The sequence below is a fragment of the Diorhabda carinulata genome, chromosome X (genome assembly GCF_026250575.1).
Source record: "Diorhabda carinulata isolate Delta chromosome X, icDioCari1.1, whole genome shotgun sequence".
Classification (NCBI taxonomy): Eukaryota; Metazoa; Arthropoda; class Insecta; order Coleoptera; family Chrysomelidae; genus Diorhabda; species Diorhabda carinulata.
The window spans coordinates 8116369-8188457 of NC_079472.1; the positions used below are offsets into that span (position 1 = coordinate 8116369).

At 32.6% G+C, this 72089-nt stretch overlaps 2 protein-coding genes across 3 annotated transcripts in view; both read left to right on the forward strand.

Annotated features, from left to right (window-relative positions):
* LOC130902772 (uncharacterized) overlaps nucleotides 1-10158 on the forward strand; it is a 10256-nt gene extending 98 nt beyond the window's left edge. Inside the window, exons 1-4 of one of the 2 annotated variants that reach the window (XM_057815056.1) lie at nucleotides 1-424; nucleotides 2236-2827; nucleotides 5053-5252; nucleotides 9807-10158. The exon at nucleotides 1-424 is cut by the window's left edge and continues 98 nt beyond it. In XM_057815056.1, the coding sequence (XP_057671039.1) occupies nucleotides 1-424; nucleotides 2236-2827; nucleotides 5053-5252; nucleotides 9807-10038 (1448 nt within the window). In that variant the 3' untranslated portion in view covers nucleotides 10039-10158. The remainder of the gene's footprint in view (nucleotides 425-2235; nucleotides 2828-5052; nucleotides 5253-9806) is intronic. The other variant, XM_057815057.1, reaches the window with a different exon arrangement.
* Nucleotides 10159-12968: 2810 nt separating this feature from the next.
* On the forward strand, nucleotides 12969-26277 carry LOC130902773 (spermine oxidase-like). Its single transcript, XM_057815058.1, has 4 exons — nucleotides 12969-13463; nucleotides 15966-16557; nucleotides 19423-19622; nucleotides 26016-26277. The coding sequence occupies exons 1-4, from the start codon at nucleotides 13006-13008 to the stop codon at nucleotides 26245-26247; spliced, it is 1482 nt and encodes a 493-aa protein (XP_057671041.1). The 5' UTR covers nucleotides 12969-13005; the 3' UTR covers nucleotides 26248-26277.
* Nucleotides 26278-72089: the final 45812 nt, after the last annotated feature.

A 72089-nucleotide genomic window follows, 5' to 3' on the forward strand; every position in this document is an offset into this window, starting at 1 on the left:
GTGCTTCAATTCCTTCTTCCTATTGTAAGAAAGAAAACAAAGTGATAATAATCGGAGCAGGTTCATCTGGAATAGCAGCCCTATCAAAATTATTGGAAAATGATATTAACGATGTTTTGGTGCTAGAAGCAGAATCAAGAATAGGAGGAAGAATAAACACAGTTAACCTTGATGGCACAATTATAGAGTTGGGCGCAGAATGGTGTCATGGCGAAAAAAATAATACGGTATACGAAATTTTGAAAGAGAGGAATCTACTTGATTTATTGCATCGTGACGAGGTGCCAACGCAAATGTATTTGTCTTCTAGACAAAATATCAGTGAAGAGTTATCAAATGAACTGTTTCAATTGGCCGTGGATGCGTATAATGTCGAGTATAATGGCTCCACAAACGAAAGCATGGCATCTATTGTTGGAAAGTGGTAATATACATTTCTTCATACATTATCTCTGAGTTGTTCAATACTTTATTTTGATATTCAGCCTCAAAAAAATTAATCATTTGAGATCCCCAATAGATTGGGAATAGCGTGCAATACTGATTTTGACAATTTTTTTAATTGCTCTTTCAACATTTCATCCCTATGCAAATTGCGAATATAGTAACTAAGTTTGTGAAAGCACCTTCTCACTTAACATCGAATTGTCATTGTTTATTCAGTAGACATAACCTTTTCATCATGGTGAAGTACACGAACGAACAACGTCGGCAAATCTTCAAAATTTACTACAGAAATTCGGTGTCGGTGGCCGCTAATTTAAGAGCATCAAATCCGATTTTCGGTCGTAATTATCGACCTAGTAGACAGGCTGTAACAATTTAGTATCTACATATTCGTTGTATGATGTTACTGTCAATTTCACGGCGTTCTCAAGAGTTAGGCATCGCCAAGACCAGTTTATGGCTAACTTTGCAGAAGGATCTTACTTTACACCTATACAAGATCAGTCTCTCTCAAGAATTGAAGCCGATGGACCATTCAAAGCGACGTACGTTCTCCAATTGGGCTCTGGAAAAGATACGCCGCATGTGTAATGAAAAACCACTTCATCCACGAAAGATAACTGTTTGGTGCGGATTGCATGCCGGCGGCATCATAGGGCTATATTTTCTCGTCGACGATAGTGATCACGTTACTGTGAATAATCGTTATCTCGTCATAACTATTGATTATTTTTAGCCCAAATTGGAATATATGGACTTGGACAGCATGTGGTTTCAACATAACGGCGCCACAAGCCACACAGAAAACGTTACAATCGATTTATTGAAAAACAAGTTTGATGAGCGTGTTATCTCAAGAAATGGACTAGTCTATGAGCCGCCTCGTTCGTGCGATTTAACGCTTCTAGATTTTTTTCTTTTGGGCTATGTCAATTCAAGCTGGAAGAGCTCAAAACCAACATTTAATGCGAAATAGTAGCGGTTTCGGTCGAAATATGTGACCGAGTCATGGAAAATTGGGTCTAACGAATCAACCGCTGCAAACGTGCCTGCAGTGGCCATATGAGCGAAGTCGAGTTCTATTAATAAATGTTGTGAATGTACTTCAACCCGATAATAAAGTTGAAATATCTCAAATGGTATTCATTTTATTTTGAAAAATTTATCAAGTTCTAATTAAATTTGTAGAATATTGGATTCTATGAAATTGGTAACACTATATTAAGATCACATTTAACAACATCAATGATTAGAAAACGAAACAATATTCAAATAAACAAAACACTAAATCCAGAAGACCATTGTAGTAATGGCAGAACTTTATATTAATCCAGAAATGGGAAGTGACAATAGACAATTATAGCAAGCAGTATAACGGACCAGAAGAGGCGATTGAACATCTACTATGCTGGTGCCTTGCCTTAATGATAGAATACGACACGAGTCGATTGTTTTGAACAAAAAACCACAATCAGAAATATGAGAAGTAACCAGTAAATTTTTGAAAATCATCTGAAAACGGGAAAAATATGGGAAGGTATTTGGGTAGTTAACTAAATTGTCAAATTAAGAAACATAAAAGGTGACACGTAGAAAACCAATTAATCCTCCATGATGCGGTAGTAAGAGAAATGAGAGAGTAATTTAAGAACACCAACTAACAATACATTACGACCTATAATAAATAACAAAAATATTTATAGATACTCCTTAAACAAAAGGTTGTCCTTCCTACGGTACTTGTTAACTTGCTCTACATTAATTTGAAAAGTTTTTCAAAATTTTTAGGTACAACCAGCAAATATCGACGAGATATAGTAACGATAAGCAGAAACTTGAAATTTTCAAATGGAATTCAGATTTCTTACGTCATGTCACACTTTGTTTGGAGGGATGCTTCTCGTGGGAAGATGCTTCATATGACTCGGAGTATGAAGACTGTGATGGTTATTTCACACTGGGTTGGGGTACTCATGGTTATAAAATATTCTTAGATGTCCTGACAAAAAAATATCCTAATATAAAGGAGTCCCTTCCGGTTGAAGATAAAATACTTTTTAACAAAGAAGTTTCGATGATATCTACGAACGAAAGTGACGTTTTCATAGTTTGTTCCGATAATTCAACCTACCAAGCTAATCACGTGATATTCACGCCGTCACTAGGAGTATTGAAAGAGAAAGCTTCCACTCTATTTCCACAGGGATTGCCATCGAAAAAGTTGTTAGCTATAGAGAGAATAGGAATGGGGGCAGTTATGAAGGTCTTTTTGAAATATGAAACGAAATGGTGGAGAGACTTACCAGGTTTTGACTTAATTTGGACAGAAAATGACAGAGTATTATCCAAGCAATATTTTCCTGATGGTCCTACAAATACGGTAACAGTTTTCTTATACTTTCTTGAAAATCATGACAATATACAAGATTTTTATAATTTCATGCGACAAATTTAGCAGGGAACTGCCCGTACGAAAGTACGATGAGTCTTTCCTGAAACAATATTTTCCTTCAGATATATAACCTCCGATTGGTGGTGAGTTAACCTTCCGTCGGACGCGGCTGATCAGATTTCTGTTGAGTATCGCTGAATCACCGATTGTTATGATTTTACATTCTCAGTAACGGATTCTATTTTTCTTAACGAAAAATTCGTTTTTAAAAAATATATTTATTAAAGAAATTACAAGTTTATTGTTAGAGATCTGACAGGGAATGAATTATATAAGATGAATTTACAAGAAATAAGATTTATCTACATATGTTGCTAAATAAGAATTTCTGAGAATGTATAATGTTTCTGCTGCGCTTTTAAGTTTTCTTGATAAGCCGCGTATATAACTCCTCCCTCTTTAAGTATCAAAAAGTATGGATCGACTTTTCGATTTTTGGGCCCTCTCCAGGTTTTCTCGACTTTTTTCTTTTGTGGGTTTTTGATTTGAATTTGAACAAGACACATGCTATTAAAATAATGAATATTATCGCTAAAAGGCTTTCGATTGTTGTTGTATTGATAGATCATCGAGATTGAGTTTTTTTATGTTATATTTTTCGTAGTGTTTTGAAATTGATATTTTGTTTGTGTATTGATGTATCATTGGTTATTGATCCATAGTTAGCAGTTTTTTGGGATTTTGACACGTGATGGTTCTTCTATTTCAAGGTATTGATTAGATTGACATTTTTTGACACATAATTGAGTGTAATAAAGCAATAAAGAAAAAACAAAATTCAAATAATTATCCCAAAATTTGAATTTTGACACACAGCGCCTGCCTGTAAGATTTTTTAGGTCAATATTAATATTTTTGTGTTCAATTGTACGTTGACTTGGAAACTACAAATTTTATGAATTTCGAGTTATCGTTGAGGTCTAACCATCTGTATTTTCCGTTAGATTTTGAAACGAGAACAACACCTACTTCATCGTTATTTTCAGTCTTTAAGAAATAACAGACCAAAAAAAAGAGTTTTAATCAGTGAACGTGCAAAATATAAGAATCAAATGAATCTCATAACAAATGTTGGAAATCACTTTTTAAACCAAAAATACATGGAAATAGCTTAGGTCTAATTGATTGTTCAGCTCGTTCAAATAATTGAGGTGTGTATGTTTCAGTATACCGGTATGCTGTAACTACAGATTGAAATTTAACATAAAACTTCAGCCCTTCTCGACTAATTCAATGGTTTGGATAATAATCATCTAATTATTATCTACAGGTCTCACAATTGGGCCAGCGTACACGAACTGTATAATTTTGAGAGAAACATATTCAAGTAGTTTATGGAGATCATTTTGAGCCAACTGTTGCAAGCAATTCAATTTAATGACGGAGAAAGAGAAGGTGACATGATGAAGTTGTCTTTCAAAATTCAAATATTGTTCATGTTTTCGATAGTTTTTAGGTTCTTAGCAATTTCTCTGGCAATTGTTAATTGGTGTTGATTGATTTCATCCAGAATATTCTGTATAGTGTGGATGAAATACAAATACGAAAGAGTGATAAGGATGAAGGAGTACCGTTCCATGAGAAATAGCAGAAAAATACCATTTACCACAAGATTCCACATGAAATATTGTATTATTCATTCTTTAAATTTCTTGGTTAGAGGTGAAAAGTTTGAAATTCAATATCTACTATTGTTATCAATAATACGAATAATAATGTTGATACGTAAAATCTACGTACGCTTTTGTCTTAAATGATGTGTGAGAGCTCACATTGTTGTGTTGGAGAATGAGTCGTCTTCTGCAATTGATTTCTTCGATTTTTCTTAACACTTCTGGTAAACATACGTGTTCAGAAGCAACATTTTACTTGAACATAATTGCCGATTATGGCCTGATGATGATCTGCATTGGATGGAAGGAGGACATACATAATATCCAAAAAAGCTGATGTTTGGTGTGAAATAGTGATTGGACCCGTACATACGGGAGGCACATTGAATGGTGATAGACAATATCACAAAGAATTCGTTCAATTCTATCAAATTCTAAATTTAAAATGAGAATTCTTGAATGCAATTCATTTTTATAGAATTTATCAATTTCTAATGCTTTTCGTATTATGCTGAAGATTATCAATATATTGTGTTTTAGAATGGAGAATCATGGATTGTTGAAATGTACAATATAGTCGCAGTACCTGATTCCAATGTTTTGTTAGTTTGGTTTACGGGGGAATTGGTTCCACTTATAGAGAAGATGGATGAGAAGATTTTGATCAAAGGTATAGAGTACACTTTGGATAAGTTTTTTGGTCACTTATTCACTATACCTAGATCACAAAAATTTATGCGGTGAGATATGAGATTATTTTCTTGAAAATCGTCGGTTGTGAAGTCACATCTAAATTAATTTATTTTTCTTTCTTTTTTATTATGTGAAGTAGTTTTTCAAATTGAGAAACTAGTTCACAATTAACTAATAAGTTGGAAGTTAATAGTTTTGAGACATTATATATTGCAGGTACATTATGTAATTGTCGAATATATACAACTTGATATGAGAGAAATTATGATCAAGTCCTTGTCCAAATATGCTCCCGATGAAAATTTTGCTTTTAATTCCTTCGAAAAATACTGATTACTTTACTGGGCCGATGAGTACTTTTAACCTAGAGGCTATCTATTGAGGCTGCGAATCTATAAACGAATCTCAGAAATTGATAGATGAGTTAATTTCCAGCCAAAATTTTTTTATGCAATTTTTATCTAGAAAATGTATGTTTTTGTACCTTTTTTCTAATATTTGAACGAATATTTTACGAAAAATTGTTCATAACTAAGTTGAAGAAAGTGAGGTTCGAGAGTTTTTTATACCGATGGCTGCTATTTGAGTTGTTTCCAGATACTTGAAACTTTTGTCTTAGTCAAAAAAATAGAATCAAATCTGGCACCTTTTCTTTCGACGATTTTATATGAGTTTCGATGTAGATATTAAATCAACAGCAGTGTGCCGATCAATACTGTGCTTCGCTGGTTATCCGAATTCAATCGTGGTCCCATTTTGCTACATGAAGAAGGTCGTCCAAAATTGGTTATTTTCCCAGAAAACAACGAGACTCTGTGGAAAATATTGCAATATCTTCATATGATATACATGAGATGGAGGCAAACTTGGGCATTAGTTTTACTTACTTTACAGATTTAATATTACATGAACATATGGCAGGGAAAAATATTTGAAAATCACTCAAAAGAAGATGTTGATCAGTGCGAAGAAATTCAGTCGCGGTGCTTCAATAGACTTCTTTGAGATCATGACAGGTTAAAAACAAGCGTTCATGCAGATGAACTTAAAAGTAGACAACAATGACAGTCATTCATCTCAATTCTTGAAGAATTTTTTTATTGATGAATTGATTAGAATTTAATATAATTCCTGCAAATAATAAAAATAATATTATGAAGCCATTTTATATTTTTCTACGATGAATACATGAAGACAGTTAAAAACAAACTAGTATTCAAACCACCCCACCCTCACGCTTTTCATCTCAAAAAAGTATAGGACATGACAAAAATGGTGTATTGAGGGCCCGATTAGCTTAAGAATTGAGAAAGTTATAGAAATAATTGGAGTAGAATGAACTTTTCACGATTTCTATTAAATCCAAAAACTATGATAACATACACTCCAAAAAATCCTCAATAGGAAGTTTGAAATAATTTTAACTTGTTTTCGAAATTTTCACAACATTAATGAACGAGAGCTGGTGTTGTAGACAATAATGATAGACACTTAAAAACATATATTGATTTCACTGTTTGTAACAATTTCAACGTATAAAAAAATTTCTTCATACATTGATGTTGTATCTTGAGGGATGAAATGCATTCGAAAACCATAAATATACTTATAAACCTATTCTCATCTTCATTGTACACTTCAAAACGATTTGCATAAATGAAAAAATTTTTTGTGTGATTATCACATTTTTTATGCAATGAGGGAACGCAACTCAATAAAATTGAAAACTAGGATGAAATACACTAAAAAACACGTTCTAGTTTGAAACTATTTCAAGTCATTAAATTGTTAGTTCAATTTCAACAATTTTTATGATGAAGGGTGGGTTTTGCGAGATAAAATTCCATAATTCCATTCATAGATTACCATATAACTTTTAAAAAAATAATATCCATCGAAAATACTCTGTTCATTTATTTAAGGCTATTAAAAATAAGCTTTTGTACAATTGCAATTAAAAGTGTCAATTTTAATTACAGTTTACAGTATAAAAAATATGGTCGACACAGTTGTGTGATTATTTGAATATCAAAAGGAAGTTTATTTTCATTCCTAATTCGCATTTGGGCACTTATACAAAAAAGTTGTACGATATTTTATTTTATTCATGGAATTGTTCTCTCAGCTCATTTCACAAACTTTTTCATTTACAAAATAGAACAAAACAAAGGTTAGTCTATCATCGAAGGGTTTATTCATCGAAGAAAAATATAATTTTCATTTAAAAATAGGAAGGTATATAAAACTTGTGCTATTTATTATTTATTCAATTCATTTAAACGATATTTAGCTCTTCAAGTATTTCTTCGCACAATGTGCAAATATGAATTTTGCTTAAGAGGGTGAGAGCTTAATTGCAAAACTTTTCACAAATAGATGGTAAAATACCCCATTTTTACCAATGATGATTGGGTTATTAAGTTGAAAGTTTATTGACGTTACAGCATTCGTTGCAAATTGAATGATTAGGTGTTTGGTCACAAAAAGTTTTAAGTGCTGGACTATACATTGGGGAAACAATTTTTTTGTTTGTGAAGATAGGAATTAGGCTGTGAACGACTATCCAAAAACCCAAGTATTGAATGCATATGCACTGCTTCAATAAACTGAACAAATGGAAATAGAGTTTAACATATAAGAAAACAATGGCTAGAGTGGTCTGGGTCGACAAGGCATGAAACCAGAATAACAATACTTGAGAACCCACCTGAGCTAATCGACAACAGATTGATTTACAAAGAATATAGAAAATCAGGTCTACTGTTACAAGGAACAACTCAACCTCCATGGTGCCCTCCTAATAAAATAAGTATAACTGTACAAATTTGTTATCGATGGAATAATTTTATTCTCTCGATGCGCCTTGTATCATTCACCAGCTGGAATAGAGATTTTTCAATATGAAAAAAGAAAGTAAAAACCTCTCTCCAACGAACATTTCCAATAGAGTGATTAAAAAATTATATAAATGTCTAAAAATATTGAATTTATTTATTTTCGTTCTTAGTGTATTACAGCAGCTGTGAAACTGGATATTCTCATTATCAGAAATATCTCTAAAGCAACGAAGGCAAATGGAGTATTAAAATTACGTACTAACGTAAAAGCGTTTTTTAACTCGTTACTTTTATGGGGTGCTGCTTTTTACTAAAATAAACTTCGGTTAAATAACTTTCTTAGAGAAATGTAATTAGTAAGATATTTTTTGTAGTAATTATAAACGAACTTCGGTAAACCCGGTGTTTAATTCATTTGCAACACCACAGTTTGTAACATTTTACAGTACTTTGAGTTGTTCCATATGTTTCTGAACAAATTCCTATACTTCGAACTCTTGTACGTAATATGAATGAAGTAATGGGGCATCGCTTTACAAATCTTGAGATATCTTCAGATAGATCAACCGGGAATCTCCTGACCTATGTCACTAAAGCATGAACCAAACCTTTAGAGACACATGAGAAATCCAGAGCAATCGCAATGGACAAAAACTTCTAAATTAATTAAGATCAGACGAGGTATCCTTTTCACGAATGGCTTGGAAGCTTTCTCAAAGACCGATCTATCCAGGTCACTATTAATGGAAACACCGCAGAAAGGTTTGAGGTCTATGCTGGTGTTCCCCAGGGATGCATCTTGTCACCTAATCTCTATCTCTCTCTTATACAGATACAGATATACTCGAAAAAACTACAAACCCCATCTATAACTTCGTCGACGATAGCACACTGATGTCATCGTTCAAATCAATAAACTTAGCTAACACATTAATGCGTAAGCAGCCACATATCACCACCATGAATATCGATCTTAAGAATATTTTGAAGTGATGCGGAAGAAGTCTGATTCAATGGAATATAGACCCAGGCTGCTGATTATACAAAGAAGGCTAGCAGTGCCGTTCAGGATTTGGTCTTGTCTAAACATAAGATATCACCATCACCGCAAAGTCACTTGTTGTCCCAACGTGGCTGAATTAGCATAAGTAACTTTACAAAAATTTGTGAGCCTCTTCAAGACAATAAGCCTAAATACATCGCAACAAAAAAAGCAATTCAACTTGTAGGCCATCCACGGTGAACCAGAAACTTGAACAGCCTAGAGCATAACAGATAGCAGTATTTGCAAGACCTACTCGACAGGTAGGCTGGGCAAGTGAACACTAATATGCCTGCAGACGCCCAGAACGCCAATTTATCAGGTCTCCTTTGGAGAAGTGCAGGCCTTAGGAAGCAGCTACCAAGGCACGTCTTTCCCTAATACTACTACCAACAGAAAATTAAGATCAATATCCACAGGCATCCCGGTAGGCACCACACGAACTACTCGAGTGTAATAGGAATTAGCCTCTTGTTCTTGCTTATTATAAGAAAAATCTGAAGTTTCTCAAACTCTTCAAATATCCTGACGACTATATAACATGGTAAAGTTGAAATAAGATAATTGGTTCGAGACGTGACATGATATTATTTTCCAAAATCTTTATTATGATATATTTTTTTCCATATCAACTAAAATATCTTGTGATACATTTTTTAGTACACATTTAACCATTAATCACATTTTATTCCAAATTTGGAGTCTCAAAGTAATTTTTTTAGGTCCAATTGGTATTCCAGTCCACATTTCCGAGGAACATACTCATTTAGCTCAGTAAATTCGTCTGTAGCGGATATTCTAAGTCTACAGGCTCCAATAATCAACGCTAAAAGAGAACCTATTGTTCTATTCGCTGGTGAAGCTACAAATCCAATACATCATGCAACTGTCCATGGAGCAGTAGAATCTGGCTTCAGAGAAGCTGATAGGCTGATAGAATTTCTCAAAAAATGAATGATGCAATGCCTCAAATGTAGATAAATAATGATAAAATAAATAGACGAATAATTTTATATTGCCAGAATATCACTAATGTGAAAAATTCGTAATAATAGATTATATGGAAATTGATGATATAATTCTTTCATTTTTCTACAATAGGAACTTTGCATAACCTATTATTTTTCTCCCCATTCTTTCGTCTGTTATATCTACTGTTCTGTAGTTTAAAGGTGAGAGGTCACTGAAGGACTCAGAGCTTGTTAACTCATTTATTGATTTTCCTCTCCTATGCGTTATCAGTATTTTTGATATCTGCATTTCCCTTATTATAGGTGAAGTGAATGGAAGAAGTAAAACTGAATCATTAGTACCTAGGGTAAGACTCACAAACTCTGGCAATCTCCCACTTCTTAAATATTTTTCTAGAAATACGAGATTCTCTTCTCTTTTCGTAACTCTGATAATATTAATATTTTATTTTATTATTTCATTACTCAACATATTCTCCTCTTAATTGGATACATTTATTACAGCGAACCTGCAACGTCTCTAGACCTTTCAAAAAAATGTTTCTTCTTGCTTTGCAAACCAGACCTCCACAGCTTTTATTACCTCCTCGTTGGAAGAAAATTTACGATCTTTTAAACTTTTTTTCAGTTGAAGAAAGGGATAACAGTCGGATGAAGCCAAATCTAGTGAAAAAGAGGGGTGTTTTGGTAATTCAAACCCTAAATCACGAATTTTTTGCATAGCAATATGAGATTTGTGTGTAAGGACGTTGTCCTGCAAAAACAAAATACCTTTCGGCGTCTTTTCTCTTCAATTTTATCCCGTAGAGTGGTCAGTGATGTCGACTAGTAGTCTCCAATTATTTTTCTACGAAAATTCCTAGGTCCTGGAGAACCAGAGTGTCGCCATTCCATCGATTGTTGCTTTGTTACTGGATCGTAGAAATGTACCTAAGTCTCATCCATAGTAACAATTCGGTTTAGAAGTCGACATCGATTTCAAATCGAGCACAGATCGAACGCGATGCTTATACCCTTGCACGCTTTTGGTCAACATTCAAACATTTGGGGATTCATTTTGCAGCAATTTTTCTCATGTCCAAATTGACGTGAACTATATGATTAATACGTTCGTATGAAATATTCGGTGCTTCAGATATACATTTTAGCCCAATTCGACGGTCTGATAAAATCATGCCATGAACTGTATCGATATTTTCGGGGACTGACACAGAAACTGGTCTTCCGGATCGATCATCATCTTCAATGGAAAATTTACCTTTTTTGAAGCTTGCAGTCCAATTTTTCAGGGCCGCATAGGAAAGACATTGATCAACAAGGGTATTAAGCATATCTTCGTAATTCTGCTTACCTCTTAACCCTTTTAAATACAGGTACTTGATGATGCCTCGATATTCCAATTTTTCGTTTTACACAATTTCGGTGGGCATCTTTTTCTTTTAATTTATAGTGTAACTCTGGTTATTGTTCGTTGCTATGGTAACGCAATATTTTGTTTATGCCTGGAACTGATCTAGGCTAACTGGATATCAATACATCCTCGTATAGTAATTTGTTTTAATTGTTCAAAACCTATAATTTGAAAACAGGCTAATAACATAAAATATAACTCAATTAGATTAGGTGCGCAAAATGGCCTCCGTTTTCAAGAATACACAAGTCCGTCGTTTTTTTTAAAGAATCCATTAATCTTCTAAACAGTTGGGTGTGAGCTATGAGGTCATTGAAGTGACGTTGAAACTTTTTCGTTAAGATACGACCAAACTGTGTACTCCAACGGATTAAATCGCATGACCGAGGAGGCCAATGAATCGGAGCTTCTGCATCTCTACCAATTCGGAAAATAGTTACTCGACCAAATACGACACCTTCTATCAAAGTGCGGTGAAGCTCCATCGTGCATAAAAAATAGAGATTTTGCTCGTATAGCGTGATTACCTAATAATTTGTTACCTAAAATTGCTGCCCAAACATTAACTTTAAATGAGTATTTATAATTTGATACTCTTTTGACATGTGGATTCTTATCACACCTGTAGTGTGCAATATGGTAGTTAAACACATCTTCCGGTAGATCGTCAGACAAGAGCTCTTGGTCTTATCAGTAATGATAAGGATGTAGCTGTTGCTCTTTCAGTATCCTCCAAGTACTTGAACAAGACGTATTTGTTTGTCATACCACGCTAACTGTTGGATTCTTATCAACTAAATTAAAAATCATCTTTGTTTCATTAATGGTTCCTGTTGTTTTTGGCCTACCATAATTCATTTTTTTAGGTTTCACATTCCCAGTTTTTTGACAACGTCGCTCAATTACTCGATGGAATCTCATTTCCGTGATAAAAAAATCTCAATTCACATAATGCTTCCTAATCAATAATAATAATATTAATTAATAACTAATATCACTACTTTATACCAGCAGCAGGTTATTACTTCATAATTTTCAAATCAAAATATTCCGATAAAGGTACAGTATCAAGTTTTATCAATTGTACCTTTTTGATGTGAAATTAAATGATTTTCAAGTTCACCTGAAATTTTGTTCCAATAAATCTAATACTGTAAAAGTTATGTTCAATAGTACTTGATAAGAACAGTGTGACTAGCGCCCTCTATAAGAGTTACGCATAAAAACAAAATGGACTGAAGTATCTGCTTCCAAACCATATTCGTATAAAATTTTCATACAATATTACCAGTAGTCCCGGCAAAATCGTGAAAAATATGTGAAACTCTTTCACTGAACAAACACCAAATATATTTTAGTTCTCCATCTATCCTAGAGACGGGATCAACTTTTTTTGAAACACCCTGTATACCTCTTCAAATAAAGACTCTGTATATGAAAATATTTGACATCAAAGGTTATCTTGTATCGTTAGCAATGCATCTAAACAATTTTGTAGGGAATTATTCGAGTTAGTTATCGACAGTTAAGCACTGTATTATGAAGCCATCACAGCTATTGTTAGTAATCTTAAGTATATTAGTGGCGTCTGGCGTCTGTAGGGAACAATACAAAATAGTTATAGTCGGTGCGGGAGCAGCTGGTATAGCTACAGCAACGAAGCTTTTAGAAAATGGTATTGACGACATATTAGTATTAGAAGCTGAATCGCGAATCGGTGGAAGAATAAATACTGTTAATTTTCATGGATGCAATGTAGATTTAGGTGCTGAATGGGTTGGAGGTGAAGTGAATAATGTTGTTTATGAAACTTTGAAAGACAGAAATTTGCTTTATTTATTAACACGTGATGTATTTCCGGAAAAATTTTATTTGTCATCGAGACAAATGATTAGTGAAAAGTTATCAAAAGAACTGTTTGATGCAGTGTTCGCTGCATTTGATATTAATACAGGTACCGGTCCGCATAACAGCACTGGATCCGTTATACAACAAAGGTAAGTTATAATGACTATTATACGAGGCTTGTCTGAAAAGATATCAACCTCAATCTAAAGGTGTCATCAATTATCACTATGAATTAGTTATTATAGTCATTAAATTATCACTAATTATGGTGATCCAATATTTATTTTTCAATGACACTTCAACTCCACATATGAAATTGTTGAACACTGTATAACGAGATTCCACATTATCATTTACGACCGTAAAATTGTGGGTACCTATTTAGCTGTGGCCGTGGCAGCTTGATTGACAACGAGCATTCGGGACGGCCACAAACTGCGACAACCAGCCATGTTAAATGAAATGTTCACTACATGGTACTAGCACCTCAAATTGAGGAACTATCGATATATTAAAAAAACCTATTAGTGCTTGATAATGTTAGTGAGAAAATTAGAAAAAGTGATGGCATTTAAAGAAATATAAAGAGTATTGGGACAAAACACTCTCTTATTCTTTGGTTATACCATTGGCTAGAATTCAAATATTCATCAGATCTAGCCCCTAGCGGCTTAAAAGGAGAGGAGAGACTGAAAATTATTTTTTCGTTACATCGGAACAACTCTCGTTTTTTCACACGCTTCATGAGTTTTAATTGTATGTATATAAAAAAAAAATTGAATACGTCTCAAGAGCAATTGGAAACGTCGGATTAATTTGACTAATGCATTGTTAGGTCAGGTTAGATAAGATTGGATTAGGTTAAAACTGATGACAATCTAATAAATTCATAAATTCATTCCCATCATTTAAGCCGTGGTCATTAAGTTAGTATGTAATGAAATCTAAACTTGATTCTAATGGTGTTGTATATTATAAGGGATGTTGATAGAAGATTCAATTTCGCACATTTCTTTCAGTCTGGGTAAAAGAGTCCCGAGATCTTGGAATAACCCCGAGACTATGAACATGGAGTAAACATCATTATTTTAGACAAAAATCCCTCTTAACTTTGGCTAAATAATTAAGTAAATGTTTGTAGAATAAAAGGAAGACATCGTACGATTACCAAATGTTGAACTTCAAATCCTTCAGCTTCAACCTCAATTCTAACTGCTTTGATCTCTCAATGAGAAAAACTTTTCTAATAGACAATATAATGAAATTAGAATATTCTTCCTTCTCTCTACAATTCAGATTAACATCTGTCTTGACGTGAATTTGAGTAGTTGAAATAAGCTTGCATCACTTCTTCCAATTACAAAAACATAATTCATTTAAGGTTTCATCTCCAAGTTTCCTCCTCAGTTTATTGTACAAATATGAAACGCTGAAAAAGTGGGCTCTAGCTGAATGGAAGTATAGTTTTGAAATATAAGTTTGCTCCAAATTATATCCCCTTGTGTTGCTCAAACAGATTGTTTAGTGATAATTTTTGTGAATTTCGCAGTTGTTCCCCAATCTTTCAGTTAACATAATAATCAACTTTTTTATGAGCCTCTCATTCGGACTTGAAAATAATTGTTCGAGCCTGTCATTCCAATTATTACTCTTAATAGTCTCAATATGAGAATTTTGTCGACAGCCCCTACTTCATTTTGGCGACGATCTTTAATGCAGTCTTACAAGTGTGTCATTGATCTGGAAGCCAAATGTACCAGGACCAACTCATCTATGGAGTTCAAAATCAGATATATAAAAAATGTACGTACAATAAACTTAAAACTTGCCATTTAAGAATATATATGGATATAAAGGGTTACCTGAAAATATCTGGATAAAATAACGAAAACTGTAGCACTGCTCAAAAACTTTTTCCACTATCAAAACATGTAATGGTGAATTGATGGTGGACATGTGAAGTGGGCAATGTGTAAGCCCAACTACATAATGGTGGATGCCTAAACTACTTTTTAAAATTGAATAGGACAAAGTTCAGGAGAATGCAGTACCAGAAGACTAGGGGTCCACTTTAGGGGGAGGGCTCCGGTTTAGGATACTTTCCTCTACCACTTTCGTTAAGAACAATCTTTTTTTTTTTTCGTACTTGTTACTAACGACGCTCAAAACAGTGTCGAAATGCATTTGAAGGATGAGATACATTTTCTCATTGAACAAAATAAATTTTTCCAATGTTAGGAACCATTCCATATAATATTTCTTTATTCAATCGTCAATAATATTCATTAGCAGAATTTTTCTTTCAAAGAATTTCATGAAGCAAGAAAAAAAATTCCTGTCGAATCGATACTACTCATGTGACGACATCTACAGTCCTCTTATATTCTTATTTGCCTTTATTAAAACTAGCTCGAACTCAATTTTTAAGTCGTTATTCTGGAAAATAGCATTTCAATGAAAAAATCAATTTTTTCAACATCTTGTATCTCACTATTGACCACAACCGTTTTTCTTAGTGCCAGATATTTTCTCATGAATTACAACTTTGTCTATTATTCACGAATCACCCTGTAGACATTCTAGTTGAACGCAACCCAAAAACTTCACTTTCATTGATAATTTTTTCGTTGAATAATCACAAATTATTTCAGGTATCGTGAAAATATAATCAAGAAGTTTAAAGCTGGAGATGGAGACATGGACATATTCATTTGGGCTGAAGATTTTCTACGCCATTTCTTCTTGTTTGCAAAAGGATCATTCTCTTGGTATGACAACGCCTATACTTCAGATCACGAAACATGTCCAGGATATCAAAATTATGGTTGGAAAAATCACGGATACGGCAAATTTTTGGACGTTCTTATCAGAAAGTATCCAAACCCAAGCAGACAACTTCCTTTTTTTGAGAAATTACTTGTTGATAAAGAAGTGACTAAAATCACTGTTAATGACGATCACATTGTAATCAATTGCTCAGATAACTCTCACTATAAGGCAAATCATGTAGTTTTCACAACTTCAATAGGAGTTTTGAAGGAAAACCATAAGAAACTTTTCTCTCCTAAATTACCAATTTATAAACAGTTAGCGATTGAAAGAATCGGAATTGGAGCTGTGATAAAAGTATTTTTGAAATACGAACATGAATGGTGGGGGAACTCATCTGGGTTCAATTTTATTTGGACTGAGAAGGATAGGATATCATCCAGAACTGAATTTCCCGAAGGTCCTGAAAATAAGGTGAGATCAACTAAATAAGCATGGAACATATACAAATGGAGTTTAACATATGTTGGTAATATGTTAATACGGAAACTCAATTCCAAAATTTCGGGAGCGTGTTCAAGGTATTGGAATGAGATGCAATTATTAGAAATATGCAGTATTTTTGTGCTATTTATATAGAATGTCTTCATTAAACAAGTTTTAGGCTGCAACTGAATGTATTATTCACTAGTAAATCAAGAACCTGAGCCATAAAAAAAGTTTATCAACGATGTCATTATTGATACAATTGTCCTTCCTAGTGTGTAATTGCGAATGGTGTTGCGGGCAGAAAACTGTCTTAGAGTTTTTCAAAATGCCTATATTTAATTTGATATCATATATGGTACCATATATATCATTAACTATGAAATATTCCATTTTACAAGGTAATCACATTATAATTGGAGATGAGAACTATCAGTCATAGACTTGCTGTGAACAAATTTTGCACCGAGTGGCAAAAACAACGCCAGAAAAACTATTTTCAAATTACCAATATAGTAGCAATTTCAAATTCTTGTTATTGTTCAGTGAAATTCAAAAATTACTTGCTTTTCTAAGCTAAACTTTACGTGAACATTTCTATTCGAAACTTTATCACATGGGTGATTCATCGTTTTTAAAATAACTTCTAAGCCATCTAATGATTTTAAGAAACTTGGTCTTATCAGAAAAAGTTAATGAAATTCATCTTTCTCTTAATACGTCTGATTATTTCAGCTATGGAATAATTTTTGGTGGTACTAACAGAATATTTTAATCATATTTCGAACTGTGGTGCACTACGCATGAGTTGACTATAGTGTAGTACGAATTCGTACCCAACAATTGCTGCTCGAACAACACTTTTAACGTCTCGAACTACTACTGAACAAGTTCAATGTGTTGGTGAAACGTGAAACTTTACGTTCTTCACTTGAGCTTGATACTGTATGAATTCAATTTTCAAATCGCTCTTACTGACTATCTAACTATCTGAATGAGACTTTGTACAAAACTATATACAAGAAATTTAGTATTAAATCCATTGTTACGGTGGTTCGTCGATACGAATCGACGCCACGCTCTGGTATCGGGTTGCCTCTTTCTTCATCGTAGTATGCTCCTCTCTCTCCGGGCATTGTTAGTCAAGAAAATAAAATACTCCAGAGGTCATTATGATGATGACCAATACGCTGAAGCCATTTATACAGGTTTTACCTGCCCTCCTGAATAGGTAGCATGAGTATTTGCTGTTGGGGTTTCTTGTGCGTGCGTGCGTGAGTGCGTGTATCAAGCGGAGTTAAGCAGGATGCAAAAAATAAGCTCTGTCAAAGCTCTACGACAAGGACTGTGGTTTTCTTAAACCTTGCGTCAGCAAATTAACCGCATGTGCATGTGCGTTTATCAATTCCGGCAACAACTTTTTGAAATATTTTCTTACTCGGAGGCTGAAGGCCCAAACATGACCAACACTGACATGTATACGAGTATACATAGCTCCTCCAATGGCAGTTTGGCCACTTCTACTTGAGTTAAATACTCAGCTCCTCCAGTGTGAATTTTCTTCCTATCGGTATAATCGGATCGCTGAAGGCACTAACATAACCACTACTGAGATGTAAATACTCAGCTCTATTTATGGCTATTTCTTCAACACCACTAAATCTAAACACCTCGGCGGTTGAGAGCAGCTATCCCATAAATATGATAAAACAAACTTACCTCAGATTCCAACCTGACTGGTCGGTGCGATCTCCATTTTAGGCAGTTGATGCCAGCAGCACTTCTACTCATCTACCTATCACAATTCAGTTAGTTATATCGGCTTACCTGGGTTTCTCCTACTTAAGTTCAGACAGTCTGGTGAAGAAACCCTTTAACGGATTTAGTAAAACTTTAGACACTTATTCTGCTCCGGGTTTTGTCTTCGCTGTAGACTGCGAGGTAGACGTTGGTTCTTCGAGAACTGACGTTCTTCTTTCTACTAATCTAATGGTCCTACGGGGATTCCGGCTGAGATTCAGGAAAATATTTCTATTTGCAAAGGTATTCTTTGGTTGGCTTCTTACTGACTTCCTTTGCAACTGATAAAACAGAGTTAAATTAACTTCTGAAGTATCAAGAAATGTTGAAATAAAATATTGATACGAGGGTTGCTACTTAAGTTTTGAGATATGGTACCCCTGATAAGAATATGTCAAATCTGATATTGCCATAAGGAAGTTTGATATTTTTAATGGTGATCGTACCCAGAATGTGTTATACGAATGCCATTTGAGATTTTTACAAAATTTGAAATATTCATATAGTCTCAAAACGGAATTAGATCGCGAACATTTTTGTGCGATGATTTTCTATAACTTTCGACGTCCGTTAAATCAACAGCAATATGCTGATCAACTCTCTTCGACTTGGGGATGAAGATGAAGCATCACGTTTTAAACAATATGTTTTTTGCGATGAATAATGACTGTAGATCAACCGCTGCATTCCTGAAATGAGAAATGAGACAAGACATTGGATTACAAAAATCAAACCTGCTTTAAAACAGGAAAAGACGGTTTTATTGAAAAAAAGTGCAATTCGAATTCGAAAAAGACGGCAGCTACCAATTCATTGGAAAAACTATGTTGAAAAATTGAAATGTCTCGTTTTTTGTTAGATCGGAAACAGCCCCTGTAGTCACCGCTCTTTGGATATACTTGGTAGTACAATTGTATTTAGTGAACGATACTTATAATGGATATAGGTATAATCCTGTACAACACAATTATTTTAATTTTAATATTTTGATAATAATTTGAACTGATGTTCAATACGTTACATAATTATTTTACAATAATACTTATGTTGCAGTATGGTCAATCTTGGATTACCGAAATTTACAATGTCATAGTTATACCTAACTCAAGGATACTACTAGTGGTATTCACAGGAGAAATGATCCCTGTTATTGAGAAATTGGATGATCAAATTGTAACTAATGGGATAAAGTTTACTTTAAAAAAGTTTTTGGGACATTTGTATAAAATTATGGAACCGCAAACGATGATACGGTATGTATTTAGTGTTCCTAATCTGCAGGGATCTAACATAATATGCCGGAAAAGCATGAAAATAATATAGTATTGTAGCTAGTTTGCTCACTTAATCAATTGTTATGCTATAATAAGAAGTATCAATTTCACAGTATTCTGAAGTAGTTGACTGTGATTTATTGTTGAAACTCCTTTAAAAGTAGATTTAAGGACAGTTTTGTAGTAGAGAAACATGGATAGGTAAGTTGCCCTAGGAGACATGTTAAAAAGTCGTCGTTAACAAAAATCTTAACAAAAGATTCTTCAATAAATTTGAGCTCATCATTTGTTCAATTCTCATAATAATTGCTTAATAGGATTAAACAATATGATTCAGAAATAAAAGTTTTGTTTTGTAAGCACTTAATTTTGCAAAGACTCCATCGATTGTTGTGTTTGCCTTTGTTCTAGCTTCTCTTGAATATACTAAATCGATTTTAGTTGTCGAGACATTTTTATTGAAATCTCCACAAAATATACCATTATCGTGATTTAACAAATTTTTGTTTTGTTCTATAGGAAGTTCAAATGAATTTTAGAATGGAAAAAATCACATTTTGGTTAATTTAATGGATTTTTTCCTAATAATTCCCAAAATTTCTTTTGTTTCGGCACATCTACAGCTATACAGGAATTGAATGCTCACTAAATGCTTCCTGTGAGGGATTTATCTGCTACAAACGGATGGACAGACGGACCAGCGGACGCAACATTAGTGATAGGAGAAATGCATTAAAAACAAATTCTCCGATCAATTGTGTCGGGTTAATTAGAATTAGATGAATAGTATTATGATTTCCTTGCTTTTCTACAAATTTCTTTTTCGCAAAATGAATTTGTCTGTGAAAAGACCATGTGACCAAAAGACATCGACTATTATGGCGGATATCTATCAAAAAATCGAAGTAAAGATACTTTTTATTAAATTCATGAGAGTAGGCGCTCCGAGAATCGAAATAGCTCTCAAGTACTAAATCACTCTGAAGACGACTTTACAGAGATTTTGTTTCATGAGTTGCCTTGTAAAAGTGATCACTTGTCAAAACATGATGATGAAACCTTGAAAAAGTCCAATTCCTTCCTTGGTATTCGAATCAACTATATAAGAGTATATGTATTTCACTAACGTTGATCATTTTCAACACAAATATTCCGTTCTATCCAAGAAATGAAGGGTAGCTATTTCTAAAAGCAGTTGCCTTGAAGGCTTTCTACAACAGTTTCTTTACAGACCTTTTTCATATTAATGACCTTTTAAAGATACTATTGAATTCAAAGACGTTACTTTCTTACATTAGTCAAATAATAATTACATTAGAATTTACTCTAATGATTTCATACAATCGATGTTTTTCAATGAATATGTTCTGATCCAGGACATATAGTGTCTATCAATTTGTAGAAAAATCTATGGTAATATCAAAGGTCCCTCGTTATAAGAGCAAGTTCCAAATACTTACTTAATTTACAAAGGAGTAAAAAAAATAAAATTGAATTTTCCACAGACGTTATAGAAAATTCGATAGAACGTGGACAGGGGATCCAAAAAAAGAAATCAGTGGTCACTCTCAATAGAAACCGAATTTCTTGGAAATAGGAGAAGTAGAAGTTGTTCGGGGCCAGTAGAGAAAAATTGTAAAAAAATAGAAATTGTATATCAAAGTTGCTCGGCATTAGTATTAAGGGTTTCATTCCTTATCATCCAGATAGTCATTTAAATCTCAGGAAATATTTTTTTTATTGAAATATTCATTTTTGATCACAATTACTAACGGGATCTATTTATCAAAGCAACATTGTCACGCTTAAATAATTCTGACTATTTCTTCCAAATGTGCTTTGTAAAAACTCTAGGATTCTTAGTCTGGTAGCAACTATTGCATTTTCTCTTATCTGGGTAATTAACGTTATCTATGTGTTAATACCATATTTATTATTTTTAGTCTATTGGTAATTGTTAACAAGTCAACAGCTAAACTGAACATTATAAATTAATTATTATTGTATTTGAAATTATCATCAGTAGTGAATCATTAACTCTCCAGTGTCGTAGTAACTCACAAAATAACTTTTACTTTCACAATACATAATTAACAGGATTCTTTTAGACTTCTGTTCCTCCCAATATTTTAGACTTCGTAGTTTGGGCACCCCGGACGACTCGAAAATTTACCCTCTTCTGATTATTTTCTAAAAACTGAGCATACAAATGTCTTTCACTCGATCTCAAAGAAGTTAAACTATGTATCGTTCTCTCGAAAACTGGCACATTCATTTTTTTTTCTATGGAAAAGTTTTGGTATTCAAGGATACAGGCCCATTTTCATGAATTAACGTTTTTGGCCACTTGTATCGGTATCGTTAAGAAACTGATAATATAAATATTTCCGGTGCCGCTAACACTGTTCTTGAGTTGTGAGAGAATTTACTTGACATAGGGTGGACTATTTAGACGGATAATTTTTACAGTAGCGTATCCTTTGCTCAAAAACTTAAAAAATTGTTTCTATCCTACGGCAACAATGCAAAAAAGTCAGGCACTAAATTCAGAGAGTTAGTTGTAGCTTTTAGATAAAAGTATGACAAGACTTCCCAATCCTAATCAAATAAGCGTCACTCATGTTTTGAGAAAAGATAAAAAGAAAACGAGATGTTCTGCTTGCTATGAAAGTCTAAAAAATAGTCATGATTAGCCACAATTAGATCTCACTCACTCTCCACTACTTGCGAAAAATTTTATTGTTTGATATGCTTTTTAATTTCCCATAAAACAGAATTAATTCCATAAATATCACTTATAATGAATATCATTTGTAAGAGCACTTAAAAAATATTCTCTTATGTATATCTTGAAACCTTTTCTTCTCACGAGGATATATTGAAAAATTTTTAGTCCACAATAGAACCAAATAAAATTTCAATGTCAAAATATTTTATTACAGCGAACCTGCAACGTCTCTAGACCTTTCAGAAAAAATGTTTCTTCTTGTTCTGGAAACCAGACCTCCACAGCTGTTATTACCTCCTCGTTGGAAGAAAATTTACGACCTTTTAAGCTTTTTTTAGTTGAGATGATAGTTGTCCCGCAAAAACAAAAAACTGAAGCAAGAACTTTTCCAGCAGATTTTTGAACACGAAAATTCTTAGGTTTTGAGACCAGAGTATCGCCATTCCATCGATTGTTGCTTTGTTACTGGATCGTAGAAATGTACCCAAGTCTCATCCATAGTAACAACTCGGTTTAAGAAGTCTACATCGTTTTCAAATCGAGCACAGATCGAAAGCGATGCTTCTACCCTTGAACGCTTTTGGTTAACATTCAAACATTTGGGAATCCATTTTGCAGAAATTTTTCTCATGTTCAAATTGACGTGAACTATAAAACGAACGCGTTCGTATAAAATATTCAGTGCTTCAGATATTCGTTTTAGACCAACTCGACGGTCTGATAAAATCATGTCATGAACTGCATCTTAACCCTTTGAAATATACCTACTTGATGATGGCTCGATACTCCAATATTTCGATTTTCACAATTTCGGTGGACATCTTTTATCGTTCAATTTATTGCGGCTCACTTTTTTGACGTCAAACCTTACACTGACACTTCTAATAATTTATTGTCCGTTGCTAGGGTAACGCAATATTTTGTTTATGTATGGAACTGATCTAGGCTAACTAGATATCAATACATCCTCGTAAGCTCCTTTGATAAATTACAATCAATAACGAACGCGTAATGATTGAATTGAACGTTAAACTAACCACTATGAATATTTAATAGGCAATTGCTGGATTAATTTTTGTAAATTTTCGATCCAGTCATGCCTGTGTCTGTTTTATTACCTGCTAAAGCTTCTTTAAAAGATGAATATTTGTAACAATCACATTGGTCCTTTGATTTTCATATAATGTAGTAGGTTGGTTTAAGGAACTGCTGTAAAACATAATTTATTTTTGTGTTGAGTGAATTGCTTATATATCCTTTGGCAACAGCAGTGGATTTCTATCCTCCATGTTGTTTTTATTAAAAAATATTTCCACCTGAATCTAATAGAAGTACGTCGAAATGTATGACTTATATATTCTTCTGAATGCGGTAAACTTGTGTTGAACATTTTCCATTTCTATATGATAGGAATGAGTGGTTGCTGATTGCGTTTTTCTATCAAAGATAAGTATATTTTCCATATAAACGCCGACTTGTATGTGCCCTTGAATATGGAATCGTGATGAATAGAAACTCCCCCTAATTTTTGTGTCATCGAATTTAATTCTATATAACTCTTTTTCTCGACAATCGCCAGCTCACAAAAAACTAATTGAATATGTTACCTTGAACCTTGAATATTCACCATCTCGATTATGCAATAAAAACGTTTACGTTTATTTGCTCTCTTAAGAATATGTTAGATTCTTTAAGTTTCTACCCAACCAATTTTCGTTTCAGAAATGGTATTCATTTGAAACATTTACTTAAATGTATATCATCATTAATAACCAAGGTTGTTCCATGAACGTGATGGAAAGAGTTTGTATCATGTTCCACTAGTTAATTTCATAAAAAGTTTGGAGTTCAATCGGTTCGTAGGCCGGAAAATTCTGTTCTTGTGGATTTTGAATAAGTCTAGAAATGACTGAATTTTAGAGTTATAAATTGTGCCTAACAAATTATAAGTAACTAATAATCGCACTTCTTTAAACCAACCTTCCACATCATATGCGAATCAAGGAACCAATTTGACTGTTAGAAGCTTTATCTGGTGATAAAACGACACAGCGTGACTGGATCCAAAATTGTCGTAATCAACCCAATAATAGCGTTTTCGCATTGCGAAGTGAAACAGAAATATATAATTTAGTAGTTAGTGTTTCTCATTATCGTTGTTAACAATTAACTTTTAATTCAATCATTACGCGTTGGTTATTAATTATAATTCACCAAAGAGCTTAATTAAGAATTTCTTTTGGAATTCAAATAGAAATTTTTGGGATAGGGCTGTAGAAGAAATAATGTATGAAATATGTCCATGAAGTGTTTTTTTTCTCAAGGAACTTCCATTCGTGATAAAAAGTGCCACTATTAAGATGCTATTAATTTGAAATATTCACTTAAATCTACCTGATAATTCATAATTAGGGTTGTTTTTAGTTCAGAATTATAGAAACATAGTGTAGAGGACTTCTTTAGATTTTTTTCCGAAATAAGCTAATAGCACGCGTTCTGTTAAGCTGTCAATAATATTCTGGTTCCCGCATTTCATAAATTTCTATTTGAAATTGATTTTTTGTATAGGGTTGTAGAAAAAATGATATATGCAACTGCCCATAAAGTTTCTCTCTCCACTCACGGGCAACTTTCCCATTCGTGGAAAAAGTACCATTTCACGCATTTTTTGCATAAATCACAATTTGTCAGAAAATTACAAAATTTCAAGCTGTTATTAGTTTTATAAATTTTTCCCGTTGGCTGTATATGAATCATATAGGAAGTATCTACAGATAGATTTAACAAAAAATTGGATTCCTAATAGATAATTGTTGAATAAACTCCAAAATATATGGAATTACACAGTTTATATCCACATCACTGAACTATAATCGTTCAGGAAAATTTTGTCGTCAATTTCTCTAGCTTTAGATTATTCTCATTATCCAAACATTACGAATCGAATCTATTCTTAGTCGGACTGAAATATAAATCGCAATGAACTTTACAATTCACAGTCATTTCCAAGAAATGGAAGTAACGAACCATTTGAACACCGAACTTTATATGAAATGAACATGTTTCAAACTCTTTGCATCACTTTCCCAAAGTCTGGCCTCTACGTTGTTATTCTGGTACATTCTATTGACAAGTGTTTCAGTTTCACTTTCATTTCATAAACGGTTTAAAAATAAATGAATTTTTAGATCCGAATAACTTTAGGTTGCTAAAACTAGGTATAGTATAAAAAGCCCTTTTTATCTCCATAGGCACCAAAGTGGAGTGGAGTGGAGATTCCTCGTCGTTTTGTATTCCAAACAAAACAGCTTTCATAGGGATAGGTGGAAATTGAAAAATATGTGTGGGGGATTGAGAATTACATGATAGTGGATTACAGGCCAAAAAAAATCATGGTATGGAAAATAATAATTCAAGAGCGTAAACCATTAGCCAGAGACAGGGTTCAGGATAAACATATTGATAATAAAAGAGGAAGAATAGAAATTTTGAAACAATAACGATAAACTTATATTCATAGCATTATAAATAAGAAATCTATGCATGGAGTGGTATGTGCATTGTGCCATTTATACCATATTAATTCTCATAAAACTGTCCGTACAAATAATTTTCAAAACGACTATCTGTCTTCTATGTTTAAGGTCAAACTGGTATCATAATCCACATTTCAGAGGCACATATTCATTTAGTTCTATAAATTCAACCGGTGAAGATGTGAAAAATTTGATGGCTCCCATCAAAAACGCAGAAGGTTGTCCGATTATATTATTTGCTGGAGAAGCAACGAGTCCTCTACACCACTCTAGTGCTCACGGTGCAGTTGAATCTGGATTTAGAGAAGCAGAGAGACTAATCAACATATACAAAAATTAGTATCATAACAATAAATGAAATTCAAAAGAATTTTTCGTTTTTTATTTCGACTTTATAGTTATATTGATACAATAGTTATATCAATGAAAACCGATGGTTACTACTCAAGTCTTGAGATATGGCAATGCTGATGTAAATATGTCAAATCTGACACTTTCATCATAAAGTTTGACATTCCAAATAGTCAACGTACTTCCAACTTGTTGTCATACGAGTTGTATTTGAGATGCTTACAAATACTGAAACATTCATTTTGGTCAAAAAATTTAATTGCGAACATTTTCGTTTATATATTTTCTATGACTTGAAAAAGCGTCAACAACATGCTCTTGATAAACATGAAGGATATAGTATAGTAAGAATATATTGGATCAGTTAAAAAAACTAAGTTCTACTGTAGAAATTGTTATAAATATCTAGTTTGAATCACACTTGTATTTTATGTGAAAACTCTAGTGAAAAGGCGGATGCAAATGAATCTGATTATGAAAACAGCTGATTTTTGATACACTTTGGTTTTTAATTTTTCTTTTCCTGTCTTCTGTGTTAAATTTGTTTTATTGTATTTTTTTTGTTTGTACGTATTTCATATTAAATATGTCTACCAGAAATATGTTTATTTATCACTCAATACACTTGGAAATTGATTATTACGCATAATTGGTAAAAAACAGAGCACAACTACTTCAAGGTTGGAATAATACTCTGAGTGATAAGGCTACAAATTTTGAGAATCGCGTCTTTCATTGTTACAACCTTCAGATGTTACGGTGAAATCAATATTCCTCTCAATTCTTAGAAAGTTACATCTCATCGCCAATAGAAAAGGATTTTTTCTCAATTTCCTTATTCATTCAGCAACAATAATGACAATGATATACATAAACAATCACTGAGCAAATATCTAATTTATTGCAATGGTGGATTCCGCTGTAATGTAAACAGATATGATAACACCAAACCTGTGTCAGTAAATGGATCATCGATAAGTCAGTAAGTACCAAGTGAGGGTATTTCACCAGGCTATTGGTGATGAAAACGCAGTTTTTCATTGAGGAGTTTGCAGCAGAGATCTCATTGGCTGAATTTTTGCAGTTACTTTGATAATTATATCCCTTAAATACTCTTCTCAATCTTTATACACAATCTTTTGTCACTATAACGATAACTGGGGATTTTTCAATTAGAATATTCCATTATTGAAGCAGAGGGAAAGTACTGTCTTGGCTCCATTTAATGACAATGATCTTCATAAAAAAACGAAACACAAAAATAAAATAATTCCTTCTTATTCAATTTTTGTTCTTCTCTTTTATATCTATGGTTAAAAATCATCTTATCACGCGCCCTTGCCATGTTAACATAAAATTCCACTAACAAATAAGTTCCTTTGAATTTCATAAATTTTCTTCTCACTCTACGTAATAATCTATACCACGTTCAAGGTTTCAAATTGTTAATATAAATAATATTCTTATTTTTAAGAAGGCAACATTGTATGCTCAGAAAAATCGAAGTTTCATTACAATATAGAAATAATGTTGTCAAGCAGAAACAGTTTCCATTCACCTTAATACTAACCATCTTGAGACGAAACCAAGTTTCTCTATCTTATTGTATTTCAACTTATCTTTATTTGTCTGTGGATTATGTCTGGAAAAGCTCCGTATCAAGAAATTGTATTACGGAAATAGTATGAACCGACATCTGAAGGGCGTATTGTGCCAACTTGATACGGGAAAAATCGGAGGCAAGTGTGATTCTTTACAGAGATTCTGATCCGAATACTAAAATGTTGAGTTAAATGTGAAGAAAAATCTTGCACCCATGTAAGTTATTGACGTTGACTGATTATGAAGGTGGTAGAAACCTCACTCTTCTAAGTTTATATATCTCGTAAACTGGTATTCTCGATTTTACTCGAAAAATAATATAAATAATTGGATGGATTTATATAAATGAAAGTTTGCTACGAAACAATTTACTACATGAAAATGATTTCTCATATAAAAAAACTACAGATTTACACAAATATCATAATAGATCCACTAAAGGTATCAGCAGAACACAAAATTCAGTACTGCAAGAGCACAGTAACAAGGATGACAAGTCACTTTCTAATAATATGTATAGCGGTGAGATCTGCTAGAAAATATATAAGAAGTTAAAAAAAAATAATTTCTATTGAATGTTTGGAATAAAATAAAAAACTCTGGAGCAATAGAATCTGGCAAATATTATGCACTATCCCATTATTTCGATAAAAACAACATCATGTGTGTGCGAGGACGAGAATTGTCGTTAAGAAAAATCATAAACTTTGTTATTTCTATCAGTGTCGGATTCTTTGTATGTTGCTTAGACGTTGGTTAATTTCAATATACATTATAGCGTTTATTTTCGTCGTTTTCGAAAGTGGAAGTTCCTTGAGTCAACTTGAATATCGAATAAGTGGATTGGTATTGTTAATAAACTTGATTTTTCTGAGAACATCTGATTTGCTCTTTTAGAGTCGTACCTAAGAAATCAGGAACTGTTTTTTATACATATTAGATCTAGAAAATGCATTGCCTGAAATGCCTAAAATTAACATTATAAGTGCAAGTCATAGATTGTGTTGTCATCGGTTTCATATTGAAACAATCGATGTCTTCGCTGGTCAAGTACAATTGCCAGAAGATTCTATTTCTTTGAAAAAAATTGAAGATATAGTCCTCCTCCAATGAGCCTCTACACTAACTTTTTTGGTTTGATTCTAGTATCATAAGCAGGTTTATAAGCCAATTAGGTATCTGAATCGCGACTTAGATTAGCTACTAATAAGCTCTTGGGATTCTCACTCGTTTAAAAAAAGCAAATAGTGGAGACAATTTCTACGTACTATTGATAAAAAGTACATTTCTGGTTAGCATTTTGAAAGGTGATTTCTGCGAACAAGACGAATTTATCTTTCCCGTATCTTCACAGTAGACATGCGGTTGTGAAATTAAATAAAATGCTAGTCTTCTTACCTACTATCGAAACAGTGGAAAATTCATATTCTACGTTACCAGTTCTCAAATTTATCAATTCACAGCCTCCACAAGTACAAGAAGCCCTCATTAACAATGCAACCTGAATATTTCCGGAATTTAAACCATAAACTGTTTAAAAGGTTATGAAATATTATTTCAGCTTTTTTGATCAAATAGTCTTCATCATAGAATTCTTTCATGTATATTTTTTCAAATACTTCATCGACTACATATTTTTTTCACTTACTCTTCAGGCAAAAATTGAGCTCACTATATTTTCCAATATATATTTATTGGCTGGACCATTGGATTGTTACACTACTCGTAAGTAAAGATTTGAATGAATTCTTCAATAAACTAAATCGACTATTCACAAGATACACTTTCATGCCCAATTGACACTTGTTAGTTTTTCAATTTACTGTTGTTCTGATTGCATTACATTATATTTGACTGGCTATTTCTCTCACTCTTTCTGCAGACTTCTGAAATACCGACTCTATTTTTGCTTGTAGTTAGCTACGCGAATATTCGCTACATTGACCTCCCCTTACATCTGTTATTCCCGTAAACAGGTTCAGTATTCTTGTCACCATAATAAGCTAGTCGCTCCAAATAGACAACTTCAAATCTTTTTTTTTTCTCAGGATATTTCTGTATTCTATACACCACATCATTTATACTAGTTATCACCTGGCTTGGTCCTTAACACTTTGATTGCAGTTCTTGGGATGTGGATTAAAAAATAACACTATAGTACTCTCATGAAAACATTGACCTCTTCCTTTTCGCGTGAACCTAGGCTAAGTGAAAGTTCGACATTTGTATACCTTATTATGCCTTTGTCTCGGTCAAATGTGAACCCGTGTTTTACCATGAAGTTACCCAATTCCCAGGATTACTTCGTCTATAAGATCAGCAAAAATGAACGATGTGAAACTCAAGGTTTTTTCAACATTAGTTTTCCCTTTCACCTTTGCGTTAATGTCTATTGCTATACGAAATCTCACACTCTCTTTCTCAATAGATCACTTCTGTCACACTGTAACAATTACCATCTATTATTCCATCTATAGTCAGACCATTGTTTTGCTGCTCACTTCGATAAATGGAGATTTTGGAGCTACTGGATACATGCGTCTGTTCACTTTCCGCTTACCTGACTTTTTATAGTTTAGCGACGAGTGATTTCCAGTCGTACTTTGCTCTACGGGTAATTTCCCTTCTCTTTTTTGTGTTAGTGAAAAAATCATTTTCTGCACAAACTCGTTGCACTCTCGGATTAGGCCTACACAGGGCTCTTGCTCTTCATTTGTCAGAGCAAAACGGCCATATTAGTTTTCGAATCGCGAATTCGTTAGACGCTCGTATTTTGGATCGTTCTACTGCTTCCATTTTTGAGATTGTGGCTAAATCTCAACTCCAACGCATTTACCAAGCAGTCATAATTTTGTCGATTAGCTTCCAGAACTATTTGTAGGATATTTGATGCCACAACTAGCGCTGCTGATTTGTCGGTTTCAATCCAATTATTCATTATTTTTGTTGCTGTGGTTTTAAAGGTTGGTAGCTTTAATTTAATGCTAATTGGTACCGTAGTAACTGGATCTCTTTGTAGATTTTCGAGATGGTCCTTCAAGCTATCAACTTCTTTTCAGATGTTTGTCAAGCTATCGACTACTTTCAAGATGAGTTTTACTTGTGTTCCAGCATAGTTCGTTTGATTCTTGAACTTACTGTAAACTTACCCAAAAGCTTTTCTTTCCACTGCGCTGTTCAACTTAACTACTATTTTCAATTTTCCAGAACATTTCCTTCATTAAACTTGTTTGGTTTGTAACGCTTGTAACGCTGGTAGCTGAATCTAGAACTATTTAAGAGTATTAAAATTTGTACTGTAGCAATCCAGTCGAACTATGAATCTAAAATTACTCCTTTGAGATCACAGTAAGACCGGTGGAAGTCTTGTGACTCAATGTATAATTTATGAAAGACAAAGTTTTCACACACTATCTTCTACTATGAATATAAATCAAACATAATAAACAAGATCGATTATCTTCTTCACAAGACCAAAAAGTAATAGTTTGAAATGAGAGTTGTAATGTGATTGAATTTATTTTCTCTGATGACTTCATGACTAGCCCTCAAAGAGAGTATTCCATTTGGATTATTATGAGAAGAATCTTATGGAATAAAATTTATCGGTGTTTATAACAGAAAATTATCATACACTTTTTTACATTTATTGCACCTACGAAAAAGACATCTATTCAATTTATAATAATTTGTATTGATATAATATTGAATCCAGCACTGTACAATTACAGTCGAGTATTAGTTGAGCCTAGGTTTTACTTTCCAGTGAATTTTGGTTTCAACAGCGCACATTTAATACCCAACCAATATTTTCTGTCGACTTAAAATATCTCAAATGGTTACATAAATGGAGCGTATACAAATATTTGATCCTATTTTTCTAGATTTTTAAAACTGGAACGAAAAGCTATCGACAAGTAACTGACGTTTCTAGTGAATGCCCGAGATGCCCGAGATACCCTATTGATTGATCGATGGTTGCTGCCGACTGTTTATTGCAATACTCGAATATAGAACTAATCCCATCTCCACCAGTTTCGGAACTTCGGAGTTATTTACAGTAGAATGATTGACAATCTTCTGGTTTACAAACCACATGATTGTTTTCCAGAGAGGCTATTAAATCCTGATGAAGCCAAACTACGAAGATATTGCAATATTGACTGGGTTACTGAATAACTATTATCAAAATGTCCGATCCAGAGGCGATTAGCATAGAATAAATTTTTATTGCAAAGTTACAGTACTAAATTGAAAAACTATTTCATCATATTAATATTTCTCGTGTGGTTAGAGAAGTAAAAGTACTGTATTATCACAAAACTGACACAAAAAAATTCTATGTATAACAACAAATATTGATTTTCACGTGCAAAAACAAGTGAACAAGTAGTAACCCTCAAACTATGTTGCCAACTTGATTGTGCTACAAAATGTATCAAGTCTGTATCTTTTAACCCGTTGTAAATGGTTTTGAAAGAATTTATCTGCTTTGTAACAATTGGGTAGCGCTGATTTCAATTCCTCTTCTAAATTTAGGCGTCTGTCCGTCTGTCCGTCTGTCCGTCTGTCCGTCTGTCCGTCTGTCCGTCTGTCCGTCTGTCCGTCTGTCCGTCTGTCCGTCTGTCCGTCTGTCCGTCTGTCCGTCTGTCCGTCTGTCCGTCTGTCCGTCTGTCCGTCTGTCGGTCTGTCCGTCTGTCCGTCTGTCCGTCTGTCCGTCTGTCCGTCTGTCCGTCTGTCCGTCTGTCCGTCTGTCCGTCTGTCCGTCTGTCCGTCTGTCCGTCTGTCCGTCTGTCCGTCTGTCCCGGAAACAACTTTATGAAATATGAATAATAATCGCAACTGTCTACATATGAACATTTTCAAAATCTTTGTTTTATTTAAACTTCATTTTAAGCAGTTGTATCATACATTGTCCGCTAGAAAGTGAGTTTCTATAGTTGGTTGTTAATTATGTTATATATTGTAGTACCCAACCATTAAACATACCCAAATTAAACTATAGCATAAAGTCACTGTCTACTTAATTATATAATTCTAATTGGCTCATAGAACTTAATTATATGGGATATAACTTTCTGGTTCTCATTCTCTGGAGATTAAGTTTTTATCTATAATGATAATTGAGTACAAAGATGAATGAAATGGTTCTGTTAAATTCTGAATAAAGTTTGATAACGACAAAGTTTCATAAAATGGGAATTCTGTGTTTAAAAGAACATAGAAATTACTTTAACTAATTTTTTAATAGAAACTATAACTTTAAATTTACCAAAAATAATTTTGGTATGTTTTTATATGATTTGAGAACATTCGATTGTGATTGTGTAGTATATAACGAAGATAATAGAAGTATAAGTGAAGATGTAAAAATTTCCAATATTTTTTCATTTTTATGAATCAATCATACGATTGTAAATTTCAAACTATGAAGATTGGTCGCAGCTTGCTCTAATTAAATATTAATAAATAGAAACTGGATGTCGTAGTTAGGAAATGGAAAAACCATGAAAGTGAACTGAAATGATTCGAATAATATAACCTGAAAAATTTCGGAATCGGAGTAATGAAGAGTAATGAAGAAATGAAGGAATTATTATTTACATTAAAAAAAACATCAGAAAACTAGCTGTAGCCTTCAACATCAGAACCTCTAAGCAATTAGTAACAATTGAGTAACAGTTATGATTCATTTGAGATATTTTTAAGATAAGACGATTGAGACAAAATAGAGATTATTTGATATTGCTGAAAATAAATTTTGTAATCAGCAATCTGGTGAACAGTGACTGAAAATAAGGTACCTATTTAAATGAAACAGTCAAAAAAATAAGTGAAAAGTATTTATTATCGTAATTACAAGTAAATAATAGATATCATGACGGTTTTAAGTGATTAACAAATAACATTTGATGGAATAACGACAAAATAAATTAAGTTGTTGCCGGCTTGTATCCAAATCCTAGAAACTGTTGACACCCTCATAGTTTTTTATAACTGAAATGGAGAAAATAGAAATCAAATTGAAAGATATGCATAATAAATTATGGAATTTGCTATAAAAATAAGAGGAGTATTAAAAAGAAGCAAGATTTCACAGATACAAGTTATGAAACAAGAGAAAATAATTGAACTAGAGAAATATAATATAAAATTTCCAAAAAAAAGGGAATTTTGTGAAGTACTGAGATTTCAAAGGGAATAAATAATTAGGTTGAAGAGAATTATCATAAAAAAATTTTAGAAGAAGAGAAATAGATGCTAACTCACGAAATGCAATTATAAACCTATGAAAGCTTACGTTAACTTAGTGGTTTGAGTCCTTGCCTTCCGAATACATTTTTGGATTATACAATAAATATCTGCTCAACCAATTCAGAGAAAGTGTGCGTTGGATAAGATATGATAGTGAAAATATCTGAAGGAGCATATGCTGATGATATAGTTTTCATTTCAGAAATCTTCTACAGAAAAACTTTGACATGTAAAAATACACCAAAGCAATTTAATATGAGGATAAATTGCAGTTATAACACTTATATAAAAAAACTAAAAAAACTTTAAACATAGAAATAGAAGGATACAGGATTAAAATGATGACCACATTCAAAAATCTTGAAAAATGAAAAGAGACTACTGGAAAGCTACCCGAAGAAATACACAAGAGAGTTAAAAATGCTTCAAAAACATATTAAGTAAAAACATTTTTCCTATCAATGAAAAATAGTTCTCCAGAAATACGAACCTGAATGTTTACAAAGCAATTTATAGACAAATTTACGGATATGAAACATGGACTCTCACCAATAGACAAACTCTCACCAATAGACAAACAAGTGGAGTGCAAGTTGCATACATAATATAGGTTAACAAATTACCAAATACAGCCAGATCTGGAAATAATGTCACATATGGAATCCATTGAAAAAAGACAGTTAAGTCGGTGGTGCCTGGACAATAAATGGAAAATTCAAGAATAGTGAAAAGTGGGATGAAAAATATCGCAAAAACAAAAAAGAAATAGAGAAATGGGACAAAGTAATTGGTAATCTACTCGAAAACAGGACATTACATGAAGAGAAGCAAACATTTGGCAAAAGGCCATACATGATGTCGCTCTATATTTTATCATATATTTAATGGTAAAAGGAAAATTGGGTGATCGGAAACGGTCGACTTTGAAGGTTTCATATTGCGGTTTTTTTTTTTTCTAAAATTAAAAGTCGTCGTTGGAGTTTAATTCAATTTATAAAAGTGGAATTTAAACTAGTTGTTCAACTTAACGTAAACTTGTTCATTTATTTTATAATAGGTTATTCCAATATTGGAAAGGTTACTTAGGCAACATCAATTACAAAACACCCTCTACATTCTCAATGAATTAAATAGCACTCTTATTTTTCGAGTAGTACATAAAGATATCTACCTTTCCAGAATTATAGACATTTTATGAAAAATAGTGTATTTCTCTCATAATTAATGCTTCATCAAGACAGTTTATTTCAATTCTGGACAATAGGTATACTTGGAATATCAATTATTCAAGAAAATTACTATCATGTATGTAGATATTCTAGGCTGGTTCTGGAGCGGAAGTGCCGTTTACGGGCATATCTTTACGTCTTAGTATCCTTATCACTACGTCTAACCGCAGGCGATAGCATTAACATCGTAGTACCGGAATATGGAGTGTCTTGAAAAAAGTCGGCGTGAAAAAGTGATATAAGTACGTGTTTTGTAAGACGATAACGGCAACATCGGAGTATCGAAATACGGGGTGAAGAAGTCATATACGTACTTGTTTTATAAGGTGTTAGCAAAAGTTTATAGCAAATGGAAATATTGTTCTATTGATAAAATACGGCTAGCTATCGAACAAGCGACTGTGACAAGGAGGTGGAAATATAACTTTATTAATAATTGCTAGATGGGCATCGAATAACGACATTATGTAGATAAGGATATATGAAGTGCAGGAAACATTTTATGAGGTATTGAAGTTACACTAATGAGGAATGAGAGTTCATGAGTTTAGAGAAATAGGGGAAGGCTCAAACCTCGGTAACGGAGAAGCGAACCGTATTTTTTTACAGCACCATAGGAAATAATTCACTTGTATGTGAGTACGACGGAAGGAAATAATTTTATAATTATAAATCAATTTTATTAACAGAGAAATACACAAATTCATATTTTTGCATTTTCGTCGATCCACGATTCTGTATTTCTCCAGTAATATTTTAATGCAAATGGACATGAGATACCTCAATTTGAACTTAATAACTAAATATTCGAAGGTTCGTTGTTCATTATTACAGGATCATTGGCGTTATAATGAAATACGCTAGAAATTTTACAACTGTTTGAAAATTTTGATGCAATACCTTCATTATCTAATACATGAAGTTCCTTATTCAATTTAGTCTTTTGACCTTTTTATCTGGCTCTCATAGATATAGAAGCGATGATTTAACTATATCATGGGTTAATTTTGAAATAAGTGGCCGGATGATGGAATTATATTTGCCTTTGATATCATCTGAAAAATTCTAATTGGAAGATCATGGCTATTTTCACGACGATTTGCACTTGTTTGTTAATATTCAGGTAATTCATGATATCATCGTTTTTGAAGAATATGGGCATATTTTTTAACAGAAGTTCATACAAACCAGGTGTCCCAGGATAGGTAACGCCCTTAACACTGATATTAGGACCAGCAACCTCCCTTACATTTTGTTTTATAGGTTTCAAAGTAATCATTCAATCACCAACATAAAATTTTTCCTCTGTTGGGTCGTGAAAAATCTTTGACATGTGATCATAGACACCACCAGTATCACTTCAATATACTTCCCAAGAAGGGGTGATATATATTGTTCAAAATACTCCTATAGCACTTTTGGGCCATTAACATAATCGAAGTCTAACATCAGATCAATTGAAAAAACGGGCCATACTCGAGTATAACAACTCAATTCATAGTGTCACCAATTATATACCATTCGAGGTAGTCAAAGGACACTTAAATGAGATAAATATTTTTGAACTTAGCGATCACATAGTGATTTCAAATTATGTATAAGCTCACAAACAAGAAACCCCAAGACTTTACGAAAATATAACAGAGACTCATAAAACCACAAAAGAAAAAAATTATTAATGATAGAAACGAAAAACGCACAGAGACTCCTGACTATAAAAATGAAAAAGTAGCCTACATTTATACAAAAACATGAGTCAAAACAAATTCGAAAAATTGAAAATACTAGCTCCAACAAAAAATGAACTGTTAACAGACAAAAACCCAAAACTAATAAAAAAAAAATTTTTTGGGAAGATTGTACAAGAGTAACGCTACGGAAGACATAGATCTAACTACTATCAATAATCCTTTATTACCCATACAATTAGAAGACGCACGTTTATATATAGTAAACATACTATTCTACATTATTTTAATTTAGAACCTATTATTCAGTACATATTAGTTCAACATTTTTTGACGCATCAACCACGCAGGTTTATTAGCGAGTGATTAAGGTTTAATATATTCGATCGTAAAATCTAGATTTTACTACTTAGTTTGCAGTCTTTCAGGTAATTTATAAATTTCTTTGGGTCTTCTTGAAGTAGCTTTTCCAGTGAATGTGGTAATTGATTCATTTTTACACCTATCAGTGAGTGAAGGCGTTTTGTTTTTGGAAAGAGAGAGAGAGAAGTGCCATTTTTAGATATGTAGTATTTATTATGTCATTGCTTTTCCTCAGAATATGAGATGGAACAGTTTAATAAATCAAAAAATGCTTGATCTAAGCATCATTTTTTGTAATACAATCAAGCACATTTCCAATTCAAATTTTCATATCATCAAATCCTAGGTTGAGTACTTCACACAATATTTCTCAAGTATCCCCATAAAAACAATCTATTGAAGCTAGATCTGGGGATTGTCTATTTAGAAAATTTTTCAGTCAAGTGAAAGTGCGCAGGTGTTTCTAAATACAGCCACATCATTCTGTTGATATTCGAATGAATATGGTTGAGAAGATCCCAATACACTAATTTCAATAATATCAGCAATTTTTGTCCATTTATAATCAATCAGTTGAGAAATTGATATAGATTTTCCCTCCGAGGTTTCAACCATAGAACTGTTTTTCTCGGAAAGAATTTGATTGGAGTGATAATTTAGTATAAATAGGTAAGTCAAATTATAACTTTGTTATCAAAACGCGCGTTATACAGTGTAATTGTTAAATGTTGGTGTAAAGGGCGTGTGAACAGTGTGTTAAATATGTATGCAGAATGCGTGAAAATCAATTATTCACGAAAATCCATATATAAAAAACTATGCATTGAGAAATTAAAGGGAGCTCCTGGCTTCAGACAGAAACAATTTATATAAAGCTGGACATCATGGAAGCCATTTCAGAGAAGTTAAGAAAATATAATTACAAATGTATTGCTAGATGTATAATCTAGTTTTCCTCTATGATTATCAAGAGAAAACGAATTGTGAAATAGATTTGAGATTCGACAAATTAATTTATTACAGTTTTTGGACTGCGGCATACAATAAGTAATTAACGAAATATGAAAAGTCTGTGACAAGAAGCGGTTGACAAATTATAATCTTTTATAATTAGGAGCAGACAAGTCTTAATTCTCTTCATTTCCATTATCGTTTTCCGTTTTCCTAAATTCATTATTATTATTTCCGTTCTCTAACATTGGATACTACAAATAAACCCTTTTTGAGAATTGAGATTCATACAATGTTATACATTTTTTCTCGTTCTTTTTCTGCTTTGAATGACTGAGTAAAAAATTGACTAGCTAATCATACTAATAGAAAAATTGTTTCATTAGCTATGTAAGCTTACTGATTTCTAATTTCGTCATTGAATAAATTCAAGTTTTAATCTACAGAATAAAAATGTATTGATGAAAATGAGATAAAGGTATTGCAATTAAAATTTTCACCTCATTAAAAGCTTCAAAGAGAGACTTTACTCTGCTTTTTAACGGATATCTTTCTTTGAGATACGTAATTGAACCTATGTAATTACAGTCTTTTCATCCAGCTGCGTTATCATCTCTTGAAATATAGCAGTTAATTTGTTTCCTAAAGCGATTTTGTATAATTGGAAATATTCATTTTGCAGTTACGATTCGAAATCGAATTGATAAATATTTAATTCAGAATGTTTTCGTTAAATTATAGATAATCATCTTTGAAAGATTTTACTGTCATATTCACTCTTAAAAGTCTTCACTTCACGCATTCGTTACAACAAAAAACTAGCCTTGTCATACATTTTGCAACGATTTGTGCTGTTAGTGGGATTAGATAGTTATTTAAAACTTCTTAAAGTTCTGTGGTGGTAAAGTCGTTTCCACCAAAACACGTCTTGAATTGGAGTTACAAGAGGTATGTCTTTTTTTGCTTTTTATCGGTATCAAGAAGCTATGTAGAAGCCCATAATAGGCTGCTATAATTTTGTTGTTCCCGGTTGTACGAAAACAACAAAAAGCGTCTAAAAACAATGATTTTATTGTATTCCTCCTAGTCAAATACGCAATTTCATTGTTTCGTGGGGTAATGTGTGTGCAGACATTACTACGATTAATTTTTGGCTTTTGAATTGTCGGACAGAAATAAAATGATGATATTCTTCAGGAAATTTTCCCTTTTATTGTTTCACCCCATGAAAAATTCTAGGACTTGAGACATTCGCTCCATTTTTGAGGTCTGCTGTAACTATTATTTTCTACTATTACGCACTTTTTCATAAAGTCAATAACATCTCTGCTCTATAACGTCTTTCAGTATTTTTTCTGAAGCTTTAGTGTAATTATTCGTATTATGACCACAGGTAATTGAATTATATATGTTAGCTATAAACCATTCTTTTGTCGAAACTTCATTCGAATGAAAACAGTTTCCCATTTTCTTTTATAAAGTTGTTTCCAATAAAATCATTTCATCGATTTTCTGATTTAGTTGCTGTAATTGCATAAACCACATTACGAAATTCTGAAATAATATATTGCGGTTTTGTTTTATCAACACATTTACATCCATCGCAAAACCAAAGCAAGCAGTAACAAGAATTATAGAAGTTTTCACTTGTTAACCAGACAACAAAATAATAACAAAATTAACCCCCAAGTCGTTCAAGGGCGATTGCGCATTTTAATAGGTAGCATTTCATCTGCTTTCACGCCTTTGCACGCTTATAAAATTCTCCTGTACTGCAGCACACGATTCAGGTATGGTTTATACTTTAGAGTGTAGGGCGTGCATATTGAGTTATCCCAATGTGCTCCAGCACTGTGAATGTTCTGACATATAGTAGAAAAATAGAGAACGCAGCAAAGAAACGATAACCATAGTTCGTCTTAAATTACTTATTAAGAATCTACAAACAATAGAATTTTTGTGTTCAACTTCAATTTGGAATGTTTTTTTTTCAACAATTGCTTCCTGAATTTCTGTGAAATCCTAACTTGAATGTAGCGGAGTGCATTCAAGGTTTAGATAATCTCAAAAGATATTTTAAATTCCAAAAATCTGACGACAATTTTGAAATTGAAACAACACTTAAGGATTTAGATATTGATTCCGAATTTCCCATATCAACGCTTGGGAAATATACTTGATTATTAAATTACAAACAGTTTCAAATTCATTCCAACCGTTTATTTAACAATTCTTAATCACGAGATTACGTTAGTAAATAAAATATTTACTTTCTGATCTAAATACTATTTAATATTCTGGTTTCTGTACGAGCTTCAGGATATAACTAAAAATATTCTTATGAAAGCCTACATGGATATTGTTACGAAGATGTCTCCGCCCTAGAGCCGGTCCTGCTTAGGTGCGCGGCGCCTTTGATTTTACATTGTTTCTTTTGAATAATTTCTAGGAAGGTCTATTTATTTATTTATTTATTTTGTTTCTCCATTTTATTTTTCTAGAACTCTTAAGAACTTCGTTTGGATAAATAAGCGGATTTGTTAGCGCAGTTAAGTTCAGTTTATATTGAATAGTCGTAGTGAACATAACGAATTAGCAAATTAATTAATCAAGTTAGTTGAGTGATAGTGATAAGTGAATTATTATAAGTTAGTGCATTGTATATTCTTCAAATAAATCAAGAATGTAGTAGACAGTGTCTATTAATCGTATAAATATGAATGAAAAACATTACACTGGTGTCAGTATTGTCAGTATTGTAAATAATAAGTGACATAAACATGGTCAAGATACTAAGTGACCTAATAGTGACGGAACTGAAAGGTGAACTGGAGAATGGCGAGTTGGAAACGTCTGGTTAGAAGAGAGAAGACATAAAGTAGTACAGGTAAGTAAGGTATTGATCCAGGAACATATCAATTAAAAGACGAGGCTTTAATGATATTACGGTTATTATGGACAAGAAAATTTCAACTCTGAAGGATGATATTTCGGCCAATACTAACAACAAGATGTCCACCATGACGGAAGATATTTCGACTATGAAGAGCGATATTTCTGGCGATATCCTATCATTAAAAGTTGACATTGCAATCGGATATCGTGAAGAAAATGACAACGATGAATGAGAAGATACAATCAGATATAGAGAATAAAATGATATTGATTGAAGGGAAAATCAAGGAGCTGGAAAGAAGATGGCATATTCAAGAACAAAAGACACTCCAATCGAATCGAAAAAGATCGAACATACAAAACCATGCAATACACAAGCACAAGTCAAAACAGAAGATTTCGGCAGTTCTACACAGTCAAGGTCCCATCGTTAGACAGTAAGACGGCTTTAACCAATTTCTTTCAATTAAATTTTTTCGCGGCATATAGCCGAAAAATACTACTACGTGTAGTAAAAGAAGCCCGCATAGGAGCAGACCTACAAAAAACTGAGATATCTATGCCAAACCTAGATTAGTGTGGTTGACCAGAATAAACACGATTGACCTGTACAATGCTACTGGTGCTAAGGCTTCCACCATGGATAAAACACGTGCAATATGGACATGTACTGCGTGAGATATGCCGAAGTACACTGGGTGGAGGACTCCACCCTTAACAGAGCCGAAAACGCAAAACTACGAAGGTAAGTACCCGGCTAACGACAGGGGGTAGCCGAAAAATCCAAAGAAGACAGAAACAAATGAACCAGCCACGAACACCACTCAAGTAGCACTAGCTGCTAAGAAAACGCCAGGTCCAGCAACACAAGGAAAGCACGAGCTATTCAGTATGCTGAAGAACATGCAGACGCAACGATGATCGCCCAACAGGTAAAGTAAAACGGAGTACCACAGGATCATTAGGTTGAATTAGTTAAGTTAAACTTTTTTCAAAGATACAAAAAACAAAATACTGGAAACAAAAAGAAAATTTTCATTCATTCATCATTAAGGACCAGAAAGACAAGAGTATATAGCCAACAGGTTAACTCTTGGAAAAAAAAAATAGGACTTCTCAGAATCTCCTATAGAACTCAAGGAAGAGGCAGGAATCTTTGCGAAATGACAGAGGGTGGTGGAATGTTCTTTCTCGCATCCATTCGGGGATTTATGCGGGGGTAGATGCTAAGACAGGATTTCTTACGCACATGTGTGTGAATGCAAACAGTCAGTTGCAAACAGAACACGACAGAGTAACATGTATCAAAATGTATCTTCGATTATTTGGTCATTAAAGAATTATTCGTTACATTTAAATATTAACCATTGAATTTCAATTTCGCAACAGTAATTGGAAATGCGTAACAATACTTTAACTGAGGCCAAATTCCACATCTTGAAGAAGAGTTTTCTGTCGAGGACATTAAAGTGCACATTAATGCTATTCAAGTGATCCATTGGAACTAATGGGAAAAATTTTGATAGCGTTATTTGTAATTAAATATGGATCAGATTCAATTTATGATCAAACCGAGTAACTTAGACATCTAGATTCAATTTATTAATGATGAAGAAAATGTGTATGTCATAAAACTAGAATGAAACACGTTTTGCTAAAATTTACAGTTTAGTTTACTTTCAAACGTTTTTTCTCTTTACTCCCTTGCAATGTGAGAATATATTCTTTAGTGGTTTTGTTTTGAGTTGGAGTAAATTCTTCACGATTAACATTTGAATCTTTTTCCAGAAGTGAATCATTTTTACTTCAACATTTGAAAAAATGGTTGATTGCAGTAAAAAATTTATATATACTTTACATGTATTTTTCCAAAGCAAATGAGTCATACTGTATGTATCTTTATGAAATTATTTAGTTTATGAGATCAAAGGAAGCTTTGTGCATTCCGGATAATATTATATTCAAATGTAACATATTATCATGAATATCATATGAACGTAAGAAGCTGGTTCTTCGTATTTACATTATAATATATTGTCGGAAAATCATTCAGTTCTCATCGTTAGGTATCTTTAGATACCTTTTTATTTATACGGGATATTGAATTCGACGATAAAAACGAAGCTTAAAATGGTATCCGGAACTTTGACTGAGCGTTCGGATGTATTTATGTTATCAAAACCATTTGAAGTGAACAATATAAAAACTCTGGGAAGAAATTTATAATACTTTTCTGTATATATTGATCTTTGAGTGATTTTTTTTAGTGATGAAAATAAAACTCATTTTCCACTAATATAGAAAATTCATAAGTGTTAGCTTCCGAATCAAGGTGAATTAAGAAATTAATTTTCAGGAACCAACATTTTAACGATGATTATCATGAAGTTTAAGTTCAAATTATAGTCGGTGAAGCTGCTGACGAATGGTTAGGTTAGGTTTCTCACATTCAATTTCGTTCTCAGGTGACATAAGTCTCACGACAGACTTCTTTCAGTAATATATTTTTTTATTTACAAAAACAGATAAGAGGTGTCTCTCTGCCAACTGAATAGTTGTAGTAGTAGAACAATATTCAATTTTTAGAATAAGCGAATCATTTAGAAGTATAGATAAACAACAACATTACACAAAAAGTTGGCCCCTTTGAATTCATACATAAAACTGATAACTGAATAGAATAATATTGAGAGAATAATGAACGTAAATAAGGTATTTTACATAATTCGAAATATTTTTTCTATAATCAAATTCATCAAATTATTTTCAAATATTTGTTTTGTGAATAATAAAGTATGTGGCAAGCGTAGATTTGAGATTAACTATCTACAAGTCGATTTGTAGATTCGGTTAACGTCCTACTAGAGCCTTGCACAGAGAAAGGTCAAAAAGTTGGCAACAACTATCCACAGATACTCAAACAGTGATTCAACTGTTTTTACCGACTTTGTAGTCGAGGAAGAGATGCTTTTCAGAAAATCTCTAATATGCGAAGCAGCCTACAGTATGTTCGTATCAAACATAATGTCAAATCTATTATCAATGCAAAACTGAAAAGGAAACATATCCTTAAAATATGTTCGGTACGAATTCTGAGATGATTTTTGAAAAACCATGGTATTATATACAAAACAGTCAATGAAAGACAAACAGAAATATGGGAAGTAGTCGTTTCATGAAGTGAAGAAACGAATGTATCGTATATTCGTAATAAAGGAACATAAATCTATTGCTTGGATGAAACATGGTTTGACAGCCAAAATACTGTTTACATTGTTAATTAGTATTAAGTATGGAGCATGTTGAGGATAGCTGTAGAGATCCCCACCAGTATATTAGAGGGACACTTTTCGAGTCTTGGTTCAAAGAAAAACTGGTAGCAGCACTACATGCAAACAGTGGAATTGGGTTAGATAGCGCAAAGTTTTTTATGTACTATCTCAGTGGTTCAGAATCGTACAGAGAATGGTACAGCTGCTTCCAGAAGCTTGAGTATAACTTCTTTTGAATTATTTTCTCATGATCACACCCAGCTCAGCATTCTTGACTATATTATAATTCATCGTGGATAAAGAACTTAAGCTATATAACTATAGCAATTTAAGATAATATTGGACGGAAGGTAGTCTACTAGTAGTTTAGATCCATCTTGTGGTGATATGCCTTGACAAAATGTACACCACTCTTGTTGAAAATGTCAGAGAAATACAATATCTGTTATAATTTTGTTTGCTTAAAAATCTTATTAGTTCTTTAGTTATCTCAAGAATGATTTACAAACAAAGTTAGATAAAGGTATATTGGATGAAATGTCAAAGAGAAACAAGGGCCTAGGATCACAAGCTTTCAAGAGACCACTGTTCCTGTTCCAATTTTTATAGTGAACCAGCCATTCAAACCATCTGAATGCGTGCTCGGCAACTCAGTTTCAGTCAAATAAAGGCTCCAGCAGTCCAACTTTTCCATTTTGAATATGATTTTGTCTCAAACATCATTCCAGTAGTTTTGTCACTCCAATAATTGTTGAAGTTTTCTGTTTAGTATTTCATTGATCATTTTTCCTATGAGATTCTAAGGATTACTTGAAAGAGTGAACCTTTAGTATAGACCAAAGTGAACATCTTAAGAGTGCGTTATTTATTCGGTTATAACTGTTTTATTATAGCTAGTGAATTTCAATAACAAAGTCCAGATAAAGAATCTATTAGAACTTTCCAAACTTATTATGTATTGCTATAAATATCTCTAATTTCAATTAACTTCAGAAAGGTATTGAATAGATACTTGTGATAGAAATTGTCTGTCTGAACAATATTTCTCTTTGATCCAACAATAAGACAATTTCCACGCCATTTCAATTAGAGGGTAAAATTGCCCCGAGATTGTAAAATCTTTGAAAATATATTTTGTGAGAATAACTCATCATTAGAGTAATAATTTATATTATATCGCTTATTATGAAAGGATCATAGCGATTATTATTTTTTCATTGTATATATTTGTAAGATCTGCTGCTTGTCACACTTGTGGAATGGAATGGAAGAGATAATGTTCCACAATTCTTATACTATGAAATTGTGATATTATGAAATGATCGTTCCTCATGAGTCAATTGAGTGGAGTAATCGAAGAAATATTTTAGTTGATAACCTTAGTTCCCCGGTAGAAGACTTTTCCTCAGGAAGTAATATTTGGCATCAGTTGAAGTATTTGAATAACTGGTATTCAGATAGTGTGAACAATTAATATTAAATTGGACGCCACCATCTTTTTAACGAACAACGTTAAAAATGAATGAGAAATGAAGGTGAAAGTGCTGGAAACACCTTCCTGGAAATTCAGGTCAAATACAATATTACAATATTAGGAATATGTATGAATGTATAACAATAATAAGCTTCTAATTACAATAATTAATTAAGATTGCTGGCGATTTTTGATAGTATTAATAGTATAAATAGTATAAATTTTCAATTGAAAAATTTATTTTGGTTACTATAGGGATTTTCATTAATTTTTAATTCGTTAGATTATGAATGACGTTGAATTTTTATAGGTTGGATAAGGATAAGTTGTAGTGAATTTTAGAGTAGGTTCATCATTAAGTTCTTTGTATGATTGGGACGTGGTGTATCGGCTGAATCCTTGGTTGAGCTCTTAACCTGACAGCTGTAGAATTGCGGGAAAAAATAGAATGAGTAAGGAAGCGGGACCACAGATGGAAATTTGCTAAAGACGGAACGAGTTAAAAGAACAGATTTCAATAAAATATATGATCTGGCATATGAAAAAAACTGAAATATACTTTTTTGAACATAATAGGAATTTGTTCTATTTTATTCGTTCTATTTTCTAAATAAATGAAAATACGAATTCACACGGAAACCATAATATAAAATTTGTTCAAAACAAAATGGAAATCCATAAAGATAACTAGAATTTTTTTGTGACCACGATAAAAAAGCTTTCTGATTCTAAGTGTACTCGTAGATAAGTAGAGGAAGAGTTCGAATACATTCCGAGGTTTAATTGAATTTCTCGAATGAAGTGGGTGCTCGATAACAAATAAGTTTCTTCAAAAACTCAAATAAATAAATCAGATGTGACTACTGTACCACAAGACATGAACAAAGGAATATTCAAGATATTTGAAGAAAAATTTAAGTCGAATGGCATGTTACTGTGAAGTAGGGATAGTTAAGTCTAGCGGTTTTGGAACTATTATGCATGCAAGTTGATAGTGCAGATTTTTTCAGTCTGATTGTTTCTAAGTAGTTCTACTTAAAGAGACTGAAAAAAATTCAATGGATATATTCTCGTCTTTAGAATCTGAACTTCACGATCAATAATTTATGTTCATTAAAGCTAATACTGAGAGCGAAGATGCTTTGAAATATTTTTCATAGCATTAAAATTCTCGAAGACATAAAAACCTCTTACTGATGGTGGAATTATTAAAAACTGTTGGTTGAAAGTTACTGATGATACATTTCCATTCCAAAAGTCAATAATTTGGAATATTTCGCTATTAAAAAACAGTTCAGCTTAAGGAGAAAATGAATAAATTTACATATTTTTCAATGGCAGTTGACGACAGTACTGATACTAAGGATAAAGCCCAAATTGCTGTTATTTATTAGATATTAACAGTAGTTTGGCGATAAAATTTTATTGGATTCCACTGTATAATTCATTAAGAATCCGAACAATTGAAAATGAACAATGTGAGGCAACCTATAATTGAAATAGTAGATTTAATGAGAATCAGAGGACTAAATCATTGACGGTTCAATTAGCTTTTATAATATTTATGATATTTTATAATAGTTGAGTTTTGAGCATTATTTTTTGATAAAGGAAATGGAGAAATTGCCGCTAGATACTGCATTTGAAGGAGAAGAAAGTGATTTTCATCCATAGAGCACAACTTCTTACACTAAGTTGAAAAATAAAAATGATCATGAAAGAAAATGTCTCTTATATGATTTACGATATGAATAATGAAAATAATGATGGTATAGAAGTGCGTATGTGTCAATCTCCAGCTATTACTATGACAGTTTCTATAACCAAGGCAGTGTCTCTTGTTATTGCGAACAAATCACTATAGCCGTTTTCACCTTTATCATCAAAATTGTTTTTTTTGTCTCACTGGAAGAATTTCTAACAACAGATCATTGATATATCGTGAAAAGCGCAATTTAATTAATAATTCATCGGAATAAATGTATTGCATATTTTTTTTATTGCGTGCACTTATTTTTAAGCACGTAAAGCTGTTTAATCATAGTCTAGTCAATAAAATGTTATGAACGATTTCTGTTCGGGTAGCAATTTTATATCAAAACTGAAGACAATATCGAAAGAGTCGGTAGTCTAATTTGACCTGATCATCGGTTAAGTACTTTTGCAATTATTGTAACTGTGGGAATCGCTAAAGAATCAGTAGGACGTGAATTGTGGAACTACAATTTCTCAAGGTAATCTACAATTCGATGATATTATTATATGGGATCAGTTTTCGCTGGTTACCATATACTGATACTCAATAGAAGTTTCTTGCATGAAATTTATGTCGTTGGAAAGTTCTTAAATAGTTTATACCTTTCAACCGTTTAAGTTTGTCGAAAGTCCAACTGGAATACTTAATATACCAACTATGATATGAGAGCCATTGATTTATCATTATTCACATGATCAGTGGGTATTAGGTTTCCATAAACTTGAAATAGTATATAAGAGAATAAAATTATTCATCCTCTATTCAAAGATATGAGCCTAAATTCATATAACATCCAAAAACGATAACATTAATGGAAGAGAAACCAGCTAACTCATATGTCAAAACTCCGTTATTCATGAGAAAGTGCCAGATTATAAATCGGTGACAGTTATAGAAAAGGGTGAGGACTACTCGGACTAAAGTTTTTCTGACAGAACAAGGTTAGGGTGTATATCCATCGAAATAACCCTTCATGAGGAGAGGAAACCTACTGGAATTCACCAAAGAAGGACTACGCGCAAAAAACAAGACGAATGACAGGGAATAGTGGAATGTTCTCTTCAGCATCCAACTGTTGACTTTTAAGTGGTAGACTTTTAACGGGACGAGCTCTCTGACGCTCTAGCGCGAATGTGTTTTCTATTTAGGTATGTGACTCTTCTATTTTATATGACGCTAATACCCTATTTACAAATTTGGTTCATAATTTATGGAATAAATTTGGTGGTGTGTATATTATTGAGTTTTAAAGAAATGTTCTGATATGTTAACATTACGTGTCAAATACTATCTTTACAAGAATAGATATGAGTAGTTAATATTAACATCTCTTTCCTTTCTATGATGTATAGGATAGTTATCCTATCAAGGTACTCGAAGATAATAAACTTTTTGAATGTTACTCATTGAAAATAAATCCAACTCAACGGCTAACAAACGATATACACGAAACATTTGATAGAAATAATTTGATTTCTGAGATTTTTTTATTAATTAAGCGAAGAATTCTCTCAACATAATCAAACTGTCCCATTATGTTGTTTGATTCACCTATGTTCCATTGTAATAAAAAGAGCAAGAAATGTTTTTTTCTTCTCTAATTCTTATCTCTGAAAAGGGTCGCGTCTGTTCTTGATGGCCTGAAAGTCTCTGATAATTAATCTTCTCTTAATATCCGGTTTGATTCAGCCTATTGTGTCCTTCTACTGCAAATATTTATTGTTTCCTTATTGAAATCGCATCAGAACTGTTGGAGAAATCCCAATTTTATATATTTACAAGGTAGAATAATTATAATGAAATAACTTTTAAAAACTGTTCAGACAGTAAGTATAGTGAATCAACAGAAGTAAATGTTGAATTTATTGATGTCTTATTTAGTTATTTCTCTTAATTTGAAACCCAATTTATGAATATACTACGAGAGTTGTTTGGGAAGTTTTTTTTCAGAAAACCCTTGTAATTGATTTGGTTTTTATTCTCACTCAAAAATTTTTTATAATTATACTTAGATAATATACGATGTGGTGCAGACAAATGAAATGAGTTCTCGTCAATGAATAAATGAGAGTGTATTAAGAAGAAGGATTGGAACCGTCAGTTGGTATATTCAGATGCAAATTTGGAAAGTAAACAGGGTTTTTCATGCAACAGCAGCCAGGTTTCTCGTATCGAGATGTAACCTCCAGTATAGTCTTCATTTTTTTACATTCCTTAGAGAAATCTACACATAATTCATGTTCAATGTACTATACTTATCTTCAACTGTTTCGCAATTATTAAGTGGTTTCAGTTAAGTTGGAATTTCTGGAACCGTTGGCGATATTCATACTGTTTACACCAAACTACATCAACACTAACAATTATACTGTCTGACGCGCGTTTCGATAACCAAGTTATCGTCTTCAGAGACTGAAGGTAAACAGAAATGATTGCTGTTACATATTTGAGATGTGAGGACTGAGGAAAAATTAATCAGCTAGATCATAAGCGTTTTTGTAGTGGCAAAATTTAATACCAAAGTGGTGTACTAACTTTAGTATATTCCGAGCTTTCAAATACTCATGAATTCATCTGGGACTGAAACTATGATCAAATAGGTACAATATAAAAAATGCATAAATAATTCATTGTTGTATTTGGGCCAATCGTTCTAACATCACGAGATTGATTCTCTTGATGTTCTGGACGTAATTCATGTAAAATACCTTTTCTCTACTGCTTTAGAAATATTGAGTATTTTATTTCATTTCACTTTTTCGCTACTAATTTCCCATTTAGCTTTTGATATTGAGAAATTAAGTAAAAACAGGGTTTTATTCTCTTAATGTCTATTAAAAGAATAGCACTGGCCTGCCTACTTGACAATAATGGTCAGTGTCAGTAATATTGTTGTTTGAAATTCGTTAACTAAGCGAAATAATTTCAGAAAAAAACGGCTCCGTTAATTCATTTAATATCTAAAAATAAGGTTCATTTAAGCTGGAAAACTGCTCAATTCACGACCACAGGAGTTCGTTATAAATTAAATTGAATATTTTAGATGGAAAAAACAACTACGGTACATTTCAACCTCTTTCATCTGTTCAGGTCGTATTATACTGAAGTTAACATCTATTTAAGGACTTCATATCATACATTTCAGAGAGTGGCTACTGCGCTGAAAATATCAGTGAAAACGGTATGCTCTGTTAAAAAAGGGAAGGAGAAGGATGTAGCAAAGGGAACTGAAATAGCAGTACGGAATTCCTTAAATAACATGTGAAATAATGAGACAATACCGGCCCATGTTCCTAATCATTAGATTAAAGTCAGCTTATACTTCAAATAAACGGAAAATTGGGATTACACATCACTCATGCATGAAATATTATCTATAAAGTGTGATTTTTCATCATCTACGTCTAAGTTTACAGATTAGGTAGTTTTAAACTTTTCATTTTTCAGGAAAACAAGTTACTTTAAAAATAATAAATGACGAACTGAAGAATAAAGAAATTATTTTTATTGGAATTACCTTTATATCGATGTTTTTCGTAAATTAGGGATTAAGAACATTAGAGGAACGAATAAATATAGCTAGCCAAAGAGCATGCTTTCGTCGAATATATGGCTAATATTAACTTTCGAAACTTTTTCACCCTGCGTATCAATATTTTTATCAAAAGAGTTTTGCCAAATATGTTGATGTTTACCAAATAAACAAAATACAAATATTCCTACTAAGTACACACAAATTTTAATTTGGTTTAGATGAATATTGGGGCTGCCATATTAGTAGCGTGAAGAAAAACTTTCACCGATCCTCTTTAATGGCTTGAGTACAATTTAATAGTGCGGATATTGCTACGTAGAGAACTATACCATTATCCACATGCTGTCGAATTATAAAAGACTACGAAGCCGCAGAGCATTACATCTGATATATAGGATGAAAATCTATGACAGTAAGAGCCATCCCACATCCTGAAAACTTCTGAAAGAAATTGGATTAATAGATCAGTTGACATAGACGATCCCAGTTCCATAGTAAGGAAAGGGGCACCATAAATCCAGTGTATATGCCACTATATACACAATAATGCAGTTAGCACAATTATTAAGCATTATTTCTTCGAAAGTATTCGAATTGACATATTAAATCGAATTGAAGTGTTCCTCCTACTTCGAAATATATTTGACACATTTTTAGAGACAAACTGTTATGAATACTGCTGTTATTCCCGATTGAAATAAGAATATATACAGGACTGCCGACAATCGAAACTCCTCAATTCATAGACGGAATTCAATGTAAAACATAATTAAAAAGAATCGGAGCAATCAATTATTTCAACGTGCGATTAAATTTTCAGTCGCCGCACCAAAACGTATCTGAATTTGAATAAAAAATTTATTCTCGCCCGTAAAATGTTCAGATTTCATATGCGAGTGTAGCTGGGGTTACCGCATGCAGAGCGTCCTGATAAAGATAAAGTTTTCCAGTAGGAGCCGTTTAAAGAGACCACAATCCATATTTGCCCGAGGGTAGTGATAACAACCCCTCATTTCTCTAATTGTTCCAATTACTAGCAACTGACTTTTGCGGGGTATACTAATGACATTGTCATAAATTTTATTTTTACCATTGTTTCTTGATATTATAAATATTTTACTACAATGGAAATCACTTACAACATTCTATTTCTGACTACGGTATCGATTTTCAGTTTAAAGTAATATTAATAATGAAATTGGAGTGTCCAAGGAATATAAAATATGAGTCTATAATTTGGGGTAATTTCTAAAGCTATGTACTTTTTCCAAAAAATGCTTGAATTCGATTAATTTTTCAAACTACGATTATTTTTCTATACAATATCAATGTGTGTTCTCAATTGAAGATAAGGAGACTTAACTGTCCTCAATCTGAATATATAGGGACTCAATATAAGCTGGAAAATATATTTCTACATGCGCGATTAAATGATTTGGATCATAAAAGTGAATCTTCCTTGTTAATACTATGACCTATTGATTTATTGTGTTTCACCAGTGTCGATTTATTCGGCGCTTTTCTTTGGTTCCTTGCAGTGTTAGCACGGGATCCTGCATGTCCTCCAGATGCCAGATCATCGGACAGTGTACAGTGGGCATATCGGTAATTCTCAGCTTTGTTTCAGATTCGTGTTTCTGATTTCTTCTCGTTTCTTTATAACTATGACTTGGCTTTTTGAGAAACCTATAGAAGGTTGTGGACCTATAAACGAAGTTTTTCTGCCTCTTATCGCCAGATTTTTTTTATATTTCTCCCATATAATACCATCTATCCAGTAGAATGAGAAAAATGAGTAATTTGAATGATTAAACACAGACGCGTAGGGATATTTTCCGGTGAAGAAACTCCTTTAAGTATTTGGCAGTGTAACTGCTACTCCTTATGAATTTTGTTCAACCTAAGTATAAATAATGTATACCAGTAACAAAGTTAATATGATGCAGTGATGGAAGTCAATATGTCAAGGTGGTATAAAACATAAAGCTTAATATAATTGAAAATTAGGGATCGAAATCATTATCACTGTGAATCTGTCTATCAGATCATTAGGGTTGAAGCGTTTTAGTCGTAGTACTTTGTATGCCTTATTAAATAACTGGTTTGCTAGAATATTACGGTGTTCATTTATTCGTTCACTATATTTTTCACTGTAACGTTTTATTTCTTCTTTGATTGAATGCATATGTAGGTCTTTTTCTATTGATGATGATGTAACGTACCAAGGGGCGTTGACTATGGATCGTAGAACTTTGTTTTGGAGGCGTTATGAAATACTGATATTAGAATTGCTCACAGTTCCTCATTACTGTATTCCTTTTCTCGATTTAATTGTATTTTTTATTTCCGTGAGACTAATTTTTTTATCGGTAAGTCCATTTGCAGAGGAGTGTTGAAAAAGTCATTAATCTCTTTATAATCCATAGTGGGGTCTCCTTCGTTTGGTTCAAATACTTTCATCAGGTAATTAGCAAAAGCCGTTGCATTTTCAATGGCATTTCTTGCCTATTTTCTGTAGAAATTTTGTTGTTGCGGCCTTTTTAGTTTCTTTGTCACCTTCCAGAGAGAATAATCTGTGGCTTCAGTAGCAGTTAAAGAGCCTAAGTAGTCATGGACTGATTTATTTTTGATCTCTAATAGCTGCTTCTTCAGATAGATAGATAGGAATATTACTTGTGCTTTCTAAGCGACTATTTTCTGAAGCTGCTGCCTATGCGTCCTTTTGTAAGGCTCCAGTTAGTTGGTAAATTGCTGGTTTATTTCATCCGGCGTTTTTAACGAGATTTGGATTGAAATCTAGTAGTCTAAGCTTTCTCTAAGTTTTTCCCAGTCTGTTCTGTGACTATATAGCCTAGGTGGTCTTGTATATTGTACAGTCTTGCTGTGTATGGAAGAAATTATTAGCGAATGACCTAATGTTTTGAAAAATATTTTGTAATCTATTCTTTTGTTACTATGCTTGGGTATTAGCTGATATTACTATGTTACCCGCATGTCTGAAGACAAATTATGGTGGCTTGTAAGTTTTCTCTTCTGTATGCTTCGAGTGTGTGATGTTTAAGTTTTTATCTAACAATAATAGCGGGCTGTACCATATGGGTATTCTGTATGGTATGTAAAGATTCATCATTGTTCCCATTTGATGTTTGAGCTCTTCCATTATTGATTTTAGTTCTGCCATATCATTGGTAGGTTGGATTGATGTGTTGGGGTGGGTGTGATTAATTATTGGCGGGATGTTTTAAACTCTGTGATAGAAGGAGATGCCAAGTTGTATATTTTGGGAATTGTAGGTTTGTTGTTAATTTTTGTCTTTTAGATTGGGATAAATTTTTCTTGGAGTTGTTTGTACACAATACAGCCACTTTAGTTTGCTAGATATGTTGTTCATTGCAATTTCTGTTATATTTCTTTGTTATATCAGAAAATCATCGTATATAATATTTTACTGATTGTGATGCAAGTTTTAATGAACAATTAAATCAGAATTTGAGCATCCACTCTAGCATGAGAAAATTATCTCAACCTATTATCAAATGTACCTCAAATAATATAGTGAGAAGATTTATAAAAAACTTAGAAGATAACAAACATGTACTATGTGCTGAAGAAAATTTATATTTATTGACGCTGAAGTAAGCTCGAATTTTTAAGTATATAAATTTCCAGTTCTTCAGGAATTACTAAAAAATGAAACCGATAGATAATAATATTATATGTAGAGCTACAATGCCGGTCAGTGACAACTGAAAGGTACAAGAACAAACTTGAAGCTTCAGGTGGACTTAACTCCTTTTCATTAGATAACAAATGATTCAGGTCAAAATCCAGCTCATTTTATAATCGATGGAAAAAACAACGAAGCCCAGTTTCTGGAAGGAAATTACTACTATTTCAAGTAGCAACTCCTAAAGAAACCATTTTGAAGTGAAACTGGAAATCATGATATTGAAATTACAACTAATAACTTCACAAACAACATAGAAACTTATGGCAAAAGCATTTGTTTACCCCACGGTGGCTACTTTTAAATAGGCATAAGCTGATTTAAACAATCCGTTAGATTAGTCAGTCATATATCAACGTACTACCGTATTAACTTTGAGTGAAATATCTTTTGTTTCAATGAATAAATTGCTTGGTGTCTTTTGAGAGTCTTCTACATAAACGATTAAAGATTGCAGAAGTGGTGAGGTAGCAGGAAAAGTGGGATATAATCGGACAATAACTAAATTGAATACGTATAGAGAATAGAGAGGAATAGAGAGGAAGATAACGGTAAAGGTGGAAGTGGGAAAACAAAACAAAAGATAAAAAATAAGTGGTCAATCCAAAAAGGAATAGAAAACGGAACTGAAAGCAGCAGTATCATTAGCTCTACATATGCAGTGGAAAAGGTCACAGATAAATAAGTGAGTTGAAGTATTCGGTATTGAAAACATTCTGATATTCAAACTTCGACAATTGAATAGAACATATCCTAGCTCTTTGTATTTTCTTTCTATACTGCTTACAAAAGAATGAGGTTAACGAAACAAATTCGTCTGGAATATTGAATCAATTCCAACAATCACACAATGTACCCTATAGAAAATAAAAAAAGTTTTAGCAATATCCACTACTACGACAACGCCAACACTCACACTGACGTTTCGATAATTAAGTTACCATTTTCAGAGACCGAAGGAAAACACATGTTCACAGTTTACGTGCAATCATCAACAGATCAAGAGCTTAGTTACTGAAATGTCTTGAATGACATCAACAATCCCGAATTTCAAGTGAATATACATGACAGTTTATAACTGAGAATTGAATTGAAACATTTCCAACTGATCCTCTGAACATAATGTTGAAATAAGAGAAATTTTGCCATTCATTGGGAATTGAATCAAGTGGATAGTCAAGTCAAGTCAAGATGGAAAAGTCCTGTCTCCGGACTTTTTGAATCTTCTATTTATTGAGCTTATCAGGAATTCAGTTTTTCTTCTTAATTGACCATCATACTTTTCAATTCAACAAACTGTGTTAATAATAAGAAATGATGAACATTTATAAAATATTGTAATATCGCGAGACATATTTTATATTGCTTTCGTTTTCATGTAGCGAATAAAATGATAAGACGTGATGTATATAGCTGCTTTCGTTATTAGAGAACTGTACTTACATTGCGGATATTAAACTGCAGTAGAACACACTGGGCAATACCTAGTAGTTGCATCGATTTTACCCAGAGGGATATGTGAATAACAGTTTCGAATAAAACTCTTTGAAGATATTTAGGTGGTTTCATAGACAACAAACATAATATTTTACTTTTTGTATTGAGGAAAGAGACGTCAATTCTTTCGATCTTCGTGAAACCGATTTGATTGTTTCGAATTAATCTACGATACATATTAACTTTGATGGAATGCTGGTCGTTCATATCTCTCAAAATACATAACCTTCTTTCTTTCAAAAGTACACAAGTTGAGAAGTTGTTTTGAATTCAAGTGACGAAGTTTGATATTATATATGCAGCTACTTTCGACAAAAAAAAACTAGTCAATAATCAAATCACATACATAGGAAAAAATGTTAAAGTAACATAATTACTACGATAGAAATTTGTATCTACAATCTAATATAGGAGTCTGTAGTTTCTATTGAAGCTTACTGCCAGGCATGAACAGAATTTAACGATCAAAAGAGAAATTATGAAATTTGCACAGTATTGTATAATTGGCTCAGACAAATTCCAGAGGAAATCACAGAAATATCTTCAGTTTCGGACTCTTGTTCTGGAATCAGGGTATTGTTATATTATTCATGTATTGTGTACGATATAAAATGTCATTAAAACTGCTGGGAATTTATTTGTTAAAAATATTTATTTGAAAATTTCCGCTTCAAACGATTCAGGTGCAAGGCGAATAAATATAATGTAACAATGTCACGATATTCTGACGTGCTATACTTTGAAGGATTCGCTGCTCCGTTTTACGAAAGTGAAATATTGATAAATTTATATGTTGTGAGGTCCGGAAAAGATAATACTGAATGTATATTTTTTTGGTAAAATTACTATAACAAGATGTATAGTGCTATTAATATTATAAGTGACGCCCATTGACGTCACAATACGTCTTTGCAGATGAGGTCACTGCTTCCAATCATAAACAGAGACTCAAAATCAAAACTTAACCTGATAAATCAATTATGGGATGGTTGGCTGAAAGTTTCCTACCTAACAAAGAAACAGGACATTTTTTATATCATAATTTCTATTTCTCAACACAGTCTAAACATAGGTTCAGTCCTCCTCTTCAAAATAAGCTTCAACGTATGCGATTAAGTCCTCGTCAGATGAAAAAAGTCAGCTTAAAGGTTAGTTTTTGCAATTTGCGATGATGCGTAATAATCTCTTGATATTGTTCCACTTGTTTGAAGATAGACGTTTAACGCAATCTCATAACTGTCTCAAAAAAACTGTAGTCATCACTTTTTCGACGAATGAAATGATCTTTGTTCATTTTTTATGGTGTCATTAACATAAGAATGGAAGAACATTCTTTCTGCCCACACATCAACATAAAATCGATGTTGATTCTTTGCTTAAATAATACCGTGAGGATTTCATCTGCCCATGAACGAAAATTGTGATGAATATATGAATAAAATCGTCTCATATGAAACCAGCTTCATCAGTAAACAATACTTTTATTATCAACTCGTTGTTTATTGAGAAACCAACGTGCGTAGGCCAGTATTGCTGAATAATACTCTACTTCCATGGGATGCAACTTTTGGATGTGAAGGAAGGGGTTAAGAACCTGCTCCTGGAAAATCCTCTGAATAAATCTCGTTGATACATTAAATTGTGGTGAGATTTTACGTACGCATTAGATGCAGCATCTGGTGTTTTTATAATTCGTTTACCTTCACAACTTCCTAAATATCATTTTATGAAGTATAATGGAGACAAGTCTACTTAATTTATGTAGACAAACCTGTTTCCTCTAAGCTGCTCTCAACGCTAATTGAAGTTATACAATCGGGTATAATTTTGCCCGGAGAGTGTTCAGTATACAACCTTCTGCTTCTGATGGGTTAGAAGAAGTCATCAAATGCATATCAGAATGTTTACTAAAGGTAAATTCCATCATATTGAAACTTTTAATACAATGCGTTTCAATAAATAAATAATTACAATTTATGATAATTTTTTTCAGAATGTCTCTTTACGGCGAACGGTTTCCTTGGCATGTAACGATCTAAAAATCAACATATCTCCTAAATCATGAATTTTATCGGGTCAAACAAAAAGTTAACCATTGGACATGAGCCTGCAGATAGTAGTATTCATTCACACAACATGAACATACGTAATCATTCATTAAAAATTCGTTCGAATGTATAATTTAGAAAATATACTTAAATATGAGTTTACTCTATGATGTTCAAAAATCTATAATGAATCGAAATTTTAATTTGAATTCATGAAATAATAATCGGCCAAAAACCATTCTGTACTAAATTTCAAGTGAACCAGTTATAGACACCAGTGTCAATAATTAGATTTGAGAACCATAAAATATCCAGTACTGGGTATATTCTTCTATATCTAAATCAGATATAATGACACATTAATTATCATTCTCAAACTAAGCACTAAGATGCCCAAGTATGCCCTATTCTCACGGTATATCACTTTACGCACAGCATAGTGTTTTCTGTCACAACAGCCGATTTTGGACGGAATTCAACCAGTGAAATATGATAACTCTAGATGATGCTTAATCACCAACAGTCGAAGCTTCCTCTTTTGCATACTGCTGTTGGTATAATCCACGTCAAAAATTATAGAAAATCATTGCACGGAAGGTTCGCGTTTTAGTTGCATTTTTTGACCAAGATTAATATTTCAAGTGTCTGTGAAAAAATCGAATAGCACTCGTATAACAACACGTTCTGTCAAATTAGAATGTCATATTTGATATGTTCATATTTTGTGTTGCTATATTTCAAAACTTAAGTAACAACCCTCGTGAGCTCCCTGCTCTTCAAAGTCATCTTTGCTACTAGTGCTTTCTAATGGATTGTCGCAGAAACATTGCGTATCCGTGCCCACAGGTGTGTATCAACAAAGTTTTTCCAGTTTCTCTTCAGTTTGATGTATCAATAGTAAGTTCAATATAGCAAATATTATAAGACGTTAAATCCTCAGTAATCATTTTGAAAGATAAGTTATGGTTCTACTTCAATAAAAATCATACGCCCCAGTAGAACAAGACATTTTTGTGTCATCACCGATTAAACAATCCTTCAAAAACATATCTTTGTCCAGGCTATCGTTCAATTTCCATTTTTATACAATACCACTACCCTCCCGCAGAAACAATCAAATTTTTATACAGGAATTCCAGTTGTTTAATGTTGTCACAGCTTCATTACGATATATTGTTGCAATCATGCTTGCATACGTTCACGTTGTAGTAGAGTCATTATCTTTGTTATTTTTCAGGATAGCTGTTTGCCTTTCAGAATGAGCAAAAACGGAATTCTGACGATCATCATTTAAATGCAAATTTGAATATCTATATAACATGAATACAATTTACTACCAACCCTTTTCAGTGGAGAATTGCTATAATTTATTTCGTTTCACTTTGAAGCCGAGTGCGTATAAAAATATTATTAATAGTCAAATTTGATTCCAAAGTCAGAGTAAAACGATTTAGACAATGTTTTCGACTGAGAATTAAGAATAACTTGTGTTAATATAATATTTCTGATCATAACTAAACGAAGTTGTTCATTGTGGAAGATAACTTGGGTTCTTTTCCAGGTAATCAATTTGTGTGTTGATTCAAATTCTGACCGATAGAAGCTACTTGTTTTATCGTATCATAATGTTTTCTCAGTTTTCAGATGGAAACTCTGTGTACCTATTCATTCATATTTCTCTGCTATTCTGTCACTGCGAACTTATCATTTTATATCAGAGTTTTCTCTCTAGATCTTACTATTTTCACCATTTCGCTATCCATTGTCTTCATAGTATTTTCTCTTTTTTTTTTCTTTAACCTTCCTCCTACCCATTTTGATTATATTTCCAAACCAATCTTACTTTCTCTTTTCTATTTAATTGATTATTGATGTTTGCATTGTCATTTACCTCATGTTTTTGTGTTTTTGTCCTATTTAGTTCTTTCTACTATTCTCCTTTAATACTTTATTTCAATTTCTTTATTTTTGTTTCGTGGTTTTTTGCTAAGGATCATTTGATTCATACGCCTAATCTTGTTGCTTGTTTGCTTGTTTTTTTTATTTCATTCTGCGTCTATTTTGACGACTTGTGGAATTGTAATAGAGCCTGGGTATTGATATACTGATTCTTCTTTTGCATTTATTGTTTCTACACTTTGTCATCTTTGTTTCTTCCGTTTATTATTCTACCTTGTTCATATTTATCTATTTCAATTTTGTAAACAATATAAACATATTTTTAAATTCCTCATTAATAACATAGAATATACGTATAACAAAGAGCTACAGTGAAGAGTGTAGAGGAAAAAACAGAGCTTGAAGTTTGAAAAGAGCGATAGTTACCAATGTAATTAATTATATGTAGAAGCATGTACTTATTTCCATAATGTATAGTTCTAAACAATATGTAATTTAGTGATTCTTTATTAGAATTAAGATAGTGTTTTATAATTCAAAACAATTAATGACAAATGGAGTTGTAAGTTACATATTAAGTGACAAAAAACCATAGCAGAATCTGTTGAAATCCCTTAAATCATTTTCACCACAATAACATCAGCATGTCTTAGAACTGTCGAGAGCCAATTTTCATGTTATTGAAACCAATTCAGTTGACTATAATAAGTATACTGGTTGAATTCTCTTTCTAGTCACGTCGCTTTGCAAGAATTTCCCACTTTAAAGAGAACAAAGAGGTAACGAGATTAACATAAATGAACGTTCGTTTTGGAACAGTTATACTAGTGAAAATGAGGAGGTTTAAATGCGGCACAAATTGCGTTTCACCGACAACTTTCAGCAGAGTTTAATTATATACTTTTTAGTGTTGATAGAATTTGGATTTTAACAAAAAATGTTTCGCGACAAACTGAATTTCTACGGTTTGCATAAGTAGTTGATTTAAAGTGGGAAATTATTTCGAGCAATGTTATTGATTGGAAAAAGACTATATACAAGGTGAATCTGAAGTATGTTCATCATACACTAGACAAAACCAGAATACTTTCTTATGTACAATTTTGTCCAAACTTAATGGGAGGAAGACAATAATTGAGATAACTATGTCTAATTATTTTTTTATAATTTTCTTTTTGAAAACGGAATTAACACCCATAGAAAGAGAGTTTAAGGCAGTTTATGGAAAAAAAACACACTCTGGTCAATATAAAACTACTAAATTGTATTTAATCGTCAATTGAAGATTTTTTCTAATTTCGAAATTACATTCAATACAAGTTTGAAACATACATGCCGATAATTCATATGAAAACTTGATGGATTGATTTATTTCAATCCTATCATATACATTTATGATATAATAATAGTTCCTTTTATTACCTATTTCTCTTTACTAAGAATTTGCAAAAGAAAATATTTCCCAGTTGATTCCGTTCCGTTTCCCTTAAATATGTTAACATGGAGTAATGAAGTGAATTCAATGTTCCAAGAACCATTTGAACCGATTTGGGAATGTTGTTGGATTGATTTTTGTTTGAATCAGATTTTTATCTCAAATTATGGAACTTTTTTATTTATATTCAGTAAATTATTCCATTTGTGTGCTTTCCTATATATAAATGAGAGAATAATCAAGAATCAGTTCCAATAGAATGATAAAATCCGAAATTGACCAGACAGGTATAGAATCCTCACATGCTCATTTCTTCTTCTTCATTTTCTGCGTCCTAACATTTGGACAAAATAACCTGCGTATTTGTTACTTCCAAGTAAATATAGGTATTTGCGACTCAAAGATGATTTATCGCCTACTCGGTTGAGGTGCCTGCTATGCGAGTGACTTGATTGGTCCTTTTTTGAGCATATTTTTCAAATAATTGTTTTTTGTAGCTGTTTTCAATTGTCAAAACTTTGCTGATTCTTAATCTATAGAATGACCTTTATAGGAAATGTGTGAAGCAATCCAGCATCTGTCAGGGTATAATTTTCTGTGACTTTTGTGACAGGTTATCCGTTACTCCTCGTTTGCCACGTTTTTCAACTCAAATTTCTTATTTGATAGATGCTATTTCCGAAATGAACTGAACTGATGGTCTGCTTAGGAAGAGATCTATTCATCGTTTCAGGCTAGGAAATGTCTGCAAAGAATTTAATATTTAAGATTTGATCTTGACCAATTGTTTCTATTAGATAAGCCACTGGCATTTGACACTTTTATAAGTGGACAAAATCAAAAATGTGGGATGATTTCTTTAGCCTTGATCACAAGAGTGGTACACTGTTCACTTCATATGACTTTTCCGTGTTATTCCATTATTTTTTATGAAATTGGCGCTCTAAATTTGTACAATGCATTCAGACACACGTAATTGAAGCTTTTTCGAATCTTAATATTTTGTATTGATTCATATTTGTTCAAAATATTATTTTACAATCTACTTCAATACGCATGCTATCAATACTCACCTCAATATGCATCATCGAGGACAATTATTTATTCATTATAATTATCTTCCTTAACGTTATTAAACTTTTTTATTTTAGATTCGGATCTTCTTAGTAAAACAGGCGTTTCTTTGAAATTGAAAACTCTCTGATTATTCCGTAATACTATTTGAAAGAGCTGAATAGAGAAAAAAGTAGAAGGAAATTAAAATTCATCCAAACGAACTTAATCTGGCTTTAAATGAAGCTTGAATCACATCAGGGTAATGAGCGGACTTTTACTGAATGTAGAACGAACAAGTTTTTTGAAACTATTAAAGAGAATTTCCATATACAAAAAGATTTTGGCTATAATAGAAAGACGTTATGAAGAAAGAGAAATCAATCAGCTCAATCAAAGACATAACTTGTGGAAGATATTGAATGAAATTATAAATACCCATATATTGTTCATACTAATAACTAAAAACTATGAAGAAACAAAAAAAAGGATACCTCAATAACATTATCACATCACATCAGGAGGCTTACTATATGCATACGACATCATAATTGTGGCAGAAAATCACAGAAAGATGAAAGCACTAATGAAAATAAATATATAAAAATGCAGAACATGAGAAAAATGCCAACAAATTTCAACTAATAGCAAAAGAAAACAAATACAACAAGTCACAATTTCTGAAGATCTTGGAACTGTAATAATAGATGACAACAAAATAAAAGCCGAGGCTACAAATAAAATAAAAAAGCAACAAAGATATACTATGTATTGAATAAAACAGTTTTTAATAAGAAGTAGATATCAAAGAAAGTGAAATTGAGCGTATACAATACAATAACAGTTCCAACACTGATGTATGGTGAAACGTAAGTAACAAACAATATATAGTAGAGTAAACGCAATTGAGATGAAATACCTACGGAGAATAGGAGGGAGAACTAAGATGGATAGAATAAGAAATGAAATTAAGGAACAATGAAATAAAAAATAAATGAGAGAATCTTAGACTAGTTTGGACATTGGACAAAGATAAAACATGATAGATTAACGAAACGAGAATTGTAAGCAAAAACTATAGAAAGAAGTAGAAGAGGCGGATGAAGAAAAACATGGAACAAACAAATAGCAGATATGAAAACGAACATAACAGACAATAAATCGAGTAAAGATACTAGCACAGGACAGGAAAAGTTGGAAGAAATGAGGCAATGGAAAAATGAGAAAAAGATTTTGGCCGGATTCAAAATAAAGCGATTTTTACTATTTTGCCGAAACTACTGGCAACATTTTGATAAAATTTCATAAAAATATGTCTTGAAAGCTGGTACATTCCATGAAATGTTTTTATATCTGACTCTCATAGAAGGCGTTAGTTAGACGGCTCGTATGAAGAAGTATAAAACATAACTTTTTCAAGGATAGCGTTATCATTGAAACTCTTAGAAGATCTTGATAATTATTCAATTTTACACCTACTCTATACACTGTAACTTAATATTGTGTACCATTTAAGGAATATTTTGGTTTGAAAATAATAAAATAATAACCGATGCTGGTATAAAGTGATGATGATGTTATTGTTTATTATTATTATTTATTAGTTTGGATTACATGAATTGAAAAAATTTTTGCCTTATCGATAAAATAGATAATTGCTGAAAATTGGTAATGAGACTCGTTACTAAAATTAGCACCAACAAAATTAAATCAATCACATTAGTAGCAGACGAGCAGTAAGTATTCAGATCAGGAAGATCCTGCGTAGATGCAATATTTTTCCTACCACAACTGGTTGAGAAATCCATAGAATATAACAAACCAGCATTCCTATGGTTCGTTTACCTGACAAAAGCCTTCAACTTTATTGAAGAGGAAGATGTTATTATATCAATATAATCCAGACTTTCAAAAACATATACTCAGACTATCATGTTCAGGATAGGAATAATGGTAAACAAACCAAACCCATACCAGTCACTAGCGGTATCAGACAAGGAGACTTGCTCAGTCTCATGATAATAAGCATAATAATTGATGAAATCATGAAAAAGGTGCGGCTAGGAAAAGGTTATGGAATAAGTGGCATAGAAATAAAAATCCTGTGCTATGCCGATGATGCCATATGTGCCGAAAATGAAGATGATCTTCAAAGGTTATTAGATATCTTCAACAACATTACGTTGAATATTACTTACGAGCTGTACAACAAACGCACTCTATGAGATATAAGATATAAGACACATTGGAGTGTATCAGCTAACAAAAATTATTTGTATTAAATGTCATTGGAATGTTGTTTCAGAAAAATCGTGAAAAATTAATAATTATATTCCAGTTTTTTTCTTATCCTCGAAACGCCTTGTATACGTATGGAAATGTGAAAATAAGTGCATGGTCAGAGAAGGTGAAGTTATGCAAAGTGAATCTCATTGTCGGACCCTTCAATTTCTGTTAGTTGAAAGGTAAAAACATGAAGTTGTACTATTGGATCTATGTTGGAAACAAAAACGACAACATGAAAAGTTATTGAGCTTTAAGATTTGTTCCATAGTAATAACAAATATCATAATATTAGTACGTTCATGAGCCAATAACTGTTGAACATCCCCTCTACTCATAACCATATTATTATTTTCCTAATATAACCGAAATTTTAGACACAAGTTACACCCACAACAAGGTACGAATAGAAAATGCTGACATCAGGAGTAAAGATTTAAGCAAATAATTAAGTTACTTACTTTTATTAACAACAATTCATTATTCACAGAAATGATAATAGAATTAAATACACAATTTGACAGCATCTCTCGATCCTAGCGCCGACCTGGCGAGCAAAAAATGAGGTAGCTTAACGCCGTGATATGAACCCATTCCTCTTCTCTCGTTTCCATACCTCTTAGTAGGACCGTGATTTTCACCTTTCCTTGGAATAACATTTTCGTTCATTCAATTTTTTCCTTATAACGCCCCTTTTATTGTGATTGTTGGTGTAGTAACAGTAGCAGTTTATTCAGTACTAGTAAGTAGTAACGACTGTTATTTGCACAAACAAGTTCTCCAGCACTTCTCAAATTCACGACCAAATTTTCGATTTGAACTGGCAAAGGAAGTAATTATTATTTCCGTACGTTTCAATTATGCTTATTCGGGTAACTGATTACTCTCGTGATATGATTTGTTTAGATCAAAAATGGTAAGAGTTGTTAAAAGATATCAAGTGACATTGAAAGTATTGGAATAAAATGGTTTCAATATAAATTGTAAAAAATAAGCAATGACCTGATTGACATGTTACAATAAAGTAGTAATTCTAACGTTAACGCGTGAGTGCTTAGAATCGTGAAAACCATATTCATATTCTATGATACCAGATATTACGAAGTGTCTGGTATATAGGCCAAGAATCGCTAGAAATTCGTGCATTGAATTTTTCATAGATTTTCATACTCTTCTTTCAAAGTTATTTCAAAGAGTGAATACAACTCGCTATGGAGGAATATTCAGTAAAATATTCACGCAGCTGGCTTTTAACTTTATGATGTTAGCAACAAGGAAATAACTGTGAAGTAAGTGTACGAGTAGCTTAAAGCGTATTAGCATTTTAAAAATGTCACATAAATTCGTTTTAAATTCACCACGTCTACTTTTCATTTGGATTTTCATGTAAATAAGTTATCACCGCTATTTTCTTCAATAACATATGTAGATTAACGTATATGTGTAGTTTCAACAGTAGAAGTGCATTAAATATATCGGCTGTACTGAAATTGTCTATAATTTGGTTACTTTTGTATCGATAGGAAATAATGAGAACTTTCATTTCACCGGAAAATTACTTCTGTACTGACCTCAAAAAGTCCATCGTGTACACTACTGCGTGGTGAAATAAATGCTGTCAAAATAATAATTGAGATTTATATGCGCATTTATATTTCTGGTAAAATAAGCAAATTGATCCTAAAATATGCACCACTACGAAGAGTATTGAAAAATTCTTAGCCTACTCTAGAACCAAACAAAATTTCAACGTCAAAATATTTTATTACTCAACATATTCTCCTCTTAATTGGATACATTTATTACAGCGAACCTGCAACGTCTTTAGACCTTTCAAAAAAATGTTTTTTCTTGCTCTGCATACCAGACCTCCATAGCGTTTATTACCTCCTCGTTGGAAGGACATTTACGACTTTTCAAACTTTTTTTCAGTTGAGGAAAGAAATGAAATCTGGTAAATAATGGGGGTGTTCTAGTAATTCAAACCCTAAATCACGAATTTTTGCATGGCAACATGAGATCGGTGTGCTGGGGCGTTGTCTTCAATTTTTTCCCGTAGAGTGGTCAGTAATGTCGAATAGTCATCTCCAGTTATTGTTCTATCCTTATCCAAATAATCAATCATGATTACTCCATAGCAATCCCAAAAACCTGAATCAAAAACTGTTCAAGCAGATTTTTGGACACGAAACTTCTTAGGTCTGGGAGCACCAGAGTGTCGCCATTTCATAGATTGTTGCTTTGTTTCTGGATCGTAGAAATGTACCCAAGTCTCATCCATAGTAACAATTCGGTTTAAGAAGTCTACATCGTTTTCAAATCGAGCACATTCAAACATTTGGAGATCCATTTTGCAGCAGGTTTTTTCATGTCCAAATTGACATGAACCATATCATGAACGCGTTCGAATGAAATATTCAGTGCTTCAGATATCCGTTTTTGCCCAATTCGACGGTTTGATAAAATCATGTCATGAACTGCATCGATATTTTAGGGGACAGACACAGAAACTGGCCTTCCAGATCGATCATCATCTTCAATGGAAAATTTACCTCTTTTGAAGCTTGCAGTTCAATTTTTCACGGTCGCATACGAAGGACATTGATCACCAAGGGTATTAAGCACATTCTCGTAAATCTGCTTACCCACAACCCTTTTAAATATAGGCACTTGATGATGGCTCGATACTCCAATTTTTCGATTTTCACAATTTTGGTGGACATCTTTTTACTTCTAATTTATTTTCGTAACTCTAGTTTACATTTTACAAACTTTACACTGACACTTTCAATAAGTTATTGTTCGTTGCTATGGTAACGCAATATTTCTTTATGCATGGAACTGGTCTAGGCTAACTAGATATCAATACATCCTCGTATATACAAAGTATGCAACATAACTGGAACAAAAAATCAGTTGTTGAACTCTGAACTCTAATTATGAATGTATACATGGAAACACTGCGTTCTAAATCGACCGACGTGATAGTCGCATATTTAGATGCTGAGAGTAATTCATATTCAATATTGATCTTCGCTGACAATTCTCCATTCAATATTCTCACATTCTCCATTCCCGTTTACCTCAAGTTTTGGCTCAATTTTGGGTTAGAAACATTTCGATTTGCTTCTCAAATCAATGCACCTGAACTATCGTCAATCACGAACTTAACTCTTTCTATTTAATTAGGATATTAAAAAATAATGGAACTGCTTCAATCCTTGTACCTCAACTTGATATTACTGGCTTTGGAGACAAGGAATTGCTTCTTTGTATGTTTGCACTCTTAAAAGAGCAAAATACTGCGTTAATGCTGTTAATCTAATCTTTATTCACAGGGGAATTGATTTCTTATTGCCTTGTTTTGTCACCACTACGTATAAAATAGTATCCATAATCATCAATACAATTCTATTGAAATGTATAAGATTTTATTAAAATATATTGGTCATACTTTCTTGAATGAATCTACTAACAGTTATATCATTTGTTCTTTCTTAGTAAGAAAATTGGACTATTGAGATAGTGTTAATAGAGGATGTCCTGTTCAAATGAGTGTGTGATATGAAGAAATTATTTTATCCAGAAAAAGTAGCATATCAAGATAATCTATACATCGAATAATAAGACGTAATTTACTCCAACTATATCATGCTGAAGTAGTGCAAGAGTTGCTACGTCAAGACTTGGTTCAGTGAGAGAATTTCTGTGGATTTAGCTTGCTATCAGAATAAAATTATTTTTACTCATGAGGCTTGCTTTACTTTTAATAAAAATATGCATAACTTTCATAAGTATCCAGATTAAGAACTCCATATAGTAACTCCTCTATATTTCTAAATTGAGTGTAAGATTACTCTTTGGGTCAAACTTATCGATAATTATTTGATAAGACAAGTTATTTCAACAAACAGGCGAATAGGAGGAGCTCATTTGAAGGATCTCCAATCTTCTCTTCCAGATTGATTTGATGATTTACCGTAAGAATTGAGACTGAAACATTGACTTATACATGATGAAGCACCGCCTAATTTACATGTGGACATGGATAAGATGAGGAATAATTGTAAATGAGGAGAATTATGGAATTTCATTACAGAGAAATGTAATATAATGAAAAATGATTATCAGCTACCGTTCAGAGTCGACTCAAATTCCGGCAATTTATAATTTTGAGCTACCTTCATAAAACCATAAAACCAATAACAAATCCACTTCTTCGCTAAATGAGACTGTTTCACTCATTCAGAAAAAAATATAACAACTCAATTACTAGGAGCAATGGAATGCAAATTGTCAAATATGTATGTATGGATTAATAGCCAATTATTGGTTATCGGACTTTTTCTTGAAAATATCGAACTTTCATAAAAATTACACTGATAAGTCTTTGAAACCAAATTATTAATAAACTTGGTATGAAAAATAATATCGTATTACTGGGGCCTGCAAAGAAATTAATTGGAGCTTGGAGTGCAGTTTACATAGGAGCATCTGGGACATAAATGAAGAAAGCAACTTTTCAGTTCAACTCACACAATGAATAATTATTCATGAAGTCTGTATTATTCTTTTCCGAATTTGATGAACATACTTGGCTCTATCTAATAACCTAATTAATGTGAGAGTGCTAGTATATATTGTAACTAAGGATCCCATACATTATTCATAGAGCAAGATAAATGAAGAGCTACTAACAGGAACCGCCATTAAAATGAATGTTATACTAAATAATTGAAATATAATGAGATAAATATTAAAAGCATATTATTCAATAACCATGACAATAATTGGGAGATTAGTTTTAATATATTTCCAGTTCAAATATATATATGATGTCCCAAGTTAAAAAGATCAGCTAGGGTCAAATTTCAAATTGTAAAATAATATAACCTTGATAATTGAGTGAGATTTTTTTATATTTGGAAATTCTATCTAAACTAAAATTACCCTTAAATTCTGGACGGTACTGTGACCTTTATTGTAGTATATTGTTGATTTTTATAAAAAATTCAATGAATCATCATTCTCTACAGATTTTCTATCGAGTTTATGTCCGGGAGACACGAGGGAAACTCTAATTCCTAGCTTCAAACTTGGTTAACGACTCAATACATACTGACATGCATCCATCTATAACCCTGTTGGAATATACATTGTTAAGAATAATTTTTATACGAAAATAAAATTATATGTTTTACAAGGATATCAATCAACCGTCTACTGATTTTGTAAACCTCTTTATTGCACTAAATACCGGGGTTCTTCATTTAAATCCTGCCTATAGTAGTTTAAACCATCAACAACATCTAATTTGACTTCCTCACATCAGAGGAGTTTCTGGAATTCTGATACTACTGGTGAAAGCAGTAGTTGTAATATAAACATATTGAAATATACACAAGCTTTTTAGACAGAACTAAAAAGTGGCTGCATACTGGGAAAATTATGAGAATGTTTGATTCCCAGACGAAGGTACGGATAAGCATGTGATGAAAACAATGAAACGTACAATTTATGATTCGTAGGGTGTTTCAAAAATTGACATTTGAAAATAATTGGGGTTTACTATGTAAAAAAGTTTCGTAACGCCAGTATTGAGGATGAAGGGTGTTGAAGAAAAATAATATATACTTTTTTCACGATATTGGTGAGCCTACTGGCAACATTGCAATGTAATTTTATACAAATCTTCTTTGGAAGCTAATATATCTCATTAATTTGTTTTCATATGTGACTCTCATAGAGGGCGCTGGTTACACGGTTCGAACTTTGTACCAAGCTGAATATAAATTTTTTAAGGCTGAATTTATGATTAAAAATTTTGTGATGTTTAACAAAAATCTAACCTAACTAGCAAATTTGTTTGTAATAACAAGGATTGGCTGCTGCTCTTTAAGTGTCCTCCAAAGCAATTAAGAAAGATGTTATTCACATTTATATAGATTAATTTGCTCAAGCGCTTCCATTTGGAAGTTCCGACCTCTAATCACCAATTATTCGCCATTTGTCCCACTATATAGGTTAATAGTTTCCATATCTAACCAGGGTGTGAAAATTTGCTAGTGCGGAAGGGAAAAATGAAACGTAGTGCACTGTCTTGGTTCAATAACATAACTAAAACGTTCATAGATTTGACTATAGGTGACACTAGGAGCTATGTGTCCAGCCAATCACTAAACAGCATTGAGATAATATGGTAGATGTCTACTAACAACAACTGTTAACATCATTGTAGCATATATTAAGTCGTACAAAAGCGTTTTCTTTTTACCCATGTACAGTTACCAAAGCGGACTAACTTTAATATATTAACGAGCTTTCGAATACTTATGTATTCATCGTCTGGAAAATAACTCGATTTTCGGTGGTTTTGAATTGTATTAATAATTTAAAAATTTCAAATTCATAACTTAAAAAATTCAATATTCATAAATATATGTTCCTGAATATGGACAGCAGTTTATATCCTATATATTTCTTTTTATTTCTTTTTATTTTCATTGCATCATTCAATAGGAAAGTATCTTAGAAAAAAAAATTATAATTCAGATTATAATATTAAATAATATTAAAGCAGCTTTGACTACTTCGACTCATGAGACTCAGTTCGTCAAGCTTATAAATTATTATTATCTATTCTGCCTTGCTTATTTGAAGAGCAAAATTTGGACAACAGCTTTTGAAAGGGTGTGTTTTAAAGTGTGTTCTATAGGAACACATTTTTTGTTGTTTGGAATATTTTTCTTCAACTCAGTCGAAGGTTACAGCTGCTAATTTCCATGTTACTTGTCTATAACAGAATTTACTCAGCCAACACCTTTCTGTGATATCACCGTTAGAAGGTGGTGACTAAAATTGAGTTTCCA

Bases quoted from the DNA above. Each gene is read 5' to 3' on its own strand.
- LOC130902773 (XM_057815058.1), top strand. From the start codon at position 13,006: ATGAAGCCATCACAGCTATTGTTAGTAATCTTAAGTATATTAGTGGCG. The intron at 13,464-15,965 runs GTAAGTTATAAT...AAATTATTTCAG, and splicing joins GGATCCGTTATACAACAAAG to GTATCGTGAAAATATAATCA. The intron at 19,623-26,015 runs GTATGTATTTAG...TCTATGTTTAAG, and splicing joins GAACCGCAAACGATGATACG to GTCAAACTGGTATCATAATC.